The sequence below is a fragment of the Anguilla anguilla genome, chromosome 7, assembly GCF_013347855.1.
Source record: "Anguilla anguilla isolate fAngAng1 chromosome 7, fAngAng1.pri, whole genome shotgun sequence".
NCBI lineage: Eukaryota > Metazoa > Chordata > Actinopteri > Anguilliformes > Anguillidae > Anguilla > Anguilla anguilla.
The window spans coordinates 41,792,759-41,864,847 of NC_049207.1; the positions used below are offsets into that span (position 1 = coordinate 41,792,759).

Genomic DNA, 72,089 nt, shown 5'->3' on the forward strand with positions numbered 1-72,089 from the left:
CATAAAGAAATTTTCTGCTGGTTCCACTATTTTACCCTTCTTTGCATGTACTGCTTGTAAGAATGAACTGTTCTGTGAAGGATTCTAGTCTAGATGTTGCTCTCTCTCTCTCACTCACTCTGCCTCTCTCTCTCTCTCTTTCTCTCACACACACTCACATGCACACACACACACACTCACTCACATGCGCATTTCATATTTTAAACGTGTTTCTGCATGTGGCTCTTTCCCTTCCATTATGTTACACACATAGGATCTCCCACCCCCCTCCCCCAGCTTACAATGCATGTGAATAAGCCAATAAAAGCAAATAAAATGTAGTAGAAGTACTTGTTTGTTTGTTTTTTTGCATCGCTTAACTGTGTTTTATCAAAGGCGTCCACAGGTCAGTAGATACACAGCAGGACAAGACATTATGACACACACACCATGCCCACAAGGCCTAGAACAGGCCCTATACACTCTCAGACCATGCACATAAGGCATAGAGCAGACAAACCTTCCAGAAGTATCTGTGTGGATGCTATTATGCGAGCCATGCATTTTGTATTTAATTCCAGGAGTGTACTTCTGCCAGCCATTTCTGTCTAATGAGCTTGCAGGGATGTGCTGTCAGAGTAGGCAATGAGAATCACAGGCATAAGGAAATATTGATGATAATAATAATGCAAAATTTTGATTTTAGTTTTCTTCCTTGCCATGCTCTGTATGTGAGCAAATGTTTTGTCGAATTTCTCTATGTGAGCTGCACTTCGGCTAGATTGCCAATAAAGCATTACATTTTAAAACCCCATGGATGAAAAAACCTGATGGAAAGGCACAGTGCTTTCTCCAGAACATTCTAGACCACATAGCTCACTGTTTGTGACTAGTTTATGTGAATATGACCAAAATGTATATGCTGCAGACAGTGTGTCATGAAAATAAAAGTTGATGAAAAATCATAAACATAAATGTAATATTTTATTTTTGCTGTGTTTTCACTTGGTAGGCAGTTGATAGCCAATGTCTATCCTGAATTTTAAAAAAGCCCCTGTGTGCTTACTGCAATTGTTTTACCAGTGGAGTTTGGTGCAATTGCATTCTATAATAAATATTCCCTGTGATTCCCTTGTCTGTCATCACTTAAGGTTATAACCCTATTTAATGAGCTCTAACGATGGAGGTAGGTTTGGTCAGGGACTTAATTTGTATATTAGTTTTTGATATGGCATATACTATTATTGAAATGTGATGACTGCTGCAAATAATTGAAATGACAAGCTTTGTAATGATGTGTTTGAATATTAATTAGCAATTCTCTCATGCCTCGTCTTCAGGGAGATGGAGTAATTGAGTTTGTTTCTCTGATCAATTCAGGCAACAATTATTAAACTAAGCTTGTCTCTAGATTTGATTTTTTTAAAAAGCTCAGTAATGATGCACAAGTCTATATTCCTGAAGTGTTCATGCAGCACCAATGAGCATCACAACATATTGCATTGCAGTTACACAGATCCTAATGAATGCAGTATGTTTTATATGCGATGCCATGATATTTTAAGACTTCAGAGCATACTATAGCGTTTCAATGAAATCTGCCTTCAAAGGAAAGGTGAGTGGATTTAGTTCAATCCTCCAATGCCTGTTACTGATCACTAACCCCATGCAGGGTTTGTACAATAATGAAATATGAGAGGAAAGTCCAGAATGAAACATGGTATTACTCATTTGGTAGAAAAAACTTTTTCTCCTTTTCTTCCCATCTCTTTTTTTCTGTAGCACAATTAGTCAACCGTGCTTCTGACTGACTCACAGGCTTCTAAAGGTTATGGCTTTACTTCTCAGTTGGCGTGCTGGAATTGTAGCCTTGAGCAAGGTGCTTAACCTGATGCTTCAGTAAATATCCAGCTGTATAAATTGATTGTATGTAAAAAAAAAAAAATATGCAAAAAGCTAATGGCTACAATTTGTCAAACACACAGCCATATAAAGAAGAAAAAACTGGAATTACTTGAGCAACTTGAGAAACTTCTTGGACAGATCTCTGATCTCCCCCTTTTTTAAAAGTTATTTGTCAATATGAAAACCCAGGATGAAGAACAACAGAGTGGCATGACTAAATGTTGGAAAGCATGATTCTGCTTTGGCGTAGTTCTCGTTTTGGTTTTGTGAAACACTTTAAGGAACAAGTAGCAACTTGGCATCTTTTTTGTTTCAGTAATTTGTCATACTTTTAGAATTAGACTTTAGAGATATAGAGATATAGATATAGAGATATTGAACTTAAAGAGTCTTTATCTACATGCATTGGCTTTTTTATTACAATGAAAACATTCTTGTTGAAGTTAATGCTGAATTTATAGCTCAGGTATTTGGTTTGACACCCCTTATACATTTTGGACATTCTGTTCCAACACCTGGCTCAGGTTTTACTTCCTGGGAAATGAACCTGAAGCCTTTGTGTACTTTCTGTAACCACCATGACACACTGCTACCACTGAGAACAACTGTACATCTTAGACCTGCCCCAAAGCAGCCTAACCCAGAATCAGTACAAATCCACACCATCTTTGACATTGGTGCTGATGGACAGTGATAAGAACTGAATGTATGTTAAAAATGAATAGTACCATACAGACATTACGACACCATAGCGGTGAATAAAATGGTTACAATATGGATATTAGTTTGATTTTATTTATTGCTTAATAAAAAATATATATGTCTTGAGGTGGAGACTGATCATGCTTGATCTGATATGTTATGATTGAAATCTATTGAAGCAGAAACAATAGTTTGTCTGAGTTCATAACTCTTCTGGTTCCGAGAGAAAGAGAGACACTGCCCATATTGTATTCAGGTCATATTTAAATTGATTCAGATTTATGTTTCTTATATGAAAGTATTAATTAAGTGAGCCAGAATGCATTTAAATCACATTTACACATTGTACTGAATAAATCAGTTTAATTAATAATGAACATTGTTCATTTGCACTTTTCCACCCAAAAAACACTATTTATCAAGGCATAACATAGATCATTTTCCAATCGGTATTGTGCATTGTATAATGACATGCATGACTGATTTGAAATTGACTGTCATAATCTCACCTGTAATTTAAATAATAGAAATATTGTCTCCTTCTTTTGTGCATTAGATTCTACCAGTACAAAAGATGGAGTCGTAGTGATGGTTTGATCTAAACTCAAAATTTTAATGTGGATGACAAAAAAACAGTAAAATGTCCATTATTTCCTTCAAAACTCAGATAAAGAAATGGAAGTTACAGTCATTTTTGCCTGGGCTGTTATACAATTAATATTCATATCACAATATGTGTACATCAGTCACATTGATGACATGAAATGCTTGAATGATACTATTGAAAATTCACAAAGGATTGCCTTTCACGTGGTTGGTAATTAAATGCAATCGCACTTGTAATGGGCCTTCTTGAAAATTCATCAAATAATGCTGCCATTAATACTGATTACCCACACACCTTCAGGAGATAATTAAGACCTTAAATATGGGGTTCTCCTGAGTCATGGTGCCAGCTGTGGGCACATGATAGAACCATCAGTTAGCGGCAAAGACAATTAGAAACATAGACAAAACTCAACCCACTCAATGGCTCCTCAAAGAGACTTTTAATTTGAGGGCTTTTAATTTGACAGATATTCAGCAGCATTTTGTACCAGAATTATTCAAATATAGTTCATGATAATACCCCCTATGGTCAGGAATCACAATGCGTAATCTGCGTCACCCAGGAAGGCAGGGTATCAATTGTGGAGTGCTCCCTACCTCATGACACTGGTAGATCACACAGATACTGCCTACCCATGCCTACCATGAAAGATGTAAGGCCTTTTCCATAATAGCCCTAGAGCTCAGCTGTTGTTGCGGAGCAAAAAAATGTGCAGAACAAGAACTAGCCTGCACCCTTCCATATGGATTGGGGATATTGTAGCATGGGTGTAACAGTTGCTATGAGGTGCTGTACATTTTTCAATCGAGACAATATATGGATTAAAAAAATCAAAAAAGAAAACAATTGGAATTTAATAAAAACAAATTACAGCCACAGTCACATGGATGTAAACACATAGACTCAGTCTGCACAAATGAGTTTTTTTTTTTTTTTTTTTTTTTTACGGAAAGGTTAATTTATACGCTTCCATGGACTGGAAAGACTTTTCCCACATAATATTCCAAAGGACCTGACTGGATGTAGGGGTGTAGTCACGTAACTTCTGTCCCTATTTTAACACTATTTTCAAAGTTTTTAGGCTTTGATATATAGACCATTTTGGAGCATATGTCATATTTATGTCATGACAGTAGTGCATGCATTATGGTGGCAGAAAACAAGTACACTGGTACACTGAGGGAGAACAGATTGCACTGATGGTAGGCTATAATTTGTAGTTTCTGTGTCTGTAATGCCCATTTCATATCAGGTAATGTTTCTCCAGTGCTCAACACAAAAAATCCAAAAAAATATCAAATAGGCTAACAGTTAATGGTACAGTTCCAAAAGTTAGCATTAGCATTCATAATGGGGAAAACCATTGACTGATATTAGCTGGCAACCTTAGCACGTAGGCAGGAGTAGTATGTAAACAAACCAAAACGCCAATGGAAAGTTTACAACATCATTCAGTTTATGAGGCAAGCATAAAATTATTAAACTGGAATATGTCTCCACGGTATATATCCAGATAGCTTGCAAATCTCTTAGCTGGCCCGACAGTGCGGAATTTGGCCTGAATCAGCGCTGATCTGGCTGGCTATCTGGGTAGCTATATGCACAGCTACCTGAGAAATGGCCTACGTATCATTCCCAGAATGAACAAGCGCAAACTTAGCTAAGCCTAAACTAACCCTGCTTTCAAGTGATTTTGGGTCAAAGCTAGTCGTACTGCACCTAGCTAGAATCCCGTTTTCCCCAGCTTGATCATCCAAAATAATAAGATGTTCCTGTGGATTTTCCTGGTGGGAAACTCGTGTACACCGTAAATCCGACAGCAATGCAAAGCAGCATTAGCCTTAGCTAAGTTATCCGTTACCTGACAAGATAGTTACCTCAGTATAATGTAGTGAACAACGCTCACTAGCGGATCCTTATTAGTATAATTCAATTTGTCTTGGTGCCGACAGACTTTCTTTTGCTACCACCGCTGCATTAGACAAACTGCCAGGATACCGTTCTTCTGCCACCAGTTTGGCTCCACCCATAAAATATGTCATTGTGTATTACTAACCCCAAATTGTCTATTTGGAACAATATTAGGAACATTTTTTGGAGCAGCAGAGCACAAAAATTGCAGTGAGAAACACTCAGAAAGATGTCATGTTTACCAAGGGATACTATGCAGTTCTGTGCACCTCCATTCAGGTGCACATTCATACTTTATTCATCCATCATAAAATCAAACAACAATTTCAAAAACATTGTGTCTGGTTGACTTAGATAAACATTAGCCGCATAGCTGTCCTGGCTTCGGCTTTAGCACTTTACCAAAAAACATTGTTTACTGACAAACACTGGCGTTAGTCTAGCTTAATGATATAATGTTTAAATATCTTCATCTGAAAGGTCAGGTGCTGGCTGTCTTCGTTCGGCAAAGTGGCTCCAGAGCAGTCATGTACTCGACAGCCGAGATTGGCACTCAACCATTCCAATTATCCACATCACTGACCGCCGCGTCTTTTGAAACCGAACGCACCATTGCGCTGTGCCACCTCAAAAGCCTCCCGTCTGATTGTCTAGCTAATGCGGTCTGGCTTTGCTAACACCCCAATGTCGAATCGCTCCAGTGACACCGTCTTTCTCTATTGTTGCAGCACAGCATCTGTCTGAAGTCATAGCACGTAACTGAAGAATTCTTTCCCCCCACTTGACACCTCAGCCTGGAAATAGAATACACATTTGCAAATCTATCCGATGTCCCCGTGTAGATTTTTTGTGGTGTCCCTCGTCCTTGTCCTTCTTTATAACAGAGAAACTGTGTGAGCCAAATTAGGTTGATCCAGCAACAGCCTATCAGGAGGCCACTGGCACATGACTGCCACCATCGTAGGTTGGAAAATGGGGTAGCCTGATAATGTGTGTTTGCCAACTGAATCAGGCAAGCAGTTTGGGCTGATGACTGGTTTTGCTATAAAGCTCCATATTTACAGAGTGGGAGTACATATTTGCACATAAATTACACAAATAAGAGAAGTCTAATGAGAAGATCCATGAAAAAGCTCGTTTAATTCACATTAGATTTAATAAGACTGCTACAGTAGGTTTCAACAGTAAATAGTCATTATATTCAAAGCTTTCTCTAAAACAGAATTTCGGGTTCACAGTGAAAAATCTCCTAACATCATAATAATAATGATAATAATAATAATAATCATAATCATAATCATAATAATCATAATCATAATAATAATAATAATAATAATAATAATAATAAAATTTCCAAATAATAATCAGGCTGAACAGCCAGGCCCCAGGTTATAAGAAAAAAAAAACTAGCTTTGTGAGATGGTATAGTATAAACAACATTGCCAAAACACAAAAAAGAGGAAGCCTGTCACAGATGGTGCAGTATATTTACAATTTGATGTTTTGCTTGTATAATTTGATCTGTTGTATAAGATTATATACACAGGTATATTCATCCCCTCGAAAGACAATAAAACAAAACCAGCGTTTCTCACGTTCCTGTGCACTTCAGTCCAAAGCTCTCTTCGACACGGCGGCTTAGGTGAAGTCCTTGGAGACGGCCTCGATGAAGTTGGGCGCCGACATGAGGATGGTGAAGGTGCAGATGATGGAGAAGAGCGAGAAGGCCACCAGGCAGAGGCGGTCCACCACGGCCGCCGCGAACTTCCACTCGCCGCAGACGGCCTCGCCGTGGTCCTGGTCCCGGAAGCGCTGGGCGATGTACTGCACCTCCTCCAGGATGAGCCCGATCTCCGGGGCGGCCTCGCCCAGGACGCGGCGCCGCTCCCGGTCCTCGGCCGGGGAGAGGGACCCGGCGGAGCGCCCGCAAGCCACGCCCGATTCGGGGCTCAGGGTGCAGCACGGGTTCTCCATGCTGTGGTAGCTGAAGTACATGTTCATGTTGCCGTTGGCGCTGGCCGCCGGCTGGCCCGCCCCGGCCGCGCTCATCTCCATGCTGCCGCTGCCACTGCCGCCGCCGCCGCTGGAGTGGGCGTGGCTGTACTTGTAGCCTATCAGCTTGCGGTTCTCCCCCGGCTGCTTCATGCGCAGGAACCAGGCGCACCAGTTCAGCAGGACCACTCGCACCTGTGGAAAGGCGGGAAGATAAGAGGGCGAGGAGACAGAAGAACACACTACGATAATGGCCCGTTACATTGATGACTCCATTGATGACACACTCAAACAGCAACCTAGTTTACAAGCTTACATTTTGCATGCAATATATTCATATAGCAGGACATGTATTGAGGTAATATAGGCTAAGTAGGTAGCAGGGTGATGCATTAGGACTCCTATGGGGATCTGCGATTGTTACAAGATTTTAAAACAGTGCTAATGTATGCAAGTTTCATGTTAGCTACTTTAGAAGGTAAACTGTGTGAAATGCTGCTCTTAAAGTCTCATTGCACATGGCAAATGTAATGCTTTTACACAACAGAAAGCACGCACGTCGGATTAGCTAGTGTTACCCAGAAAACTGTGGAAATAGGGAGTGTCTTTCAGCTTTGCAACATGGGACTTAAAGAGCTAAACTAGCGAAATAATTTATTGGTATGATATGAATCTTATATACACAGACTCACATTTAAGAAACGTTAATAGAAATAAATTAATTAACGTCTGAATGCAGGCAAAATATATATACATTTATTAACAAATTCTGTCATCCCAATCCCTCCCTCTAGTTCACAATTTCAATGACTAACTTTCAATTACTAATCAGCATTCTCATTTCAATTGTCTGCACCTATTGTGGTAAGGATGATAAAATAACATTTGAGTAAGCCAAGACTAGTTATTAGAAGTGGATTTAAGCTGTTGTACCTTCCAAAACACATCAACATGACATCAACAACTCTTCTCAGTCTGTAATGACACCTCCGCCACAGAACTGTTCTGAACCCAGCCAGTCTATGTTGGAAATGTAAATTTATTCTTATTTCTGTAAGGATGGCCATGAGGAAACGTACAGTGTTGATCATTCGCTTGGTGGGGGCCCATATCTGCAATCTACCTTTTACACAGCCGAGTTTTTCATGAAGGCAGTTCAGTATAAGGATATTTCCGGAGACTACAACAGCAGTCTCATTGTGTCTTATTTGAATTTATTTTAACAGCTCTCTGCTTTATAAGTCCATACTTCTTTCCAGAGGTCCACATTGCTGCTGTGTGACCTCATTGACTTACCCACTTGGGCATCTTGCCACCGTGAGGGTCGTGATGGTGGAACTGGAGGACAAGAACGGTGACCACCACAGACAGTCCCACGATCATCATGGTACTGGCAAAGTACTGAGCTGAAAGACAGAAGAGCTATTTTAGAGTGCTACTCTATAAGAGAACAGTGGAGATATCTCACAGGCATGTTTGTGCTTCCGTTGTCACAAGAATAGGCCCTCACATTATTCTCCTACTCTCACACTCGCTGCCTGTGATTTCCACCCAAATGCCCACAGACATGCATTCACTGTCCTCTATTAACAAGCCATTACAGTGTCTCTTCCCTTGATATAGACAACTTTAAGATGTGGATGGGTTTGAATAGATCTTTCTGTCCAATTACACCGCACTCACTTTAATCAGTCCTGAAATTCTTTGAAGCCTTTGTAGTTGTTAGAACCAGCACTCTCAAAACTTCAGATTATATATTTGATCCGTCAATCTCCTTTTCAACCACTCAGACTTCTAAACTCTCACTGCTTAGCATCATGTTTTATTCTATTTCAAGAAAGACTGAAAGTCAACCTTCTGGCTAACGCTATTAATTCCAGCCAATAGCATTGCTTTTAAGGGCGGCAAAGCCAAAGGTTAAAATGATGGCTTTGACAACACACTGAACACCATTCTGGAGATAATTAAGCTGACATTGACTCTGCACTCTCAAAAGGAAGCAGACTCAGTTTACACCTCATTTGAGTTTATGAGAAAAGAGCTTCCATATATATATATATATATATATATATTATTATTTATTTTATTTTTTTGGACTTTGTCTGATCAGTACTACACTGTTTTCTCTGCAGCTACCCTTACCCATAATTATCAGGGGTACACTAGCTGTGGACCCCTGATTAATTAATGATTTAACTAATTTATTAATTAATTTAATTTAATTAAACAGCGCAGACATTATCAGCCATGATTTAAAAAATTGAAAATAGAAACATGAGCACAAGCATGCATAAAGGGAACAGTGCTTTAAATTATCATATTGGCCCTTTTTCAAAAGTCAGTTTGACATTAGGCAGCCCTGAGTCTCCGTCAGCACTCATAGTCTCGTCAGCATCCCAGAATGCATTCTCTGAGGCCGTGTGGAGAAGCTCCACCCTTATAGGACAGATTGAGTCTGATAGGCTTCAGCTGTGATATCCCTGCATGGCCCAGCCACAGCCTGGGCAACACACTCGTGCCCAAGGGGACATTTTACTGGTCTGGTGGTTGTGCACCTGCTGATGCAAGGTGCAGGAAATGCCTCTCTGTGGCTCAAGGGGGCGTTTGCACAGTCGGATGGTTGCATGCCAGCTGCAATGTTACCAAAATGAAGTGAACTTTCTGCGTTTGGCTCAGATAGGGAACCAACGTGAAAGCACTTTTTATGACCACTGTGTAGTGGAGGCTTACATTATCCTTGCAATATGACACAAATGCCACTATATGATATCATAATGCATATCTGTCACATGCTGGCTTTATGGACTATACTATATTATGCTTTCGGATATCTCTGCACATTCTGGAACAACAACGAAGCTCTTATGTTGTGCAATCATTGCAGGCAAAAGTTATCATACATTGTGGCATACTTACCTCAAAATAATACATTTGAAGCAAGTTATGTTTGTTCCTTCCTGTTTTAACATCAACCTCCTCAAAGGTGCAGATATAACAATGTTTTCATTATGGTAGTTTCAGGGCCAATATAGATTTGCAGGGCCATGCTTTCCATGCTTTCCAAGGATCAGTATCTGATCATTCTGATTGTAACCAGGACAGAAAGGAAGTAGGAAACTCACCAATGAGAGGGACGGAGTCCGAGGTGGCTGGCATGATCTCGGCTACGAGCAGCATGAAAACAGTCAGGGACAGCAGGACAGTGATTCCTGAGTAAGGAAGAGGAGCATGAATGAACACATATTTCATGTTCATATACACATTCATCTCCCCTTTCCACCCCCACTACGCACACACACATTGATTGTTGCAGGTGTACATCTCCCTGACTTCACGGTGGACAGCCAGCTCAATAGCCCAATAGCTACACCAATGGGATCACAGGACCCGGCAGAATCAGGTCATTAGGTTAACTTGTTAATGTCAGTGCCTTGTCTGCATTGATTAACAGTTGGGAGGAGCAGGAGGATAATATTATGCCTGCTTCCTTGGTGGAACAAAGGATGAAAGGGTGTAAGGATGAAATATCCTTGGGGAAATCTACTTCACCTTTATCCTACTCTAGTAAGACGAGAATCCTTGCCTTGACAGAATCAGAAAACATTTGAAAAAATTACTTTTCTTTTTCTTTGAAAGGTCAGGAAAGGTCACTGCTATCTATCTAAATGGGCAAAATTTAGCGACAAGTGACAACACACTTTATCACATTAACAGTGAAATATGTCAGCCTGTTTGAATAAAGTATCTCTTGCTGATATCACAATTTGTAATATATGCTTTTTATAATATATCATATATTAATTTATAGAAGGTCATCCCAAATATGTCTATGTATAATATGTGTATAGCATGTTAAGATAAATTAGATCTCAACAGGTTTTGGAAACGGGATCTCGGACAGCAATATGAAAGCTCCGTTGTGTCACGCCCTAACAGAACGCCCCCGCCCGAGCCTCACCCAGAGAGATCTTCTCCCCGGAGTCCGCGGGCAGCAGGAAGACCAGCAGGGCAAGGCCGGAGATGAGCACGCAGGGGATGAGCAGGTTGAGGCCGTAGTAGAGCGTGCGCCTGCGCATGGTCACCGTGAAGGTCACGTCCGGGTACGGCTCCTTGCAGCACTCGTAATACAGCTCGTTCCTCTTCGACGGGACTCCTGCGAGCCAGGTATACACTCACTACATTTACTAGGCAGACGCTTTTATCCAAAGCGACGTACGATAAGTGCATACCGAAGGTCGTTGGAACAGCTACATAACAAATAATACATTTTTTTAGGATTGTTAACGTTCACTTTGTATGTGTGATTTCTGGAGGTCAGAAAGTCCAAGGGTCAAAAAGTATAGTCCTGCCATGTGTTTTGTCAAACAGATTTCACTAATTGGTTGTACATCCTGGCTGAAGAATTGTGCTAATTAGCAAATCCAGCTGACTGGAACAAAATACTGGGCAGGACTTTTACTTTCTGAACCCGGATTTCACACCACTGGTTTTTGAACATGCATATATGATGGAGTTCATGTAATAACTGGCAGTATCAAGTTTTATCCTGAATCCCTGCTGGGTGAAGTATTTTTGAATGCTGAGGACAGTTTTCAGCTCAGTTACAGCTGAGGAGAAAATAACAGTTTTATTTTAGATATTTAATCCAATTAAAACCCACATAATTTTTCTACATAAAGAACAATGACATCAACACCTCCACTTCACTGTATTTATCGTTTTTCTTCCTGAAATGAGAACGTGTCCTCCATTCACTTTAAAAATTTTTTTATTCAAACAGAGAGAAAACAGCGGAGGTTACACATGGAAATAGGATCACACCATATACAGATAGTGCAAACATATTTTCAATAAATTTTTTAGTTTAAATAAATCTTTAAAAACTTTGCTCAACCAGAGTAGAGTGCACAGTCGGATTCTGCCATTCTGAAACGTTAATCCATCTGACCAGTGCAGTCATGAGTTTGAGCCTGTATTTGTCTCGTTGGACTCCTCCTGCTCACCCCACGGCATCCACAGCCTTAACCTCACCAGCATCGGGCTTGGTGTTTAGCGCTGACTGCTGAGATCACCACCAAGTCTGCCATCTGCACATGGCCCCCTGCTCGACGCCAGCAGACGCCGCGGAACGCAGCTCGCTGGCACCGGCTACGCAATTACCAGACTGCGCCCAATTAGCCTCGAACGGGAGATAGCGACCGGCACCGCCAAACGGCCCGGAGAACGAGAGGGGACGCCGAAAACAGCCGGAGAGATAAAGAGGGAGAAGGGCCTTAAATCTGCCCGCCGGGTAATTTGCCCGGCTCGCCCCCCCCCCCCCCCCCCGACGCCTTATTAAGACGGTAATGCTCTCCTCGTTACGGGCGTGACGCGAGCTCGATTCCGGATCGGGGAGGAGAGCCGCGCGCCGCCTGCCGACCTCTCCGTTAGCGATGGCGCGCGATCGATGCCCGCCACGGCAGTCGATCGCGCGGAAGAGGACGACGTCGGAGAGGTGGCCAGAAGGTTCTTTCATTTAAAGGACACCTCAGATGACCCCATGAGAACTGCATGCCTTTCCATACAGTATTCGTCACTAGGAGACCAGAGAAAGTCCAAGAGCAAATAAGAAGACGGGGAAAAAGTATAACATTTCTGTGCAAAATGGATGTCAAAGTGTCCGTATCGTCCAGACAATACACATTTTGAGTCCTTATTTCGTCATGATTATGTTTTCCTAAGCCACGATACTAATTGACGAATCATAGAAGGATTAAGATTGAGACAGGAAAGATAATAATTAAGCAGCACATTACAGGCTGGAAAACATAAAAATGAGGGATATCAAGCATGAGTACTGTAAATCAGGTCACTGGAACAGCTTGTTTGTGTGTGTGTGTGTGTGTGTGCATGTGTGTGCGTGAGAAGGTGTGTATGTGTGCAACTACTAGAGAATAAGGGTGTATTGCACATAATTTCCAAATAAAAATAATGAATTTATCACAATTCTCTCAAGTATCTTCATACATTACACATGTCAAAGTAAATGTCAGTAATATCCCAACAGAGCTGGACAGACACAATGGTTTTCCTGGCCTGTCACCACCCATCAGCAAAGGGGGTGGGGGAAGGCTTCTCTCCCAGAGTGACAGAGTGAAGCCTGAGAAGGGTCGGCCAGCCTTACCCACGAGGTCCCACTCCCCATTTGGGATGTAGGTGGAGATGTCCACCGACAGCATCTGCAGGTCCAGCAGCCAGCCGTTGTAAGTCCAGGAGCCGAATTTCAGGTTGCACTTCTGAACGTCGAAGGGGAACCAGCGCACGTCGATGTAGCAGGTGCTCTTCAGGATCCCTGCAGTAGCCATAGAGACAGGGGTACATTATTTTACAAATAATTTTTCTGACCTCTGTGTCTATATCTGATGTACAACTGGCCTCATTTACACATGCAGTATAATATCTATAATATATCCATTTAGATGTTTATGTCTTGCTGCTATAATTGGAATAGCACATATAGCACAAATTACATTTTATTTTCTTAATATAAAATTTGAATACATTTTTATATTTATTAAAACAAATTGTAAAAAGCAGCTGAGCATTTGCAGTGTTGCAGAAATTGCAGATGATACCTTTGCGTAGCCCTGTAATTTGAAAATGTCTCCATCTTCCAAATCCTAGCACTCAGGAGAGCAGGAACACCTTGCATGCAAAGGTTTTTTTCTTTTTCTTTTTTTCCCCCCAGCCCATTAAGTTTAAAACAGTGCATTGTTTAACTCTGTCAGATCAGCATCACCTCACCTGGGGGAATGTACTGGCAATACCCTGATGCGTTGACCAGAACATTGGTGTGAAATGTGGCGTCAAACCTTTCATCTGCACTGCAGGTTTAAAGAGAAAACAAAAATCATTGTGGGGTCATGCCTGTGACTGAGGTCAGACTAATGACAATGGATTTCATTAGACCAATGACTGTCAGTTGAGACTAACGGCAGTGGGTTCAGGCTAATAAACATGGACGTGGACCAATGGCGGCAGGCCCAAACTAAGGACAACGGGTTCAAACTGAGGCTTCAGAATAATGAGCTCCCAACGAGCTGATTGGTAACTTGCACGGCAGCCTTTCACCGTTGGTGTGTGTGTGTGAATGGGTGAATGGGAGGCATCAATTGTAAAGCGCTTTGGAGAAAACCGCTACGTAAATGCAGTCCATTTACCATTTAACGACTGTGAATTGAGTTATCACAGTTGGTTTAGAACAATACACTTCCAAATGAAAAAGGAAGAGATCTTCAGGTACTCACATGCAAATTTACAATGATGCCAAAGGAACTGAAAAACGTTCCACGATAGCATTTGGTGTCACTGTAACCATTATTTCAATCACTACTCATGGTTAGTTTCATCCTTACTTGTTTCAAGGTAAAACAAAATATACAAATAAAATAAAATAAAAACATTAACTTATCCATCGCTGTTCACTGAATAGAGTGGTTTATGTCATTCTGACATCTTAAACTCTAAAAGTCATGACAACTGGGACCGAAGTCAAGGAACACTCATCACTTTCTCTATGAACAGTAATTTCACCCCTTCCCTGTCTACCGTAACCTAAAAATACATTGGCAGTAGTCTGAGTCTTACAATATAACATTTGCATGATCACATGTCAGATCCATCGCACTAGGATGTGGATTTATCGTAAGATTTTAGTGCGGCACTCATCTGAAGGCTGATGTGTGACAGATGCTGATGCTCTTCACGCAAGCCACAGATACACAACTGAGAGCAGACTGTTTGCTTTGTCACAGCTGTCTCAGATTCGGAATTCACCTGGGTGACACTCCCATATGATAAAAAAAAAAGAAGTACAAATAATTCCAGCTGTCACCGGGTGTTTAAATTGACTCAGCCAAATGTTAGTTTTCCTGTCTATTTTTGGACTGCAGACTGACTCTGAAGTATATATTTGTTGCGGGTGGAGGGTGCTTTTGTCAGAAGAATGTAGAGGAGGTTTTTTTTATCTCCTCAAGTTGGCAGTCATGCTCATCACAAATGGCACCGGTTTAACCATTTTTCCCTTTTTTTTCTCCAAGCAATTGTATTAGTATAAACAGTAATAAGTTTCCTTTTTTGTAGCGAATTCATTTCTTCTTTTTTCTCAAGAGAAAAGGGTCGTGTGGTCATTAGTCGCAACCAGTGCAGCATCAGTCCCGAACCGCTCTATTAAAGAGTCCAGATTGCAGTGCGCCCTAATGGTCAGCCTCGCTCTGAACGAGACTGATGAGGTTGGGTTTCAAGGTGGCGCTTGAACCAACAACAACAACAAGCATGCCTGACAGCAGCTTTTGTTCATACTTATTTTGCCTCTTGGCTGCACGCTTGAGCATGTGAAATAAATGCAAGATTGTATATCGCTCTCAATTTCTGCCACATCGCATAAATGAGGAATATAAATGGGTGATATTAATGAGGCAGATTTTAACAGATGGTGTGCATGAAAACAGATGAACATTATTACAATACAGTACAGAGTCTTGGCAAACGTGCCTGTGGCATGTAAGATTTCTGCACACAGTTTAAGAATATTCATGATGTTCGAAGGATAAGCTGTGAGTATGCCAAAGGGCTTTCTCACATTGCCTATCGTACATTTATAAAGGATCTGCACACTTTCAATTTAAGATAAGGCCAAAGATTCAAATGTTTTGGCACACTGCTTCGTCTGTGAAATCAAAGTTGCATGCTTTACTAATGGAGGTACATAGTACACAAAAAGGTTTGATTATTTAGCCTCATCTTTAATGAATTCATAAATATTTTATGTTGATTATAGATCTTTTTAAAATGTTTTATATTTGAAATATTTGACCTATACAGAAATGTGTTTAGCCTTAAATTTTCAATAAGATTACAAATCGGCACAACATGGATGTTGTCTGTCCTTTTTTATGAAATATTTACATTGCAACAGTTAAAATCTTGTTCAGATTAGTCAAGAGATGCTTCTTTCATCTGAAGTTTAAAGAACCATAGCTCATAAGAAAAGGTGTGTGTGGGTGGGTGTGTGTTCGTACACATCTGAGTAGTTAAGACCTGGAGCCAGGTTGAATGCAAAATAGATTATAACTAATGCAAGATGAAAGCCAGATGTTAGCAAATATTTCCTGTACTAGTGGATTTATATAAGAGTAACTACTTCACAGGATAAGGCACAGGTGGTGTAAAAGTTATTCTTCTGGAAGGTTCTGCCATTTATTAAACCTCTATGCACAGGGGAGCTACTCTTCTTCCTCATGTTCATGTGCTCTGATATCCTTATATGTGTGGAGTATGGATGCAGAACGGAAGACAGGAACTCTCCAAAATCCAGAGACATATCGATCATGCCTGGGTTTACAGTACGACCACTTGTGCTTTGAGGTACTTCAACAGAATGCAGCTGCAGAGAGCAAAGAGGGGCCTCTCTCCAAACTGCAGTCATATAGATCATGCTCGAGTTTACAGTGCAACCACTTATCCTCAGACAGAATGAGGCTGCTTATTTGATGTATGCTCACAGGATTAGAATGGACAAAAATTCAAGACATAAAAATAGACATGAAAAGTCAAGACCTTTGCAAAGCATGGCTAATTTTTCAGGAGTTAACACAATATTACAGAAATACACTTAGTGCTTGATATTATGCCCTGAAGTGCATAATAAAAAGACTTCAAATATAAAATTTGCCAGTCTTTCAGCATGTCCAATGTCTTGTTCTAATCATCCAAGCTGCCCTGTAGCCATCAAGCCATCATTGAAGATTAATGCAGAGTAAAAGTTACCTTCAGAGGGTATTTTTGCTGTTTCAGCCCAAAACTCCAGCTTGAACAGCAATCGGTGTACCTGATGTACCCATTTGAAACCAGAGTGTACTGGAGTGATTTTCTCAACTCAGACAGTATGCAGTAGCTTTGTTATACTCAACCTAGTAGTGACCTTGTTATATTCAACCTAGGAGTAGCCTTGTCATACTCAACCTAGCAGTGGCCTTATTATACTTAGCACTGCCAGATGCCTGGTTTTAGTCCAGAATTTGACAGCTGGTTTTTAATGAATTTCCTCCACTGTAACACTGGCACTATGGAGGCCCCCGATCTATCACGGGATCATACCTTCTACGACATTTGTCTTACTTCTATGAAGACATGATTATGAAAATGATTATATGTGCAGGGTCAATTTAAGAGAGGCTCCACCCATGCTGACACCCCTCTTTTCAGGCCACATCATCCCTGTTAAACAAATAAGGCAAATGCTTACTGACATAAGGTTGGTTTGATTGAATTGCATATGTCCTTAAGCTGTCTAAGTGCATTGGATTGTATTGAATGTTGTGGTTAGTCAAGCTACTGGGTCTTCATGCTGCTGAGGCTACTGCTATCGGCTTTAAATGCTATTCTAAAAGTAACTGAATACACCGAGTGACACCGAGCAATCACAATCTAAACAAACACTTTGATTAACTACTGCTAGTTAAAAAACCAAGTTACAAACAAAAGACCAACCTACATATCATTTATATGCACATCAATACACTAACACTGATTAAAAACAGACAATAAAATCCTTCGGTGATGACAAATGCAGCTCACACACACCTGAAGGTAATAAACAAAATGATAAATTTAAGCACATACCCTTGATCTAAGATTTTTTCGGTTGTTGTTGTTGTTGTTGATGTTGTTGAGATATGCAAATTATAACTGTCGTGTAGACCGGCTGTAATCGGAATGTCACAAATAAAGAATAATTTATCTTTGAAAGTACCAACCATAAAGATCTTTTCAGTTATGAAAATTTTTGTTTACTCCAAATAATAGATTTTAGGAAAATAATTGAATTAGAGTATGTCTTAATGGATGTTATGGAACTGTTCAAAAGTACAAGACACATTCAGTGTCCAGCCTTGGTAAACAATGAACATGGCGTTTGTGCACACAGCATTCTGACATCACGGTGGATGCTACATTTTTATGACACAAAGCATAGTATTTTACCGCTCTAGCTTACCCTTTCTGAGAGTTGAAATCACAGCACCGTATTTCATCTTCATATTGCTAAGAGCTACAAGATAACACACTTAAAAGATTTTGCCAGAAATGCAACCAAGCCTGACCTGTTCTCACACTCTCATTCCTCCCAGTCAAAGTGGAAGAGGGGAACTGCAGTTTGATGTGAAGGAATACATAGGTTATTTTTAGAAAACATGGACCCACAATCTAGAACACCACACTCTTCAGAAACAAAGGACAGGAGAATTGTTCTCTGAATAATCAGGACAAGCTTTGAGAAAGTGCTGTGAGAATATTTTGAAGGAATACTACTTTTGTTTTTCCTATTGTTTTTATTTTTTTATTTATTTTTAAAAATATAAATTTTCCACCCAACTCAGGGCTGTATACATCCGATTTCCACCCCAGTCGAGAGAGTTCCACTGTATGCAACCACAGCTGCACTTCATGCACAAACCACCCTGCCAGTTTGAGAGATCTGGGACAACGGCAGATTCCATTTATTTGATACAGTGATCGCATTACGCATTCAATAGAATCTTTGTCTAGATCTGAACTTTGACATTAAAAACTAATTGATTCATTAATAGATTTTTAATTAATTGTTAATTGCATGTACCTGCACCTGGGCAGCCTATATATCTCCAACTCCAGACACTTCGGTGGATACCCGCTGAATAACACTCATACCAAAACACTGGCGGATTAATTTTATTTATTTTTTTCCCCAGTGCTTCTCATTAATCTATAATTACTGTGGATCCAAATGACAGAAATCATTTGGAGCATGCTTAGCTGCATGCTTATCAGCTATTCATATCTGTGAAAGAAGGCTTAGTTGTTCCAGTTGTAATGCAGTTCTGTGATCTAGGGGTTTAAAGTCTAGCTGAGTACAATGCAATTGACCCAATATATTTTCGGTGCATACCAAAATCTATTTATCTTGGGAGGACCTGGCAAAGGAAACACTCTGGAAAAACAGAGCAAGAGCCCCTGGCCAAGTAGGCATTTAATACTGAAGGTTTTATTTATGCTTACCTCAGTAATCAGATAGGAACTCATCCATCAATAAAACCACAAATCATAGCCTATCGGCAGTATCCTATCAAAATCACTAAGCCACCTTTAATGTTGACTGACAATCTGACAGGCGTTCTTTTATTTCTGCTTTTATTTAACTTTAAAGTAAATTGACTTAAATGGAATTCAGAATCTTTCCACAAGGTCTACAAGGAAGTGTGAACATGTACTAGATGAGCTGAAATGTATACCTTAATGTGATCCCATAATTCTCCTGTTGAGCATCTGAAAGAATTCACCACAAATCATTCTGAAGCAGTCAAACGGGGTAAGTTTAAAAAAAAGAATCAGTCACGGGATCTCAGCAGGCCTAAGTGGACACAGCATCCTTACACAGCAAAAGCCATGTCATTTTCTCCACTTTTCTAACAATGACCAATTTTCTGGTTGTGACTGTGGTGACAGTGGACATACACAGGTTTCTCTACCCCCAAAGGAACACGTTGACTAAATGTCATGCCCATGAAATGTTCCCATTTGAGCTGAGGTGGACCCATCAATCATCAGGCCCCCTGTCACCCATGCCAGACTATCACATCAGAAGACCTATAATCCTGGAGGGCTGCGGTGTCTGTTGGTTTTCGGTGTGTTGTGATTATTTCAAGTCACTGATTGGCTAAAGAGTCTACACACTTTGTTCTTAAGACATTAATTGGCTGCTGACTGAAAGGAAACCACAAATATCTGCAGATACTGCAGCCCTCCAGGACTGGACTTTAACACCACTGTAAAAGCCTTCCTCACTAGACCCTTATTGCAGTTACCATGCATGAGTACCCAAAAAAAATCTATCATTTCCTGGAAAAGACTTCCTCTAAAGTACCCAGATTTCCTGGTCACATAGGGCAGACAGACTGTCTCAAATCTCCTGACAAGACGGACTAAAACGCAGGAAGAACAATTAAAAAACAACTGCAGTGCAAAATGCTCACTTTTCAGGTAGGTGGAGGCTGCACATGCCCAAATGAGTGAGCTGCATTGGAAGTGGGCCAGGCATGAATACAATATGCTCATTATCTCTGGTGAATTTCACATATTTGCAAAATCACCTGAATAATGAATGGGTTGTGTTTGATTTTAGGAAATGAACGTGGACATTTTGCACTTTGCTTATCTAAAGTAAGTTGACTTTTTTCTCCCCAGTGGCTTCTGAATTTTTTCAGGACCAAGATGAAAGGGAGTCAATTTGAGGCATGCTCCATATTTTATTTATTTATTTATTTATTTTTTGCTGGAGGTCTGAATATATTTGCTAAAATGAAATGTAATATGCAAGTTTATATTTCGTTAACTGGACACTGTTCTGAGTAATACACCATGACGAACCAAGATGGACAAGCTGCACATCTTATTAGAAAACACATAGCAGAATGTTTACACACTTCCTGCCTTTCTTGAAACAGAAAACCAGGGCAATTAAAACTTGTAGTTTCCAATTATTCAACATTAAAAAGAAAGAATACACAAAATTTTAAAAGTATGCAATCATTTTCTTTTGCAAGCATCATCTGAGGGGATTGAGAGAGGGGCGGCAGAGAGGGAGAGAAAGAGTTCCAATGAAATCGCGGAGAAGAAGACAGAAAGCAGCTTACCTGTTGTACAGGAGTATATCTGGCACCCACACCTGATTGGAAGGAAAGCGTAGGGTCTGTACTCCTGGATAATTGTCAGGATTCCAGCTGAGGTATACATCTGTCCAGTACTAAGTAACATACAGCAGAGAAGAAAAGTGCCAGGGTCATTATAGTGGTACAGCACAACCCCCATCTACTCACATCTCCATGGTCTGTAGACAAACAGGAACCCAGATAGAAGGAACACAATGCAAGTAATAATATTAATAATGATGGATCATATTCATTTTGTGCCTTTTATGTCAGAGCCTCAAAGCTTCTATCTTTCTTCTATCTCCTACCCATCAACCAATGTGCCTCACAGCATTATATGGATGCACAGTGGCTTCATGGGCAATGCAGATCAAAGCCTTCGACAAGACAGGCTCCAGTGGAGGTACACAGACTTTAGTTGGATTTTGAAACATGAAATCGTATACTTTACTAAGATTGGTTATATCTAATGAAAATAATGAAAATAGGAGTTGGATTCATGAAGAGATTAGGTGATTTGTGTAATACGATTTAAAATAATAATTTCTCAGATTATAGAAGATAGATAAATTGATAGAAGATAAATAATCACATTGTAGTGAACATGTATTAAGTTGTGCTATTGTATTATGATGTGGTGCTGTGATGCAGACCCAAAATGAAGCTGTGTGTGCGATATGGTTTTAAATCAAGTTCCACAAACTGAAGTTTGGAAATGTATTATAAAGAATGCTGGATGCTGAATGTGCCCAAATAGTGTATAATACAGAAGGACAGGCTTTGGCATCCATGTATTATCTCTGACACAGAGACAAAGCCTTGATTTTCTTTGGTCTGCATTCTAGTCTGACAACCACAGGAAAAATATTTAATATCTGAATGGAAAATGCACATACTGTAGCTGAAGGAAACTTTACTGCATTAATTGATTAGCACTGTGGCCCTCATGGATTTTTTATTTTTTTATTTTTTTTACAGGTTCTGCTGAGACCAGTCCATTAAACTACAATACAAAATAAAAAACAGGAAGAAGTGTACCTGATTAAATTGATTAATATGAGAACTACCATACATAAGTTGTACAAATTGAAGTACTTTAAACTGACAGATGTGTGTTTGGACAGATGCTCCTACCCATGCTATGGAATGGGTTTGACCACAAAAGACATTATAGATGAGGCAAGCAGTGAAATGAGCAGTGGAATGTACTGTGAGAATGCATGTCAGCTTCACAACAGAGCTTTTACATTTTAACTGCACTTTATCTCCTCTACAAAGAGGGGACCCATTCACTGTGATAAATTCAGTCATTGATTGGTGAACCCCAAAGCCAATCTCGAAGCCCCGCGTGAACAATGCTGTCATATCCAATACGTTGGAGAGATAGCAGTGACCTCGGTGAGCTAGGGGAGCTGGCTGGGATTGAGCAGGATTTCAAGTGAGAGGAATTCAAAAGTCACATCCAATCAGCCTATTTGTCGCCAGAGGAATAAATACCGACATTCAAATGAAACACCAAACGTGTGAAGAGAAATGAAAGTGGCTCTCAGAAAACTTAACAAGGATTTGAACAAGGAATGGGAAAATCAGCAATTCTGCATCCGTGTTTCGATTTTGATCATTGCCGGCACATTCCATTTATATCTATATCTAGTTGGTGTGATGATGTTCTGAATACAATATGTGACTTCCTATGTAAAACCACCAGGTCATACTTGCAGATTACATTACATTACATTACAGGCATTTAGCAGACGCTCTTATCCAGAGCGACTTACACAACTTTTACATAGCATTTTTACATTGTATCCATTTATACAGCAGGATGTATACTGAAGCAATTTCGGTTAAGTACCTTGCTCAAGGGTACAACGGCAGTGTCCTACCCGGGAATCGAACCTGCGACCTTTCGGTTACAAGACCAGTTCCTTACCCACTGTGCTACACTCCGTCCCGTACAGATGATTTGAAAAACAGGACCAGACATCCACTTACCAATTGTAGCCAAACATTTGATATCAGGACCTGGTTCTTCTCATCCTAGGAGGAAAAAAAAATGATAAAGATACAAGACAGACAGAAAAACACTGCCAAGTATTCTCAAGGTTATTTGGATTAGCCTATTAGCATACATATAATACAGATTTACACAGCACTTGATACATTATCATTATGATGATTGGCATCAACGTGTCCCCAGGTGCATATTGTTCACCTCTTACTGTTAACGTCAGTGGTATTAAACTGTTAATGTTGTTTCCATTTCCATTCTAACATGGATAATATGATTTTAATTGACCCTGATGTATTCATGTAAATTCAGCAGCAGTGGGAACAAGGCTATATAATAATCCAGAAAGTCTTCTCTATTTCTCTGAACAAATACTGATGAAGGTTCAACTATATGGAAATGAAAATACACAACTCCCTGCAAAATAATGGAGACACTGAAAGTGGTAAAATAAAATAAATAAAATTCTTCAAAACGAATAAGCACCAAACATATCGGTTCTGAAGGCAATTAGCAATTGATTCAACTTCAGCTTCAGCTTGGCATCCTCTTCAAAAAGTATTCTGATTAATAATTGCTGATGACAGTACAGAAGATGGGAAATATAAAGAAACTAGCACTAGGGCACCAGAGATTGTACATCCAATACAACAACTTAGCTTACACAAGTATGCCAAGTTATTCTAGTAACAAAACATGGAAACTGATATATTCCTAAGACCAATACATTCAATTTGACTGTTGATTAAACAAGGATTAAACATTAGACTAAACATAAAAAGATAAAATTATATTAAATGAGGTAGAAATGTGATGGAAAAAAACCAAAAACATTCAACTGGCCTGCCTGGCTGACAGGTCCTGACCTCAAAAATATTCATAAATATGTTTAAAAAGACATTTCATATGGCTATATCAAAGAATGCGGAGTCTTCCAGATGACTGTAAAGACATTTCAGCCAGAATTGTGTGTACTGCTAATCTGAATTGTTGCCTATGAATTCTCTGAATGAAACTAACTGATCATGTAGAGGACTCGATACACCACAGGTCTGATCCATGTTTAAAGAAAATGTAAAACCAATGAGCAGGCAGGAGGGTCACATCACAGCCCCAGCCACAGAAACAAGGAGAAGAGGGACATTTGCAGGACACACAACCAGATCTGGAGCTGTCCAGTGCTGAAATTCACAGCCAGTCACAATCACAATGCTCCCTCTTTTATTTGTTCATTTATTTATTTTGTAGAGAGAATGAATAATTAAACATCAGCTTTTTGGAAATTAGACTGTTAAGGTCTGGGAGAACTTTATACATTCCTTTGCTTATGTATTTCAACACCGGCACATCGCATCAGAGCCAAATGATAGGGGTGCTGGCCCCTATAGAATAAACAGCACATGAAATGAGGTCTGATGGAAACTGAATGAATGCAGCTTGTTCTCCGTAGATTCAGCCTGTATTATGATTGCTTGTCTGAGGAAGGCATTTAGGGCTGCTCAGAATAACCACGAGAGATGATTCATTCTGTTGACATGATGAATCCCAACAGTCGGTGCGTTCCCTCAATCCTTACTACTGTCAGGCGGTGATGTAATAAGGAGATTCTGTCAAAGGTATTTATTCTTCACAAAGGATGAGTCATCCTCTCCTCCGTCCCATCTATGGCCAGCTGCCCAGTGCCTTCCTGTTGATCCTCTCTCTCTGTACATCGGTAATTATCGCCAAAGCGTTTGAGAATAATATACTCAGCCGCTTCACAGAATCCATTCTTTGTGTTCGCATCATAATGCTCAGTCTTAAGTGACGCTAAGACTGAAGAAATGACGGTGGCTGAAGGATGAGATTGTATCTACGTGTAGGTGGTACAACCCTTTGTGTAAATCCTGGTCATTCTGACTTTCAGAACCAAAAGCATCACAACACATTAAGCCATATGTGTGAGGTAAGTAACAGAAAAGCTATTAGAGACATTTCCAGTGGTTAATAGCAGATTGCTGTGCAATATTCAAGAATGGTTCTGAAGGCACACTGATAGACCCCATAAACCTAAATCGATTCTATTTCCCCTTAACCTTGAATAAAGCACTTAGCACAGGATATGGCCATGTCAGTGTTCAAAATTGAATTACAACCCCCAAATGTTGACAGATCATTTCTCTTTGGATTATACTTAGAACAAGCCAGACCTCTCGTAAAAAGGAATGTGGTAAACAGTAAACACACATGCAATAAACAGCCTTTATACAAATATCCAGGGTCCGCGCTGTTTTCCCTCGTGTGTGACTTATTTTAAATTGAGGGTAAAGCTTTTGTGGAATGAACTTTGGAAATACATTTTAAAAACTCTTGCTAACCTTTCAAGGAGACTGGACAAACTCAGCACTGCGTGACAGAGACTGTCAATATTACCTTCCCAACAGAAGGTCATTGTATCATCACTGTTACTGATCCACAGAGAGAGCTCATTAAGAAATTAGCGATAGCATATTAATCACTGAGCATATGCCTGTTTTAAATCTTCAGTGGTAAAGGGTTGGTGAGTCACTGTCTGGTCCTCCCTGAGACCCAATGACAGGGATAGCCAATCAGAGAGATACTGTATGACATCTTGTCGTGAGGGTGACGTGTGTTCTGTCCCCCATGGTGACATATCCAATTTATTACATTTTATCATACACCTGTTGACTGAGTGGGCTAAATGCATACCAATACTTACATAGTGTAAAATAATATAGTCATAAAAAGGAGTGAGGGTAAGCACCAGATATTATAAAACATCCAATAAACGAGACAAATCTAAGATGTTATCTTATTTTATTATTCACAACATTAAAAATATAATATTATTGGAATAAATAAATATACTCTAAAACATTTAACTTTTTTTACTTACTTTTTTTCCCTTTCTTCTAAACTTATGGAATTATCACCTATGTCATATTTTGTGATGATGAAGGTGGAGGAAGTCAGATACTGTCAACCTAGCTATATCCCTTTTTCCATTAAAGGATTATATCACTACAAATTAATGTGGGTAAGTTATTGTGACAACGCTAATGGAAAACAAGTTCAATCAACCTATGATGTTAGACTAAGGCCTTCTACACACTAACATTAAAACCCATTTTGAAAACCGTTTCAGCCCCATAAAACCATCAAACTGTTGATTTAGAGGCAGCTACATTCAGATTTTATTTAATTGATGAATAACTATGCATCCGTCCACCACGCACATAGCAGGTCGGAGCTAAGCTAGTGTTTTCCATCTGCAGCCATTGAGAGAGCTAACACACTTAGCATGCAGCCTGTAGATATTGTCTAATATGCTTGTACTTGACGCAGAGGGGTGAAACTGACATCAATCTTATCATAGGACACTGGGTAAGAGTCGTAGTATTGCCAAAAAGTCAGAGTACTCCTTTAAATCAGGTATGGTCGTGTACTCCATGCACCTCTTGCTCAAATTTGAACAGCTGTATTGCGGTATCGGGACCAGTGATTAAGTCTTCTACAGACTCATTAGTCAGAGTCATTTAAGTCATTGACAATGCTCTTTGATTCAGAATCCAATATTCCAGTGCTGTACATTTCCAGCGTGACTTCCGGTATGCCAAGAGTGAATAATTTGTCAATGTTGAAGCCATAATAACAGTTCTCTGGTTAATTTAATTACAAACCTCAAGAATAAAAATGGTAAATGGACTGCATTTATATAGCGCTTTTATCCAAAGCGCTTTACAATTGATGCCTCTCATTCGCCAGAGCAGTTAGGGGTTAGGGGTTAGGTGTCTTGCTCAAGGACACTTCGACATGCCCAGGGCGGGGTTTGAACCGGCAACCCTCCGACTGCCAGACAATCGGTCTTACCTCCTGAGCTATGTCGCCCCACATAACTCCATCTAATAGCTTATGGGAATGTGGAGCTTACCCTGTAAGATGAATAGTTCAGTCACAATTAATATCATGTTTGGCTATTACACAGGTTTGCAGTTAATATACTCTATATGGATTGTTAAATATTAAAGTAAATGTTTTCTTTAAGGTGAGTAATTTCACTGATAAAGTCCCTCATAACCTTCAAAATATGAATGCATTTAAAAATTCCCTGCATTTTTTTAAAAATTCCCTCTGCTATCTCTCTGTCTCTCTATCTCCTGGGGACAATTCATCAAATACTATATTTGTAATTAGCCTGATCAAACCCTCCTGCCAAACATGACATATGTATTTACTGTACACCATTACTGACATCTGTAGGTCTATGTGGTGATGGAAGAGCTTCCCTAGTGTTTTAATGTATACCACAGTTATGTTTCATCACTGTCGAGGCATATATGTTGTTTAATTAAACATTGGAAACTTTCAAAAAAGAAGAATACCGTGTACCATGTTCAAGTGTATTGATCTGTAGATCTCTCACTTTTGCCTTTTAACAAATAGTAAAGAAATTCAAGAGCCTGAGACATTTTTTTAATGATTTCCAAAGCCTCAACAATTTCAGATTCATAGTAGTATAATGTGTAATGGAACTAGGCTTGGAACTTAAAAGTCATAGGCTTGATTCCTGTTGTACCCTTGAGCCAGCTCCTTAACCTGCATTGCTTCAGCGTACATCCTGCTGTATAAACAGATGCAATGTAAATGCTATGTAAAAGCTTGCGTAAGTTGCTCTATACGAGAGCATCTAGTAAATGCCCGTAATGTAAAAAGTCGCACCCAAGGAAGGCTTTTCTGCAAACAACTAGACATAAGCCGCAACTATTTTAATCACGTTCTAATTTCAGAATTTATTGTTTCAAACTGTTTTTTCTTGCATTTAGCAGATGCTCATTTCCAGAGTGACAGTTATACAGGTGAATCGTTACTGAAGCTATTCAGGCTAAGTACCTTGCTCAAGAGGACAATGCCGGTGTCCTCCAGGGAATAAACCTCACCGTTGCAAGCCCAGTTCACTAATCATTATGCTACACTGCTGCCCTGCAAAGATTAGTGATGAACCATAAATTAATTGATGGAACTTGACCAATTTGAAGGGATTTCTGACAAAAAAAATAAATGTTTATGAGAAGGCTAGTAGATATTTAGGTTGGTTGATTTCCCTTGAGAGATTTTTTCAGCAACTGACATCCAACAGATTACATGTTTTTGTAATATTTATGCATTTCCCAATGCTTTTGCCCCCACCCCCCACCATGGTCAATTTTGCTTACTTAGAAATAGGGGTCATTCATTGCAGGCCATACAGTGAGTGTATCCTCCTTGGAAATGAACAATGCTGTTTACCTTTCCAAAAGAGCTGCCCATTGTACATTGCAAGCCCTCACTCCTGAATTTATAAGGACTATTTACATTTTTAGAGGGCTTTTTGAATGTGATTAACAACCTCTGATTTAAAATAAATAAGATGAAGGGACCAAGTTTACAAAACAGATGAAATAATGGTATTTTTGGAGGGCATATTAAAATGTAGACGAGACACTTACTTTCTTAATAGTTATATACTTCATCTAACTAACTTGAAGCAGTGCTTTTCAAAAGGATTTAATAACTCTCTCACATCAACCCATTGTGGTTACTTAATTGACTTCTCTCAGTCATTGAAGGATTCAATACTGTGTTTCCTTCACTGAATACAACTGAATGGCCGGTCCCCATGACAAATAATAAATAAACCCAAATAGTCATTTTTATATTTTTTAAGGCAGATGATGCAACCAAACATAACTGACTTCAGCAAGCTCAAAACGGCTTACGTAGCAGCACAAATCGAGCTGGAATGTAGACCAGCTGGGCCTCACGCAAACCCGTCAACCCCATTAAGAGACTGCGAACAGCTGGACCATTACGCCACGCCCGATGCGCATCCCGCGACCCCGCGATCCCGAAGTGTCGCTTCGCGGATATTCCCATCAAAAAGAGGCGGAGCGTGCTGCGCCAGGTGGCGCTCGCTGACCCAGATCCATGGACCCGACCCTGGCCTTCTCTGCGCGCCTCGGGCGCCGGTCTCCGCAGATGGGGCCAGCGCTCACGGGGGGGACGCCAGAGATACGCTCACACCCGCCCCCCCTCCCCCCGCTGGTAACCCGTATCCTTGTCGCTAGAACCACGAGCCACCATCTTTCCCTGGAGCTGCTTTCAGTGCTAATCCGGCTACTCTGCTGATGGCTTTTAGATCATTCCCAGCAGACTCCCAGTGTAATATCAGCCTGGAGGGAATCCATTTAAAGTTATGACAGCCAGCCGCTATGTAGTCAATCTGATCTTTGGAGGTGACATGCTATTGGCGGTCGTACCAGCATTGTATGGACACAATAGAAGAAATGCAGTTGACGAAACATAACAAGAAACATAATGCTTGAAAGGTCATAAGGGTGTGGCATGCATATGGAAATGCTACCCCAAGGCATTCCATCTGGGCCCCACATTTTAGTTGGTTCTACTCGCCCTCCAGCCCTTCTCAAATCAGACACGGCAGGAGCTGGTACAGCTGCCCCGGCCTATGAACTGATTAGGAGGAAGTGATGCGTTCACCGTTTCCCAGCTGTCTGTGGGCTCTGCCTTATCTGGATCAATGGGACCCATCCTCTATACCTGGAAAGAGAGGGGTCTGTACCCTCTACTGTCCAACAAGATGTGTCCAATCAGATGAATGTAATGTAAGGGCAACAGCACATAATATTTCCCAATGCTATATTAAGTATTTTGCAGTGAGCCAAGTAGTAACACAACGGTTTAACACATACTGTAACACTGTCTCTGCAGGAGAAGTCTGCCATGCAAATGCACATTTTTACATAATTGACGTAAATTATATAATTTCATATACAGAACTATTACAATGGCTCTGGGTTCATTTTTGCATTGACGATAGGCATAGAAATACAGTAGAAATTTAGGTTATCGCTACGGTCTTCAATCGAATTTCAATTATTCAGACAAACTTTTAAGTTGTATAAAACACTGTTTGTTACGAGTCAAGTCAAACTTTATTGTCACATCAAGGGAAATTTGGTTGCAGATTTTTTTAAAAACAAAACATACTCAAGATACATTCTTGGCTTGTGTCATGTGATGCTAAGTGCTTAGATGCAAGGCTCACATGTGCACATGTTACATGAGCCTGCTAATTTCTGTACAAAGAAAAGAAACTTTGTACAGTATCTTTTTGTTCTCTGGCCAAGAGCTGACTGACTGACCCCAATGATTTCTGAGGCAATGTTAAAATTGAGCCTGTTCTTAGCGGCTAGGCGTAGGTTCCCGACCCACACCACGATACAGACGGACAAAATAGACTCTTTAGTTGTTCAATAGATTTCATGAAAATAAAATGGAAAATGTTGCTAAGTTGTTCTGCACAAGTCCTAAGCACTATACCCCAAATTTCACCGGAACCTGGGCCCTTTCTGCCTAAACTTCACAACTCTCAACACTAATAGTAACTGCTTGACTAGATTTGCTTGTCTTGTTTGTTTATTCATGCTGTAAAATCTTGTTTTTCAAACCACTAATAGGACTCATTTAAACTGACAGCCAGTTGTTTATTACAGTTAAAACCCTCTATACTGATTCCCTTTAGCCCCTTATTATGACACCCAGTCATTAATTTCATACCATTTTAGGGAGCTTTTAGGATGTTACTCCTAAGCTCTGTCTCAGTTTTATCCTTGTATTTATTTTTTTGCTTTCTTGATTTCGGCCTTTAATTCTTTTTTAATCTCTCTTTTCTTGATTGTGTCACCTCTATTAAAAGCAGCTTTCCTTTGACATATCAGCTCTTTTAATCCTTTGGAGACCCATAGCTTGTTATATGGGAAGACTTTTACTTCGTTAGGAGGAATCAGAGCGTATTTATAGAAAGCAATACAGCAGCTCACTATATCAGTAAGTTCATTTATATCCTTTGTTGAATTAATGAACGCTGACCAGTCTGTGCACTCAAAACAACCTTTTAGGGTTGCGAACTGTCCTCAGTCCAGACCTTGACCTGTTTTTCAATACATTCTCCCACTGCCATACATTCTTATACGTCATTAGGAGATGGACCACATTATGATAAGATTAACTAGAATGAGGTCCCACAACCGATGTGTAGACCCATAGCATAAGTCTAACATTTTGCCATGGCAATGGGACATGACACATACTGATAAAAATTTGGGAGCAGGTCATTTAAAATACAGCTGTTACAATTACCCATTATGATGTTGGGGGAGTCAGGTGAGATAGGCTGCAGCTTTTGTATCATCCTAAAGATATCAGCACCTAATTTGGCATTTGCTCTAGGATGAACATCAACCAATGAAACAAATATTTGTGGAAATTCCCCCGGGAGGTAAAAGGGCCTTAGAGACACAGGCAACAGCTTTCTGTCTGCTAAACAAATTTGCTCTCTTACAGCAATGTTACTGGACCATTTGTGATTTATTTGCTGGCAAACACCTCCCCTCTTTGATTTTCCAATTACCTGACAGTCCCAATCAGGTTGAATTGGAGTCAAAAATCCATTAATATCCAGGGAGGAATCCAAATCCATGTCTGTCACGTTTCAGTCAATGCCATGATGCTGGCATCTCTAAATTCACATAGGTGGATGGCATTTGCTTTCAACTCATCTATTTTATTCCTTAACTGCTGTACATTCGCCAATATCATAGCTGGTAGTGGTATGTACGCAGTTAGCTCATAGTTACTGTGTAATCCTCTGGTGAATGCCACCTCTTCTTCTACGTTTTCTTGCATTGATGTTTCTAGGATTCATTCTGGGTTTCTTTGAGACAAAGAGACGTGCAAATACCTGTTGCTGGTTGCCATATGAGCAACACCCCAAACGCAAGTACAGTATCAGATAGCCATCCTAACACAATGTTTTGCCATTTCATAAACATAAGAAAGGGACATCATGATTTGCAGTATCATTCTCACAAGCCATACTTTCTATTGATTGAGGTCGACCATCTCTGCTGACCCAAACCCAAGTCTCAAGAGCTATGGCACTGAAGGGTTTACTTACCTATCAGCAGCCATCAATTTTACACCTGATTGTGAAAGTTAAGACCTGCTTTTGCCTGGCAGTAGTTCATCAAACTGGTCTGCTTTTCGAAAAATCATGGGTTGAAAGCCAAGATAAATCATCATGATTGTCCATATTGATTTATCTGCTTGCTCTCCTACCAGCTTATTGTAGTCTTGCATCAGATCTCCAAAGAATACATTTGCATTGAAAGCAATTTATCACCCCGATTCATATTTCATGGCAACTAAATAACTTGGCTGGGTGGCATACCCCCCATCCCAATATCACAGCCTGGGTTACACCAAAAGGACCAGGAGCCTGCAACAGCAGGACATAATTGGCGTTATCTTGCCAAAGAAAAAGGGTGGATTTCTTATGTAACTGTAACACTAGTTCCACCCAATGATTGTAGCCCACAGGCTGCCAGTTGTAGTGATTGACAGAAGCATCACTCTTCCAATTAGGACTGGCTCTCCTGTAGTGCTGTGTCGCCCGTTATGTGTGGTTCTACAGTGCAGCTAAATTCCCTGGAAGTGCATACATTTCAATTTATTCAGTAGCAAACTATAATTTTATGTTAATGTGAAAGCAAAAAAAAAGTACTAGACTAATAAAAGAATTATCAAAGTATGAATTATGTGCAGTGAAATTCTCCCACATATATTCCACTTCAAACATCCTGCACATTCAGTAAAGAACAAAGGTATGCAAAACACTGCAAGGTTTAAGCTGGAATCAGCAATAAACAACCACCTTGTAATTCTACAGCCTGCTGAGTCCATGGAGCCTACAGAAAATAATGCATAAAAGATGAAATCTGGGAAGATGCCTATAAGACTAGATCTCTTTTAAAAGAACAGCGCTATTCCTACTGCCTGTGCCTGGATGACAGGTTAGTCATCAGTTCTTCAGCTGTGCTGTGCAGTCATTGCAAAGCTGTTTCAGGCAGCCTGGGTGAGAAGAGGAAAACCACAGCAACTATGTCCATCCCACCAAGGGTGCTGCTTTGTCCAGTTATGCACCATCATTTGGGGCTGCCAGTCATATCCTGGCACAGTTACAAAATGAAAATAAGATGAGAGATTTGAAACGAGACTGTGGAACGTCATGCCCCGAAACTTGAAACCTGGCAACCCTGTACTGTAGCTTTCTGATATTGTAGTTTTTTATATCACATGGAAACAAAAAAATACTGCTTATATATTGGATAGGAACACTGCCTTCCATTCCACTGAACTGCAAACCAGACAAACCAAAAGCTCATTAATAGCCTTTCCTTCTAACTTGTGAATCAACATTTTTTGCCACTGGCTCAGTCAAGAAAGTTGGGGAGTTCAGGAACTTCTGGCTTTCTCACAGAGGTGAAGGGAAGAGTGGCGTGTTACCGCTGTATGCAGCGGAAGACACAAACATCGGGAACACACAGTCCCGTGGCCCCCGCCTGTTCCGATAATCGGGTGGGGGAAAGGTAAGGCATTTCTCCCAGTGCATCATGGGAAAGCACAATCTCAAGTATAGAGAGGAAGGGAAGAGGTGACATAAGCTAAGCTGCTCTGTGCTGACGCCGCGCGACAGCGCAGAACCAACGGCCCGCGAAGCCAGTAAAACGCGTTGAGTTCCGAGGCGGCCATCGGGCCACCGTGCACAGTGGCATACGTAGGGCGTCGCAAACGGCCGATTTACTTGCACACCTCCAGACACTGCCACGTCGCAGTCCATTACAGTCCGGTCTTGCAGCCATCCGCAGATGCTCAGAGAGTAAATGCATGCATGACCGCTTGCTCTTGTGTATGCCTTTTTGTAACGGACAAAAAAATGTAAAAAAAATATTCTTTTTCACACACACACAAACACTCACGAAGTTAGTGAGTGACCGCAATTTGCCACGCATAGCCCACAGCGGCAGGCAGTCCTGCGCGCTGTGGGGGGAAAAAAAAAGTCTGTCATTTCAAAAAAGCAAGAATAAAGGGTTTCTGTAATTTGGGAAATGTGTTGTGTTTCAGGGCTTGTTTGACATCATACCAGTGCACAGCAGGGGAGGAGTCAATAGGGTTAGGAGAAGAAACCAGAACTGGAAAGGTGCTATATTAGCGTTGATTTGAAGCGCAAAAGTAATGGCTGCCAGCAGATAATGTCACATAAATCTGACTATAACAGAGTGCGAGGAACACAGACTAGATGGGCAGACACAGAAAGGAAGGGAGAAATGAAAGAACCAGATAGAAGGAAATAAATATGAGACAAACAGTACACAGAATTAGGCCAGCTGATGCTAATTTACATTTTGATTGCATTTCATTCATTTTGCGGTTTAACAGCCCAGTTACTGACTAAATAAGAAAACTGTGCATTAACCAAATACACAATGAAGTGTCTCTTCCTACAAATATCAAGGAATGACTTTAAACTGAACATTTATTTATTTATTTATTTATTTATTTATTTGATATCAAATCCTATAGGACATGTGCACTTGACCTGTATGTCAAAAAAATTTCTGGAAGAGGAATTACGTATTTAATTCATATTCAATTTCAAGTCAAGTCAATTTTTGATAAGCTCCTACAAATCACTAATATGATGGACAAAGGTGGGTATGTACAGTTTATATCAAATGCAAATAATTAGCTAATTTGCTGGATTTATATTGTTGCTCTTATTGCCGATTATCTGTTACACTGAATTTAATTTCGCAATCGAGTAACTAATAGGTAAATTTATACATATATTGTTGCATGCACAGAATTGGGAAAAATGGTTTTATGTATGTTGTTTCGTTCATTTGGAATTAATTGCAGAAGATTTTACATCTCCAGCAGCCTATCTGACTAGGAGCTCTTAAATCTAGAGTGAGTGGTTTATTTATTTTTTTTATTTACCTCATGTTCTGTAATTTTTATTGTCAATTATTTTCTTATATTTTCTGTCTGCAACCATACTATTTGTGCTGCTGCCTTTATTGGCCAGGCACTCTTGAAAAAGATATATTTTATCTCAATTAGGTTTTCCTGGTTAAATAAAGGTTAATAAATAAATGTTCTTCCTACAACTTACAAGCTAGATGAGGACAACAGCCATGCCTTCAGTAAAAACAAAGAAAAAACTGTTACAGATATATAAAATATTATAACTTTATTATTATTATTATTATTATTATTATTATTATTATTATTATTAATGAAACGTTGCTCTTTCAGTGGGAGTCAGACAAAGTACTATGGTTTAGCTTTCTTCATTTCTGCACTGTAATTTGAAATCCCCCTGCTTCACTTTCCTCCAGACACAACACTGCCATCACATACATACAGTATGGGAGCCAAGAAATCAGTTGACTGAATATGTGAGAGCAGTCAATTAATGTGAACAGTGGCTTGGCAATAGCTAATTTACAGAATCATGAGTGGATAATGACTACAGTCTTCAACGTAGTCACAAAGCTCCCCATTTATTTAATAATCAGTTATTCAGAAATTCCATAATCTTGGTCATTAACAATACAGTGGGACATTATTGCATTAATTTATCATCAAATGTGTAATATTGTAATCAATGCCACCCACTCAACAGTAAACGTTAATAGCAATCCCGTACTTGAAGTAGGCAATCAACACAGCAAAGCATATTAACACAAAATCATTGTGGTTAATGGATGTGCTGTGCTTTGCCTTCATGTGGTTCTGAACCTGTCTCTTTGGATTTAACCACTCTTTCTCAAAATCTGCTCCCACTGATCTAACCTTGCTCCCACAATCTCTCTCTATCTCTCTCTCTCTCTCTCTGAGCTCATAGGCTACATGTGTCAAGGGGTCACACAAAGAACAGACAGTTCTGGACATCTTGGCCAACCATTTGTGAACAAAGAGAATGTATAGTACCGTATACTCTTACACTCTCTCTCAAAATCTGCTCCCACTGACCTAACCTTGCTCCCACAATCGCTCTCTCTCTCTCTCTCTCCCTGAGCTCATAGGCTACATGTGTCAAGGGGTCACACAAAGAACACGTAGTTCTGGACATCTTGGCCAACCATTTGTGAACAAAGGGAATGTATAGTATATATAGTTTACAATATACTTGTCAAAACTGTTAGTCACACGCCCTGCCTTTTCAGAAGCTATGGGAAACCTGGTTTTAGGGAGATTCCATTCTGCCTTAGACTCACCACATCAATGATCTGCAGCAGTGCCATGCCCAGCTCCACCAAGATGGGGGCGGAGTCATTGGAGACAGGCCTCTCCAGGCGGTTGTAGTTGGCCATTAGCTCCTTATACAGCTTCCTCTGGTACTCACCCTGCAGTGACCCTGCCATAGAGAGTAAAGCACAATGTTAACACACTGTCAACCCTGTTTTTAACTTCAAGAGTAGCTAATATGTTTGAACTAACAAAATAATTCAGCGACTTATAATAAACAAAGGCTTATTAGAATGGGTTCAGGAAGATTTTACTCACTAAACCTGTCAAAACATGAAACCGGCAACGGAACAAACAGGTCACGGCAACTGTGCAAAGGCAAATACAAAGTTATTCTTCACAATCACGTCGCAAAGGCTGTTGATACAGGCTATTTCCACCAGGCATGCGGAGCACCTGTCTGACTTGGGAATCCAAATCAGGATGACTGGATTGCATTCTGAAATGCACATGCAGGAACATACACCCTCAGTCAACCTGTTACCCCCACTCAGGATGCCGATGACAATAAAAAGAACTTCAGTCCTCAGTTTCCGTCCTCAGTCTTCTTGACTCATCCCTTTGGAAATGAGTTTGGAGTCTGAATTTCACAATGTGATCATATTACTTAGATCATCATAAAACACTGTCTGTGCTGTGATTCTTTACATATGATAGTGAAATATGCATACATATTATGAAGATGTAGGACAAGAGAAAAGCAAGACCGAAGTTAAAATGCAAAATATTCAGTTGGTTGATTGTCTAACAAACCGTACAAATAGCAAACAATTGATTAATTTCAAATAGGTCTGTAGCAAAAGTGTATTGTCATCAAGAATACTCAATGCATTATGATAAATTACCTGTTGGAAATGTTGTTGCAGGAAACAGTATGTGTATTAACCCTGATGTCCTGGTAAAATTAAAAGAAGGGATAACAAATTGCTCCCCCCCAATCACCCCCCTTCAGCAGATTGTCTGAGCCTATCCCTATCAGTCACTATCCATCTTCATTCTACGGGACATCTCTGCCAAAATTTAATGTTTTTGTCGGCTGAGCATGCACCGTGATTGTTTTTTTCAACAAGGCAGTGCAGTAATAAAAATAAAAAAATGATACATTATAACATAAAATACCTTACTGGAATATTCATCAAGGAATGCAGAAATCTAAATATCCTTCATTGTTAGCAATGGTTAAATGCTTACTACTGACAAGTTCACTAAAGTGCACGGTTACAAATTACACAGAAATTCCGAGAGCATTTGTGATAATGCTAATTTCCTCATAAAATTCCCAGATTGGGCATTCAATTTGGCTATCTAATCATCCCACTCCAGCTGTGCAGTCTTTACCCGTGTTGATTTTCTTGGTCAGTGATGCCAAAAGGGAATGTCGTTCTCACCTGAGCGCCCTGATTATATAAGTAAACATATTTACACACATGGTCCGACCGCCACGCATGGTCACACAACATATACACAGCAAAACACATGAGCGGCCTAGATTCGGAATCCAGTACCTTAACTTGGATGAATGAATGCAATGAATGCAATTGCCAAAATCTGCTACTTCTTTTTCTGTAGACAGGTACACACACACGTACACACACACACACACACACACACAAACACGCACACGTACACACATACACACACACACAAACACGCACACACGTACACACACACGCACACTGTCAACGGAAATGGTTATGCTTTATTACACTGGTAAACAGCATGGGTTATTTTTAGTTGCAACACATACAAGCCCAAGTCTGATTCACACAAAATATAACAGAGTGAGGTGGCATCTAAAGAACGGGCGATTACGTTCATGAGCATGAAATGAGCTTCCCTGTCTGGCCTCATTGTCTCATTGTGATGACCGTAAAACCCAAAGTGACATGCGGTGGAACGTTTACTTGTGCGCATCCATTGCTCATAATTCACAAAACCAAAACACTGCCCCTCAGTAAGAAAACATATGGCTGTGATTACGTTTCTGTACACACCCTTGCAAATAAGTATTACCATTTATGATATTGCAAAAAAAAAAAAAAATTGCAATGCATTATATGTGCGTATAAAATGTACCCACCATTGCTATATGATTGTTTCATGAATTTCTCCTCATTGCTTCTGCCGAATAATAGTTCTTTGTTTTACTATGCTGCTGCGTATGTGCTATGTCACCTATACTCCCACAGGAAGTCTGTACCAAAAACATTTGAGAAACCGTATGTGTTGAAAATCACTGTCATGACAAAGGTCAAGTTGGTACCCTGGTGCTCTTCGCTGGATGCTCTGCTTTTTTTGTTCTGACAGTTGCTGCTTGCTGATTGGTTTATAATTGTTCCAACCCTATGGTTTAAGAGACAAAATCCTGCAAAATGAATAATAAAATCTGCAATGTATACAGTCTGTATGAGAATGGTATGGATTTCATTCATGGGGCGATATAGGTCAGGAGGTAAGACCGATTGTCTGGCAGTCGGAGGGTTGTCGGTTCAAACCCCGCCCTGGGCATGTTGAAGTGTCCTTGAGCAAGACACCTAACCCCTAACCACTAACTGCTCTGGCGAATGAGAGGCATCAATTGTAAAGCGCTTTGGATAAAAGCGCTATATAAATGCAGTCCATTTACCGTTTACCATCATTCTCGACCATGGGACGCACATCAGTACTTTGGCTTTAACTGGATGTGCTGCCAAGAAGAGCCCATTCATACATGCTCACGGGTAAAATAGCCCTGCCCCTCCTGCTCCACCCCCATTGTCCGAGTGTAGTATTTGTCAGCAGTATTTCGTTCAGAAATTCCGGATATGAATTGTGATGCATTGCCACCTTTGGAGAAAGGAAACGAGTGGCAGCCATGACACTGAGAGATTGTGCCTTCAATCCCATCCACCCCCAGCCAATTTCCCAAAGTCATGAACAAAGCTTTAATAAGGTAGCAGCTGGCTGGCCCTTTGGAATCAGAAAGTATAAGGATGGATTGGAGTAGCATACCTGCTACTGATGGGTAACGTGTTGAGTGCGGATAGAATTGGTTGCTTCTTAACACATGATCCCCAGTACTGCCTCCATCATTTATCATTGCAGAGATGTGGAATACAGGCCAGTTGCTGGCTGAGCAATGTTGTGAATTATGTGGATCCACTATATGTGTACATGTTTGTGAATAAACGCCTAAAGATGGGTCTGACAGGTGTGTATAGGTTCAGCTGTATCCACAAGCATGCTTACATCATAATTCTGCTTCCAGTTTTCTATTTTTTTTACCCCTCTCCTCCAACAAAATTGATTCTGTGGGAAACATATTACGCACAAAAGAGCAGGAAACAAGAGCCTAAATTACTTTCAAGTCATTTCATAGATTAACCAAAAAATTCTCCATCAGATATATAAGGGGCCACATGTTGATCATCTCCACGGTTGTAGTCAATAAACCAAGATAAAATAAAACCACAATTCAAAGCAGATGCCAATATTAATATGACTCTATTTACAGTCAAAAACATCTAGGTCAGTGATCATTCCTAGTCTTGGCAGAACACAGGCTCTGCTGGTTTTTGTTGTTACTTGCCACTTAATTGATCAATTAAAGCCAGGACCAGGAATGAAGATCACTGATCTAGATCAATGCCATGACTGACATTTCAACATGGAACACTGGAATTATTGTACTACTAGGATTATATTATTTGTGTTTAAAACTATTACCAACCCTGTTGAGATGGCAAGAGCGCTGGTTGTTTATTAAATAGGCAACAGATTACATTTAGTCCTTATAGCTGTCATTTCACAGCATTGATTCTTCTGCAAACCAAAATGAGCAAGTATTGAACAGATGGTCACAACAGCATTGAACTGCAAAAAACTGAAAAACAGATTGAAAGACAGAGCTCTGCCCTCTGACCGAACGGTCATACACAGAGTTGAGAGGAGACTTTAATTACCGGAAACACAAAAGAAGCCTTAGCACATTGACCCGCCATAGGTTTTCTTGGACCTCCCATTTTAATTTGTTTTCTTATGTGTCAGGAGTGTTTTATGAGTGTCCCACGGGTTATGACTTTTTCTGTCCACAAAGAATGGATATCAGGCATTTCAATCTATTGAGCTGACTCCCAGTTCTGCAGAAAGAAAATCCAAACCAGGATTTAAGTTTGAGGAACAAGCTTTTGTCCTTGAATAATTCACAGACTCACTTATCTGTAGAGATAATCTATGAGGGACAACTATTAATAAACAGTTTAGCTTGGAATCCTTATTCGCTTCAATCCTGGTTTTGTGTTCCACTGGACAAATCTTAACTTTCAGGGAACAAATCTGAAACAGCGTTTTATTTGCTAATCCTGAACAATAGTGGAACTTGTAGAAAGTTCTATTGGCAGAATTCCTCTGAATTCCATTAGCAGATTTCACTGCCTTTAGCACAGAGGTGGCCCATAAGTCATACCTCATGTCACAGTGTTACCTTGAGAGCATATGCCATTGGGGCGTGTCACAATCTCACTGTTTGTTAGTCATAGCGTAGCAGCAAAAGGGCGTTCTGTCAAGGTGCTGACCCCTGACATTGCGCGATGCTTACTGTGTCAGATAGGATGAGTCAGCCTAAATCTGTCAGCCCGTGTCCCGGAGGATGCTGTCAACTTTCCATGGGATCACCCCCCCCCCCACCCCCCCCCACCCCTCAGAAAGAGAGAAATGCCACTGCCACACCATGTGAATTTCAAAAGGGCTAAGAAATGGGTTATGGCAGGTGTTACAACCTAGAAAGTCGTGGACTCTAAAAGGTTAAAAGGGGCTTATGATCTTTATAAGCCAATCTTTTTTTCAGTTCATTTCAATTTTAAAAATTATGAAAAGAATGTCAGCGTTCATTATGTTATTAATTCTTTTTTGAGGTCATATACTGTCTGTGAATAAGCTTCAGTTCTCCTGAGTAGACGTAAATATTGACTTATCTAATTCATCATAAAGCTGTTTGTGAATACTGGTGTTTATGGGTACCGTAAGCCCAGCTGAATAATCAATTTTTTTTTTATCACTGAGCAGCAAACAATCAGGCCCAACTCAATATTAAATTGTTCCTTATAAAAAGCATACAGACCAGGTAACTCCACAAATTTACAATTTACTATGTAAATGTAAATCCATATGCCTGAAAATGAAAATGTTTAAAAAATGTTTTGATGTTTGATAAGTCAGGCTTTATCAAACATCAAAACATAAAAAATAAGTTTTATGTTGGCCAGCTTTGTTTTAAGGTCTTGCTAGCAGAAGTCAAAAAAAAATTTAAAATTAAAAAAAATCTGGAAGAAAATAAATTGGTTGAGTAAGTATTTCACAAAAAACATGCATTAAACCAAGTAAGATCTGGTGCAATGCGGCCTTTTAATGTAACCTTTTAAATATGTATGGGGAAAAGGTATTTCCAACTGTATTGCTGGGAGCACTTTTCACTTAGCTGTTGAAGGCAAAACAAGTTTTTGCCTTTCAACACAAAAAAGCCAACTTTAGATCAGACAATGCAGACAACACAAAACTACAGCATTCAGCACCTCATTTCATTGTGTTGCAGTATGGAAGGGAAGGGGTCAGTTTTTTACAGTTTTTCCATTTCAAGTTCTCTCATTAAATCTGCGCTGAAATTGGATCTTCATTGTCTTTTATCTGCCGTATCATTAACACCTCCAGAAACCATGGACCCAAAACCAGCCTTACTGTTGAGCATTTTGAGTCGCTACATTAGTGGCCATTTCTTTTCATTTTGGCCTACATCAAATCTGTTTTGAAATAATATGTGAATTTTATGCATTGTTTTGGAAAATGAATTGCAACATTAAAAAAAAAACATTAAGATTTTTATTGAACGAGATATACACCTACACAGATGCAAGAGAAATGTATTTGTATTAATGAAACAAGACATCTACAGACAAAATAATAAAATATAAATCTTAAGAGAATCACTCCTATACCTGACTGAGATCTGTTTTATTATACTGTATACATATCAAGCAAGTAGGTGCACTCAAAACAATAAACAATTGTGTCTTTAATTGCTATTATTAATCTTGCACATAATAAATTAATTCAAGAGGTAATTACAATGGATGTTTCAAGTCTCCTCATTAACTACAATCAGACCATTAACACCTTTACAGATGTAAATAGCCTAACGTTATCTGTGAACAAATGCGAAGCAACAGTGTCAAAGTATTGTGGTTAGAGCGTTCACCTTGACCCCAGAATGCAGTGTTCAATCTCAAGCAGTGCCATATAGGCTAGAATTTAATAATGGCATCCACTGCCCCTCTTCTTATATCTCAGTATTAATGGAAAAACCTTTGGTGCGCCGACCAGGGGTTTGGGAGAAGGGGTGATTCTTACCAATTTCAAAGCACAGACAAACAGCCAAGCTCCTGCCCACATATAACTCAGACAGTGCTAGCCTGAACTGTTAAGCAAATATTTCAAATGCAACAATTCTGAGAATATTGAATATGTATTTGTACACATGTGTAACAATAAAATACAATATAAACAGATACAGGTGGAGGTTTGTACGGTCACTAACCAGATTACAGATGACAGTTTATCACCATAGTTATTATGTGTTCAGATTTTTTGGATTTGTCATTCAAATGTATGGCTTTACTGAAATTGGCAATGGCTCCCAAGCTGTTCCAAAGGACTCTTTTTTTTTTTTTTGTCTAGCAAAAGAAAGACAAGGAATATGTTGGCATAGAGACTTAAAAGTATAAAACATGACACTCCATGCCAACATCTTGTTTTTCTTTCGTTAGACAGAAAAAACTGTCTTTCGGAACAGACTGGCAGCCACTGCCAATGTCAGTAAACAGTGTGCAGCTTAGATTTTAACTGTTTATCAAATCAATATACATCAGTCACTGAAATTGCATGATATGTCTCCCTATGGACATTTGCACTGCCTCACCACCTGTGACTATAGTTTCCTGAAAGACTTTGAATGAATGCAATTTGTTGAAAATCCAGAAAAAATAACATATTGCAGCTGCAATCATCTTTTTATTTATTGTATTCTTGGGACCATCTTACCTCATTAAAGTAAAATCTGGGCAAAAGTGACTGCATTAAATCTCAGACTTGTAAATTTGAATGCATTATGATATTATTCATCGTTATTCTTCATTTGGCTCAGGCTAACTGGTCGTTTACAGTAGTTTGGGGGAGAATGAGAACAACACCGCACCTATATCAACTCCAGAACTGGGAAAGTATTCATGTTTTCAGGCTGTAGCCCTGCTATAGCTTCTTTCCTCAATCATTTAATTGTTTAACTGTAATCAATATAAATACAATACAGCTCCTGCCAGGAGTTATTTTGCCTTAACTACAGGAAAGTCCGATTATGCAACCTCTTAGCTGCTTGTCTGACTGTCAATCACATTGGCAGCCACTTTTGAATTTGCCCCCAATATAGTCCTTCATCTTGCATACAAATTTGAGAGTCACTGGCACTGTCCAGATTCAATATCGAACCATGGACACCATCCAGATCCCAGAAGAGGGCTTTAACAGGATAAGCTAGATGGCAGCCCCATTGCACTTAGTTTTGCATGTATTGAACACATTCAATTATAATGTGAATTTGGTATCATATTCAAAAATATGACTTTATCATATGGTCAATCATGATGTTCAATACTGTAGTCTAACTGATGGAGCAGAGCACCAAATCACAATCTGTAGACCAAAAGAGGACTCATAATGAATGCAAATCCATGCAGAAACTCGTCTTCTGTGTCCTTGAAAATGACCACAATCTTGTTGTGCCTCCCAAGTGAAGAATGAAAATGACAAGAAACACTGATGCTGTAATTTAGAAATATCACCCCTATGGTACTGAGGCAAATGGATACGTTCTAAGTCATTGCTTAGGGATGTTTTAGAAAGACAAACATCAGTTCGCAACATTCTGCATTATTTGAATTTGTGTTCATTTTTGATTAACCCCTGTGAGACAGACACATAAGGCTGATGTCAATACAGCCAAAAGCACAGAACCATTAAGGTTCCAAAACTTTTTTTCTCCAGCTCCTGTTACTGCAACAATAAAAAAAAAAAAAAATAAATAAATAAATAAATAAATAAATAAATAAATAAATAAATAAATAAATAAATAAATCAAAAGGACTGCGGCAAAAATAAATCACAAAGATGCTCACAGTTCAAGAACAAAAAACTGCAGAACAGGATTAATAAAGTTTTAATGAGAACAAGAAAGAAGTCCCTTCCAGGAACTGGTTCCGCAAAGGCAAGTCATTTCTGAAATCTTAGTAGCTGACTATGCATTTGAACCTCAGACTCTGAAGGGTGTCTCATTCAGTGCTGACAGGCTAAGGTTTCCCTGTGTTCGCCACGCTGTTATGCAACTTTTTGACACGCTGACATCTGTGTTTTCTCCTTCGTTATTCTATGCGGGAGACCGATTCGACTGCTAAGACTGATTAAGCTTCTGAGACTGACTCGTCTGACATCTGCCCCATGATTACCTCGCCAATGCTGAAGACATGTCCGGGACATGAACAGAGCTGTATGGCTGCCAGTAGCCTGTGATGTTCAGCTATTGCTGTGACAGCCACGCAATAGCTTAGCTGCGCATGAATAAAAGAGGCATTGAAACATGCTGCATTCACAGTTTGTACTGTGTTGGCCACCAGTATGTGTGAGGCCCCAGGTAAGGCTCAGGTGTTTACCTTTAGTGTTGGTCTCAATATTTGTGACAAATTATTTACTGTGATATACACAGTGTATCATTGTTATCATCATCATTATTATTTTATTCAATTTTTTTTTACAAATACAACCATTCAAATAATAAGGCCAATGCATTAGGACTTGATTTCATTCAGGCAAGATGTGCGATGCATTTCCTAGTGTGAGAGACTTATAATAGCTGCCGTGCATCACCCCGGTGGGTGCTACACATTGGTGCTGGAAGAGGCAAGTTTTCCCCTCATCACTCTAAAGAGTGTGAGAAAGGCGCTATATGAATGTAATGAATTATTATTATTATTATTATTATTATTATTATTATTATTATTATTAGTATGCATGTCCTACCCAACATGGGCAGGAGATTGACCCCTGCCATGGCACCTTCTGAGCTGTCATTCCTTCTCTGTCTGTTACTCAGTCTGAGTGAAGCACAACCTAGCATGCTCTCACAACCTAGAATCTGTCTACTCTCATTAAAAAGGCGTTAATTCCATTCATCGCAGCCAATCCAGGGCTATACATGTAAATCCAGTGGCAGCCTCCCATTAACCCTGCCACCACCCTTCAACCACCCCACAATCCGATTGGAACGTCACCAAACGAACTAACCCCCGCCTCTTATACATAAATTGAATTACCATTACACTGGCATTTTAATTTACTTTACTGTGGTTGTGTGCAGCCCCAGGCAGATGTAAACTCATAAAACATTCCACTACAGAGTAAACGTGTAAATCTCCATGACAACAACATGTGCAGCAAAAACAAACAGGAAGTGCAAAGGGTAGTGGCCATTTCAATGCACACCAAGCAGCTGTTTAAAGCGGCCGGATTAGGATTAATCTTGGAAATCCATTAATGGGAAAACCTCCGGGTCCTTGGCAACCATGTGGTTTGTGACCCTTCGACATAAAAGTCCTAAATCCTTAACAACATCAGGCGTTGTGGTATGCAAGAGCACAGCCCGTATTAAGAGTCGAGTGAGACTTCAAAATGTTTGACCACCGTTCCCACCCATCACACCCAATTGCTTCACTCTTACCTTGTTGCATTCGCACCACCAAAATACGGATATCGCCCATTATCGGCACTGTTACATGCCATCGGCAACGCATGGGAAAGGTGTGACACAGCATCGTTACACAATGTACCGACACACAGATGGTGCAATGAAAGCTGATGAGGCGGTGCTTGGGGATATATGTTCACATGGGAAAAAACATAAGCTCGCAACACAAGGTCCTGCTCCGATAAGGCGGCTAATGCGAATGTGGGGCACACTGAAAGCACTTTATATTAAGAGCATTCATGATGTCGCAGTTACTTTGTTTTGCATATAACAACTAGGCTCCATAATGCTAAAGCAATGCACAGTTTTCCATAGAGATGGTTCAGCAACAAGTATACAGTAGCGAGATAGCTCAAAGGCTAACAGACAGTTGCTTTGCGGGAACACGATACTGCAGAAACGTTTCGATGGCAAACTTAAAAGGAAAAAGAAACGTATTAAAATCATGCTAAACAATCGAAAAAGAAAGATTAAATATGTGTCCCATTGAATAATGTTAAACTGTAACTGCATGCTACAGCGTGCTTCGTATTGAGTTTACGCAACTGAATACTTTCACAGCAGCATTGATGCAGAAATGTTCTGTTTTAACATTTTTTCCAAATATTGGTTTCATGAACAATTATTCATCTCCCTCTTGTAATGTGAAAAATACATAACTAAATAATCACTCCCTGCCAGTACTATAAACATGGCCTGTTCTCCTTTGGGGTCTGATCAGGGGTACACTTCTGTAAACCACCTTACAACTGCATTGTCATCTTAAAAGATACCCCTCCCTGCAAGAAATGTTTTAACATTAGGTGAAGATCATTTGGTACCTTTACGTAAAGATGGGCATTGACCGTAACTTGTGCTTGTATACTGATGAACTGATGATTGGATATTTATCATATGGTGCGCTTCAGAACTGAAAAGGTAGGATACCATTTTTTTTTTAATCCATCATGTTCAGGGGAGGGAATTTAAAGCAAGAAAAAGAAAAAGGAATTCTATGCCTTCTAAAAGTTCTAAGGAACTTTTCCATCAAAGCCATAAATATATGTCAGTTGCTGCTGAGAGAGTTTTTGGGGGGGTGGGAGATACGTGACGTGGAATGTGAGAGCAAAAGGAGGAGAGAAACACTTTTCAAGGTGTCAGAAATGATGACAGAACACGACTCAGAGCTGTTATGTCGGCCATTTTGAAATGCCTTGGGGGCAAGTTTCTCACACGGGTGAATCACAGGACAAGCGGCAGGCAGCTCAATTTGCTTCGTTTCCCTCCTGGCGGCCACCAGCTTTCACTTGTGTTTCCATGCGAAAAGGGAACCGAGAAGCACTTTTAAACAAACAAATGACTTGTCCTTCTAAAGCCCTCGTCCAAAACGAAGAGCATTAAGGGAGCGCAGCGGGCAAACTTGTGGAACCCGCATCAGTGTCAGAAAAATTGGACGTTAGCCCGGGCCCACTGTCCTTCAGACATAAGAGGCAAATCCTCAGGGTCTCTCCCTGACTCTCGCAGATTGTGTGCTGCTTTGGTTCTCACAAGGCTGTCTGGTGAGACACCACAGCTCCACTGCCACACTGTTAAACTGCATTCTGTCCTCAACTTAACCCTGGCCTATCATCTGTTTACGCGTATTGCTATTGTGACGCTGTTTTTTTTGTTTTGTTTTTTCAAGTGTTTGTCTATTTCAGGGCACCTTTGGAAAAAAAGTTAATCTCAGTGGGGTTTGCCTGGTAAAATAAAAGATAAATAATGTTAAAAAATAGAAAATCAGAAAGTACACACAGGAAAGGGATTATCTGAAACTTTACATCAAATGAGGTACATTTTGGTGATACTCTCCTACAGATCAAAAACATTTTACCGCTTTTATGAGCCTTGATGCCATCTCTGAGTTGAATATAAGCTGTTAAGAATGTGTTTTGCTAAAATCATAAACCTGACAGCAAACCAGTGGATGATAATCACTTTCTTTCCTGACATAAGCTTCAATCATCGACTGATTATGAATAAATATGTTAAATATTTTCTTGTTGCCTTTTTTGCTGAAATCGGGTAACAACAAATTGTGTTTGTAAAGTTTTTATCAAACATATTGCCTAGACTTCAATTCACAGACATGCACTCATGAGCAGACATCCATGCAACTGCACACACACACACACACACACCCATGCCTGCATGTGTAGAAACAAGGAGTGATGTCTCTCTGTATCTATATTCATTCTTTCCCCAGGCCCTATGTTAGGTAGCTGTGACAGATTGCCCTTTATGAGTTAGCCATAGAAAGCCAAATGCCGGCAACGCACCAAAAACAATAAGTGATTAATGCCTGGCATACCGGCTGTTGGCATTAACAGCCATCTAAGGCAGTTGTCTAAGGGGAAAACGTGTTTTGTCAGATGTGCTGCCAAGCACAATATATCACATTAAATGAATTAATGGTAAAAACCTGCCAGGTTTTTTCAGAGAATGGCCCTGTATCCACTTTGGTAGCACTTTCAAGGAAATTAGACAGTACTTAATTTCTAATAGAGGTGATTCCAAGAAAGTATTATCTATATTCTTAGGAAGTGCACAAACTAGGCTATAACCAACCTAAACCTTTGAAGTTATCAAAAGTAACAAGGTAGTTATTTGAATTGGTAGCTAATAGAAGGGGTGTTTATAAGTATTTCAGTTTTACATATTTTTTTATTAATCTATTTTTTACTAGTGGCAATTACATAATCATCTGCTATTTTTACCACATTGTATTATGTAAATATCTAGTAAGTAGAGGACTGTAAAAAATAAGTGTTACCTCCACTTCAATAATGACTTTGAGAAAACACCACTTGTATTAAAATACACGTAATGGCAATGTTTATAGTTACCACTTATGATGTCATTCCAATATCCTTAAAAATATAATTAAAAGAAGAATGTTCAATAACATCTAATATAAATAATAGGAAGTGCACAGTTGATTGAAATGTTGGCCTTTTATAATGTTTTCCGTTTAAACGCACTTTGCGAATTGATTATCGCCGGAAACAGAAACCTGATCCAAGACAGACTGGTGTTCTCCAACAAACAAACAAACAAATAAATAAATATGCCATGTGGTTTGTATCAACCCCTCAGAATCAGGTTGTGACAGAAGCCTTACTTTGGCAATTTTCTCAAATTTCATAGTAAGAGAACACAATGTTCACTCTTTTGTGAAAACAGTACTTTGGGATTATTTATATTTACAGCCACTTTTCCTTAAAACTTGGAATTAGTTTAGATGCTATTCCTGTACTTGCTAATATATTCCTGAACTGCATGGAAGAATATTAACAGCAATCATATCCACAAATCTGTGCTGTCATTTCAATTAAAATGATATGTCTGTGAAATGAAAATGTCTGCATAGTATGATTTCGTCAGTATATGGTATTTTCCGCAGCCTTGTAATTGGAACTGTAACGGCATACTTGGGGAATAACTGCACTTTTCCCTCTCTTTTCGAAACCTTGCAAAGATTGTTGTTCTCTGTGTGAAAAATTCACACTGTCTTATTATCTATTAGACTTTTCTCTAGCAGCCCTCACCCATGCAGTGCTCACCGCTCGCCTGGGCTACAGAATATCTGCATGGGACAGTAAAATGGATGATTTATTAAATTGAATTAACCAAGACAGATGCTCAGAATGCAATGGTCTGACTCTACGACACAGTGCTGCCATTAGCTGTACTGTAGGTTTCCCAACAAGTCCCTATCACACTGATGAATTCTGCATTGCAATGCATACAAGTCAGAATCTCCTATACAAGGCCCTACAGCCTTTCAAAGACCATTATTTTGAGGTGTCTCATCTTTTCGTGATACGAAGGGCTATAACATTTCCAGAAATACTCTGGTCAACATAATACAGCTGAAGTGAAAAATTTTGTAAGAAAACTTAAGGTGACCTAAGATGATCTTTAAAAATATTTGGATCTGGGTGGGGGCGCATAGACTTTTTGTCTATTTTGTATTTTGAACAGGGCTTATACGCTAAGGTGGGGCCCTTTCCCAAGAAGTGGGGCCCATTCGCAGGAGGCGGGCCCCACGCGCAGTGCATATCATTGCCTACCACACGAGTTGGCACTGGATCTAGGTCATTCATTCTCACTCACCTCTAAAAATGTGGTACACTAAGCACAAAATTTCCAGGAAACCTAATGTAAATGTAAAACGGTTCATTGCAAGCAGAAACAGCAGTCATTCAGCACAGGTGTTCCCATAAGAAATGCATTACTGCTTTCACAGCCTGTTTGAGAGCACCTCCTTACAGTACTTAAAATTCAATTCATTTGCAATGACTTGATGTCCCTTAATAAAGTAGAATACATCCCTGCCATGAACACTAGCACTGTCATAATCCATGCACTGATAGGTACATGCATTCACAGTAGAGTATTTTTCCCCACAGTTAACCATATAATGTCTCAAAAAATGTTTATAATTCATCCGCAGTCATTCAGTTTCCTGTATTTCTGAACGCATTTTTTCCATTTTTTGAAACATTAAACACAGATGATGTATGTCAAGTGTCTTATTCTGTTACTGTACAACTGCATAGTTTAGCAAGTAGCTTTCTGCATATTGCATATATTTGAACAAATTATGAACACTGTTTCGGCAGTTAATAAAGTATGGTTTGACATGAGTGTCATGAAAGGCAACATTACATTCATTATGTAATATAGCCGACACATGCGTTTTGTGTTACTGTTGATTTTTTTTTTCTTAATTTGTAGTCAGTAGCCATTTACTTATCTCCAACTGAATTATGTCATGGCCTATTTTTTACGGGTATATTGCTGAAGGTTTGCGTGTAATAATGGTTTATGAAGGCCTGAAAATTTAATTGCATTTCTTCAATCAGTTAATTTAATCTTGTTTATTGACAGTTGCTAGTGAACACACCTCACTTCTAGATCCATTAGTAAGTCAGGCCAAGTACCTCTGGCATCATGACCTTCATACAGGGAAATGCACATCCATCATATTTGACTTGACCTGGTGGTCTCTGAACTGAACTATGGGTCATGTAAGTAGGCAGTATTGTTTTATTTATCTGGGATTTCAAATTCATAAACAATGTTGTTCAGAAAAAAGTTATTTTTGTTGGGGAAATGAGCATGTGTTAATGCTTATAAGGCAATGTTAATAACATGTAGGGCTGTCTCTTTCTCTCTCTCTCTGGGATTTCTTTACAGTTACATTGAAGAGAAGACAAAGGAGCTCAAATGTATCAGTGCTTAGAAGTCAGGATGCTCATGGTGTCTTGCACTCAACAGAAATGATGAGGCATCCAAAATCAGCTGCCATGGATGAAAAATGCCCCACAGCAAGGCTCCACTGCCATTATGGACATTATTTGAACTGATATATCATGAATGCATAGAACAGACGTTGGAATTTCGGAGTCAGCAAGGAAATTATATGCAAAACATGATGGAGCATTACGATACTGAGGGATTAAAATTGTGTGTAGTTGTTTCACAGGTAGTTAGTGAGCTATACTTGAATCATCAAAGAGACATGCTGTGTTACCCTTGAGCAAGCTTCTTCCTGAATGCTTCCCTGTGATATGCAAAATGTTGGCTATGTGAATTACTTGGGCACTAAAGTACCATTTACGTTTATCAGCATTGTTGCTGTCCTCACATCAAGTTCATATTTTGCATTTATGATTAGATGATCATTCAAAAAGGTGATGTCAAACTCAGAACTGAGACAAGAGCTTGATTGGTTTCTCTAATTGGAACCCTTAATCTTTTGCTTGGATAAATCAAGCTTGTGTGCTGTGTGCCAATGGATTGCAATCATTTGTACTTGGAGTTCATCACAGTTAAAAGACAGCATTATGACTAACTGCAACCACCAAAAAATTAAGTTGTTTAATTGTTGTTTCCTTTAGACCTGAGGGTTTAAGGATCTATATATGAAGACAACCCAGAAGAAGCATCAAGATTGATGTGGCCAGAGGGTCATGAACTTAAATCACATATTGCGCTTTTATTCAGAACACTTCAGACATGAATAGGCAATCTACGTACATCTAAAGGAAATTGAAGATAACTGCATTTGAGTTTGGGCATGACAGGCGTATGTTTTTACTGATACTGATGAATCCACATTTCTGTGGATTTCCAAAATCCAAAGACGGTGAGGACCCCCAAGCTTGTTTTGGCACCCCACATGTTACAAAATAAGGAACCGTTGTTGTTAAAACATTGGCATCATAAAATAGTTTGTAGATATAGAACCGTGAATTTTAACACTTTCAAATGGTGCATCGTGGGACCAGATTGATTGAAAATTTCACCAAAAAAAACCCAGAATGAATGCAAATAGACGCACTCTGGCCCACATTTATTTGACTTTATTCAGTTTATTTTTACAGGGACAGTGCACATTAATAAACATGGGCTGGTGCAATTTAAGGGGTTAAGGATGAACTCCAAGCACAAAGTCCTTAATATTTTTTAATAGTCCATTTTTAATTATATTAGCTTCTCTACCAACCGAGCTTTTGGAAGAGGACGTGAAGAGACCGGATGCGGAGTCACAAAACTGAAGTAATGTGAAACCAATCAATCAGTGAATACCTACGTCGTTAAGCCCGCTCACCCGAACAGTTCTGCTGCACTGAGCGTGGTTGTCTAACCGTGCCGAGAATATCGTGCTGGGCAACGTTTGTAAGCGTTATGCGCCAAACCGTTTCCAGGTGGAAACACCATTGAAACCGTTCCTCTCCGTGCTCAGAACCGTTCGGGCCTACAGTGGAAAAGGGGCTTAAGTTAACCAAGATCCAATGCACATATTGTAAATACATACAGCCTAAATCCATAGTAACACGTGCTATGAGGTGGGGATAGGAGTGTTTCTTTTGCTGAAGATAAGACTGAAGGCAAAATCCTCCAAAACAAACAGGAAATGACAGGCTTGGTAGAGCATCACTAAGGACGTTACCTAGCATCTGCTCATGTCTATCGGTCACGGACTTCAGGCAGTAATCTAAACCCTTAGAAGTGATTGTACATGTAAGAGCCAGTCACCTTGTGGTTGCAGAATAAAGATATCCAGCCTGAGTGTAGGGTTATATGATTGATTGGAGGTATGGTGGAGCTGTCCCATTCACTGCCCTGTAGGCTAGTGCCAATGTTTTAAACTGGATCTGAGCTGCAACAGGTAGCCAGGGAACAGAGATGAGAATGGGTGTAACATGAGCAACTACTGGAGCATTGTAGACCAGTTGTGTGCCTCTATTATGTGTTAGCTGCAGGGATTTTGTGATGCCAGCAGGAATACCACCAAGTAGGAGATTGCAATAGTCCAGTCATGTATGTACAAGGGCTTAGACTAGGACCTGTGTAGAGGAGGTGCTGAGGAAGGGGCAGATACTCTGGATGATGTATAAAAGGAATCTACATGCATGACTCACTGCCACTACATGTAAAGAGAAGGAGAGTTAGCTTCATACAGTAGAAGAGCTCCGAGTGAGTTTTAGTTTAGCATCTAGATTGAAAGAGAGGTCTAGTAGTGGTGACGAGAGACTGAACAGCACCTCAGTCTTAGCTGGGCAGAGGAGGAGACCATGATGGGGGGTGGGGGATGACAGACCAAAGAAATTGCACATACATAAAGAGAAAAGAAGAGGGGGTCAAGCACAGACCATTGGGGTACACCGATATAAATGGTCCTGAGCATGAGACAAGACAGCATCCCAGGAAGCAACTGTTGTTTGTAGGTTTTGCTATGTTGATTACAGACAGAAGTGGAATTAGGGGGTGTCGTGGGTGTGGTACCCATATGTGCAGCCATGGGGGCCCCATGAATACCCAAACATAGAAGCTAACTTAGGCCCTCTCATCATGCCTCACACCCATATGTATGACAAGCTAGCTCCGCCCCTGACTATAGACCTCCAACCATTTGTATCCTGCACAAAAGGGCAATGTTAATATATCAGTATTTATTATACTATTCAATATCATGCTCTGTGCAAGGACTGTGCATCTGAATAACTATGAGGGAGCTGGAAGCTGTCCCCTGCTGCTTTCTTTGTTTATTAACATCGTAATATAAGCCAAACAATGTCTGATTATCAGCAATAATTTAATAAGAGAGTTCACTATTGACTATGGCATCACACCCTGGGGTCATGATGAGAGCTTAATTATCTTCACGCACAAAGGGGGGTTTTTCTGTAGCTTTCTTGTGAAAGGTACAATGGAGTTCTATCCTCATTCATCGCTTAGACAACACTGGCAGTCATACTGGCGTCAGAACTCAGAAACTTGAGACAAATGACAAGCACTGGTTGCTGCAGGGAAGGAGAGAGGAGTGTGAACACAATATGCCACTGACAATAATGTCAACCTTCGCAGAAATGATAAAGTTCACTTAGTCCTGCTCGTGTGACACACATGAGCATTTTGCACGCAGAGCTAATATTTTGTCACTTTTTTATCACATAATATTTTGTCATATATTTTGTGCATATAACGTAGACTAGATTTGTTTCCTCCCTAAGTGATATGTTTGATGGATAAACCTGAGTAAATGCTCTCATTCTCACTGAGAAACCTCAGCATAACAGTCCTGTCTCAGGAAGAATGTGGTAAAATGCACTTTGTAGAAAGGATACAGTGGCAATTGCAACTTTTGCTGAAGCTTTCCATGATACAGGAATCAAAAATGTTTCATGCCAAATGGAACCACACAGTCATCACATAAAATTCATTGTGTGTCTAAACCAGGGGTGCACAACAAGGGCTGATCCGTTTTAGGATTTTGTGCCAACTTCAGCTCTTAATTATTTAATTAGCCCAGTCATATCTTGATCTGAGATTTGTACCAGCACCAGCTACAGCTGCAGACTGCAAGTGTGTCCTAAATATTTCACTGTGCTCAAGTACAGGAGTGAACCAGTGTAGTTTATAGAGCTGTCAGAGAACTAAAACTGAGGTGACTGGTTGGAACAAAAACCAGCATGTGGACCGGCCCTCCAGGACCGGAGTTGTGCACCCCTGGTCTAAACTATTGACCAGTTTTGATTTGGTGGATGTGTTCATGAGGCAAAATCGATCTACACAGCACTTGCATTTAATTGTAACACATACTATTAAGATACTATGAACAAATTAATGTAGTGAAGAGTTGAAGACAGATGAAGAGCCATTGAAGATGACGGTCTTATCGCCTACTGCCCCCTTGTGTACCACTCGGCACTGCATTGAGTAAATCGAAAATCCACATAAAATGTAGACTACATTCTTCCCACAGGATTACTGCGGACTGCAACCTGTGCGTGAGGACATTACCTAAGCATGCAAATGTGTTGAAGAACTACATTTCTAGAGGATTGATATGCAGATTTAAAATGAGAAATATAATATATTTATAAATATTTGTATGAACATAACATATCGACTTGATACAAATGGATAAATTAGCTTTTACTCCTCAAAGTAAGGTCCAAACTGGAGGAAATTGGTACTTTATGTATCATATTTTACTTTGGCAAAGTCGAATTCCACTTTATATGGAAAGGTTGATCTTCTTCTGAAAAAAAATGTCTCGTTGGTATATCGTCCCCATGATTGTATTATATTGTAAAACAAAAGTACCCTACATTTATCATAACGTTAAAATTCGAAAGAAAACGAATTCGACCAGCATTTTACTTTCCAATGTAAAGTCGTCCGTGCTGTAAAAGAACATTGCATGTAAAAAATAAATAAATAAATAAATAAATAAATAGTTTTTGGTGTGAATATGGGCTATACCTCGTAACATGCATGTATAGCATATACAATTGTTTCATACCTCATTCTTTGTGTAACAATTACCCCATCGTTTACATTTTTTTTTCAATAAAGCTAAATAACAATAACACGTTATTATTGTCCTCTTTACTACGAATGTAGGTGTTTATGAGTTTACGTATTTTTAAAAAAATACTGTCATGCTCGGAGGATAACTTCTCGTTAACATAATTTGAAATACGAAAGTAGCCGAAGTATAAGAACCAAGCTAGTATAACTTGTTATCCATGGAGATTTGCTGGTTTATACGAATCTCTGTTACCGACACAAGCAGGTTTCCTGCAGCAGAAAGTGAACTCGTACCAAGAACCTCACCTTTGAAGAGGAACGATGTCCATAAATACATCCCAAAGTAAAGACATATCAAAAACTTCCGACCCTGCATTTTCCAAGGAAGAATCCGCCTGGTCCCGATGTGAGCTTGCTAATTCAACGTCTGAAGAGAAAGCACACGATCGATTTGCTAAGAGAGAGAGAAGCAGATGGAGAAAGTGTGAGAGCAGTTGTCACCACTCGTTCGCAACACTAGCCTACTGGCGAATAGCCTATTAGGCTCTGCACACCTTCAAATCATTGTAATGGGTAACTAATGTCGGCGTCTATTTGAAGCTAAACACAATTTTTTGTATATTAATTACAATTTATCATAATAATTTAAATCACAATTCCTCATTTATTTATTTTTTATTTATTTTTTTATTTTCAATTTGATTGTTAAACATGGCTGCTGTCTTTTCATCTCATTGGGCTACTTGGCGTCCTCTTCGAACGCATTCTTTTGGAGGGACTTACAGGTGGATGTAAAGAACCATGAATTGCGAGAAAGGATGCCAAACATTTAACCCCCTGCAAGTGTACGCTGCCTCAATTTATTTCATATCTTCATATCATGTGGATACTGTTAGAACTAAATTTTGGTTCTAAAAAATTAAGTTAGATAAAAGTTAAAAATCAATATATAAGGATGAGCCAGAGTTGATGGATTTTTATCTAGGCTTACATTAAACCACAGCAATATAGCCAGAAGCTCTACTGTTTTATCCAGTTTGTTTGTTCTGTATATGAAGCAACTTTTGCTCCAGTCTGTAGAATTCTTACAGATAATCCTTTGCCCTATTCATCTTTTTCCAAAAATACTTTCAGAATGGATCCGTATCGTGTAGCGAAATACAGCAGCACACTGCACTGTCTAGATCAGGGGTGTCCAATCTTATCCAAAAAGGGCCGGTGTTGTTGCAGAATTTTGTTTTAACCCAAAACTACGACACCTGATTCAACTAATTGATTAATCATGGTCATGGTCTATCTAGAATTTGATAGGTAGAATCAGGTGTTTTTGGGCTGGGTCACTGGGTGGAACCCACAAAAACCTGAAGCCTCGCTAGCCCTATTCTGAGAAGATTGGACATCAATGGTCTAGATTCATGATTATCATACAGTACGTCTGTCCTGGTATGTGTACACTGGAAAACAGGCTATTCACTATTTTATCATAATTTCCATATTATTCATTTAAAAAAACAACTTGTATGGAACTTGGAAATTATAGTATGCTAGACGCATGACATACTCCACAATTTTGCTAACAAAACATGTTTTAAAAGTATGTACACACTTGAAAAGAATAGTCAAGGTATTCTGATTGTGCAAGTAGAAGACACAAAATGAAGATGAAGGAGAGAGAGAAAAAAATTGACAGTAAAATATAGGCAAACAACAACATGAAAGTTTCAGTCCATTAAAGATGCATTTCAGTAGTACTCCTCAGACCAGGACTTTCTCAACCCGAAGGTCTCTGGATATATTAAATGTCATTGAAAGCTCTTACAAGCATTTACATACTTCCTGCCCTTAAAAAATAATAATCCACCTCTGCCCCACTTTTCGCCAGACAGAACTCAACCTTTAAATTCTTTTGAGGTTTACTTTGCTAGTCTTGTTGATAAATTGAAAAACCTCAATCAAGTCCCATGTATTCTTTTTTTCCTGCACTGTATGTCTAAATATAACTACCCATGATCCATTGAATTTGTTCTGATGATAGAATTGTAAAACATCAATATAACCTTTTTTCAATTGAACATTCAATTACTTTTTTCCGACCATAAAATATTTTTACTTTTTTTTCTCTTTTTTTTTTGGAAAGGGCAATGCTATTTGAATATGTCCATGTCTCACCGAATGCACCTCTTAACATACTTTTGGTTTGCATTGAATATCCACTAAAAAAGAATTGGCAAGTGCATAAATCTTAATAAAGATTTGTACCAAATCAAAAGCAACACTCAGGAGAGATAACCCCACCCTCTGGAAGAGATCAATATTGTCCTCTCTCCCACTTTGCTGAGAACCTTTTCAAGGAGAGTGCCCTGTGCTTCATTTGGTTGCTGCCTAGCGGTTTTAACCTTACCGATATGAGTGGTGCTGAGCTCTTATTGTCAAAATTGATTTCCCTTTTGGTCGCCATGGCAGCTAGTATTTGTGTACTCCCACAGAGGCATTATAAAGAAAAAGCTAGGATTTCAACTCAAACTGCAGACTGTTAATTGAACAATAAAGTTAATCAGGGGTCAAGCGAAGTCTTCACTTGATTAACAACCAGAATCAGTCAATGTTAATGACATGCAACTAAATGAGTGTGAGTGGATTAGAAGGTTGTTCACAAACCGTTCAGCTAAAAAGCAATGATGCTGAATTTGAAGGTTGTTTCAGAGCTGATTATGGGGACACATACTGAACATAAACAACAGGAAAGACAGTTACAGGTACAGTTTATGCACAATATATCTAATCCTTTTTTCAATAGTATCAAGATGTTCTTGGCTGATCCAGTCATCTGGCTTGGGGCAGTCTTCCTTGCATTAACTGTTTTGGCCAGTCATGTACATTTTTCATACTTCATTATTGATTAATTGCCCCTTCCTCACTAGTGGATATCTGCAGAATATTAAAGTTGTGCTCTAGTTAAGAAAAGGGACTTGGGTGTATCCAGCCGTGTATGAGATGTTTGAGCAGACCACATTGGTGATGGTAGATCTTGCTCTGCAACCCGCAAAGTTGCTTCTGACAGCTGAAAAGGGCACTCTAGCCACAGATGTGATTCTTGTGTTTGTCAAGGGCAATAAAGCCACCATGGATTTCACAGAAAGAAAAGCCATGTTACTCACCAGTTTCAATGTCACATTAAGTCAGGTGTCTCTTGCCAGTGGCCCGAATATGCTTTTAGCTTGTTTAATCACGTGACAGATTTATTGGCCATTCCCTGAAAATGCATTGAAGAAGTTCAACCATTTTATGGACGGAAATGCAGAAGGATGATTTAAGCTGCGAGCAAACAGTCGGAAACGTTTATCCATTTATCGCTGAGAGGGATGATTGTGAAGCGCTTAAAGCCTTCCAAGAGCTGGCCTGACACTGAAAGCGGGTTCTGAAGAGCCGCTGACAGCCGTCCGGCCTTCACCCCCCGACTCAGTAGAAGACGGACGCGCAGGTGATGGCTGCTGACACCTTTCCAGGAGCCGTCTGATTCCCGGGGATGAAGAAATCCCTGCAGCAATGACAGTTTGAAAGGACCGTTCACATCCAATGGCGATGCTAAAAGCTAAACGATAATGTCGAAACCGAGGCTTCGCCAACTTCCTGCAAACACGCATTTGTTTGTCCGTTTCCCCGTGCTTATATTTCACGAGCTTCAATTTGTTTTGTCATTTGACCTTCTAAGGGTACAGCAATATGCTTTGGTATTTACTCGCCTGTCACAAGCATGGGAAATGATCAAATGGGAAACCCATTTCCCTGCATAATAGCTACCATCCAATCGTTTCTCTCCAATTATATTTTGGACAGAGTTGTTGGATGTTGTTCTGTTGCGCTTGTATTTTTTCGTGCAAAGCGACACCGTCCTATTTGTATCGACGCCACAATAGAAGGAACATTTGGAATTCTGAAGAGTAAAATTTTGTACTATAGCAGGAACTTGTTCAGGATTTCTTTCTTATATAGTGGCCTGTTGTAGTTGTGATGGCATTCAGACCTGGGTCAAATGCGTATTTGTTTTGGATCAAAATACTTTTCTGTGCTCTGTTGATCTTTCCTGGTGTAATTGAACCTGCCAATACGAACAGAAGGCGAGGTTTGCGCTTTTTGAGAGTATTTCATTGGTTCCAACACACCCGACAAGATCGGTAAAGCATAGAAAAGTATTTGAATCCAAAACAAATACGTATTTGACCCAGGTCTGATAGCATTACAGCGTTGATGTCATTTTTAAGTGACCTTCCAAAAATAATATTCCTCATTTGTCTTACCTTCTGAGTGAATATGAAACTCCTTAATGCTATTTTTCAAAAGTGAAAAAAAAAACAGATAAAATTAAGATGTATTTATATCAATCATGAAGGTGACATGTGGTCCAGTGTCATGTGCTTTTTTTATGAAGATCATTTGTCAGAGTAGTTTTAGAATCGATCATCTGACCACTTAATACCAACATTTAATATATAAATATAAGTGGGAAAATTGACCTCATGTCACATTTCCAGAAGATCACAAGCAAGTCATTATTTTAATTCTATATAAGGCAGATTCAGAGCCATGAGTCATTATTTTCTGTTAGTTCACGACCCTCCAGCTAAAAGAAAGAAAAAAAAAACATCATTCACTGCAAAAAAAGCACTTGAGTATATTGTGTTGGTATTTCAGCCTACAAACAATTTCAAAATAGATTTACTTGAATCGATGGTCGCTGCCTGGATAATGTAGCTGTTTTCTCTCACAGCCAGAAAGACATTCAAAGATAAGACAGACTTCTGCAATATTGACTGGAAACAGGCGCTCAGAATATTAAGTTCTCTCCAAAAGTGAAAAGATGCCTTTAATAGAATGTCATTTCCTCTATGCGAACAGAATGTACTGATGTACTGAAAAGGTACCGAGGAAAGCAACCCAAACAAGCAGCTAGAAATGGAACAAATAGCACAAAATGATTTCACAACCTTAAATTCTAAATATGGTAGTTCTTTGGAGACATGAAGTTCCCATAAAGGTGTTTGTATTGTAACTGTTGAATTGAACCACAGAGATATTGGAAGGTGTACATTTGCCAAGCACTTAGGACTTTTAACTGACAAAGTACTGCTCATTTTGCACCAGAATTTGTGTTAAATCTATCTCTCACTCTCTCTCCCTCTCTGTCCCTCTCGCTCTCTCTCTCGCTCTCTGAATGTATAGTTTTTGAGGCACAATAGCAGAGCATAGTCATCACGTTATAAGTATTTTATTCCATTTGTACTGTGCTATACAGGGAAATGCACATACATGCATCTTTTATGGTCTTCAAATAAACAAATAAAAAACTTTTACATGGCCATCACATTGTGTAAGAATGAAGGAGTTGTACAGTAAACCCAATTTGACACATAGCAGCTTTTTAATTAGTTTCTAGCTTGCAATATAATGTACTGAATCCATTTTCATCACCATGGCCAGCGTAGTACCTATGGGTAATTCTGGGAAGGGAGAAGAGTGGAGCAGAACAGGAGTGGTGCTTGAACCTCAAAGCATACTGGTTAGTCTCCCAGGTGCAGCACTGCTTTGGTGCTATGCAATGATTTACAAAGCCTGCTGGATCTCTTCACTAAAAGCTAGCTGTTTACCTGGACTCAATCAATCTATTGATTTGTAAGTGTCTTTGGATGCTACTGTCTGCTGAACATTTAGGTCAGGCTTTTGTTCAATGTTGGTGTTTTATTTTTATTTTTTTGCATGCAAACACACACACACACACAGAGTGAGTGAGTGAGTTAGAGAGAGAGAGAGAGTGATTGGTGAGATAAGTGTTGAATCCAAGCGAGGTTGTCTGTTATCACTTTTCTATTGTCTTGGGCAAAGCACCACATTGGTTAGACTGAAATCCACCAGGGTTTTTTTTTTGCATTAGCTGGCTTGACTAATCCTAACAACCACAATCTGGCTTAACCGTTATCACAAACGTGGTTGTCAACTTGTTAAATGAACATGTGCTTTGCTAACCAAGCTTTGTGCACATTCCCATCTTTAGTATAGTTTATCCTCTGAGAAAGCCAGTGGATTAATTCAGTCTCTAAATAATCTCCACCCTAAGAAAACACCCCCAAGCTCTACTGAGTCCTACAGGAATGGAGATGCCTCTTACCAAGGAGTTGATTGGTGCTTTTATATGTTTTAATCAAAGAGCCTGAAGATACCTTGCCAGCAGACCAGGTTAGAAATGCAGCATAAGTTAGCATTGCCATATAACCTGATTAGAAGAGTCGGTTTTGTCTTACACAAAACCCTGGGTTAAAGCTTACATTAGCTTGCTAACCCCTTAATTTTAATTCGTAGTGCATCCCTCAGTACTCAGTAGTCAGTCCCATTACAAATTCAAGATTCACTCAGTTTAATTATCCTACAATTAAATGTACATCAGCAGCCTTTCCATTAATTAATATGATTTGTTTTAAATTGCTTTCCTCTGAGATGAAGTGAAGTGGTCCAAGTTATCAAAAAGGCTTAGCAGAAAGCAATTAAATTGGCTTTTTCCTTTAATATACAAATTTACCTTCTGATTCATTGTCAGAATATCTTCTGTCAACAATTACTAAATAAACACTGGTAAGCTTATAAATGTGGCATACTTCATGTTGATTAATCCAAATGAATGTAGCAAAGGTTAAAATAAAATGCATTTGCTGCACAGCCTAACATTGCTGTATTTTTTTCATAAGGTTTCATTCAATCCAACTGTACATTTTTGCTATTATAAGCAGAGTCAAACGTGTATTGGAACACAAATGACCAATTTAAATCTAATTGCTACAAGCTAATCACACTTCTAGGCAGAAGCCCAAAGAAGTCATGTATAATTGGTTTATTTCTACTTGTATCTGACCATTGCCTAATATATGAATAAACAAACACCGTAGTTTCAGTTTCTAATTCAACTCCCAGGTGCTTAGGTAAACTCAATGAGTATTCAATGTGAAAAAGGAACACAGTGCTGGGGGAATCTTCTCTAGAGCGTAAATTTTCGTCAATATCCTTTTTTCTATAGCTCAGAAGTACTCCTAACACATCTCATTGCTGGACAGATACAGTGAAGCCCTGTGCATTTCTTACTGTTGGACACACGTACAAACAACTGGGTGTCTTTCACAGTCAGTAATTGTGAGGCCCTGTGTGTCTCTAACTATTATACAGCTATAGTGAGGACCTGTGTGTCTCACTATTACACATGCATGTGTTGTTAGACTAATATAATCACTGTGTCTCATACTTGGCCAGATTACACTTGGCCCTTTTCTGAAAATGGTCTTTATTTTGCCCATATACAATTACTCTTATGTACTAAAAGATCTACATCCCAAAGCATCATTTTGAAATAATCTTCAAAAGTGATTACACATGGATTATAGTTATTGTAGAATGTGCCTTATTAATTTTCAATCTCTGCATTTGCATCAGAAGACAGAGGTTCTCCAGCTCTTACACATCAACCCCTAGTGTTTCAGCTTATAAATGAGTGCCCAAAGTTTTCTTTCTCTGGATTTCTCCACCATCTCTCTCTTCTTTACCCCAGCCTACCCCTTCTCTCATTATGTCCCTTAAAATGGCCTCTCAATTGAGTTTCAATACATTTTATTTCACATTATTTAGAGGACAAGATGAATCAGTTTTGCCAAATTAGCTAAATAAAATTAAAAGTGTAACTATTAATTACAACTATAGAACAATAGCACACACACACACACACACACACACATACACACATGCACAAACACAGAAAATCATACTTGCACACGTACACACAGCTACTGTTTGAATTTGGAAGTTTGAAAACAAGAGCAATAGAAACTAGTGTAATAGTCAAATTCTTCCAAACTTTCCGCAATTGTTTATTTCACCGTTTATTCCTCTGACCCTTAAGCACCTCTGGGTGTTTGCAGCTGCAGAGATAAAACGCAATCAATTTATTAAGGGTTTGCCACCCTCTTAATAATTCATACTGCTATTTTTACCCTTATCTCTGCTTTCAGCCTATATTTAAGCTTAGTTGTCCTTTTTGATCTTAAGGGTGTTATGCTGCAGTAAAACAATTGGTAGTTATATTTTAGAATTTTTGCTTTAATTTTCCATGCAATTACATAATGTCATGGTTTTCATAAAATAATTCTGTTTCTCTTTCACCCAGCGCATGATGGGCTCCAGCACCCCCATGATCCTGACCAGTAATAAGCGGGCATAGATAATGGATGGATGGATGGAATTCTGTTTGTCTGGATAAAAACAAAAGGCTGTCACATCGTTCTGAGGTTTATGCCATAAAATTGTGTTTGCACAAAAAACGACTACACAACAGAACCTTGTACTTGTGTTACGGTATGTGCATATGTGATGGAAACCTTTGAAAGGTCAAGGCTGATACCAAGCTCTGATTTACATTGAAAAGGTCACCATGACAACAGGGCAGAATTGTGCAGTTGCTGTCACATTCAGCTGTCTCTTAAGTGTGCGGCAAACGATGCAGACCCGCGGTCAATAGATTAATCCATCATGGTAAGGGCACTTCCTGTGCTTGTAGGCAGGGTAATCTGAAGGCAATAAACGCACTTCTCCGTGATTGATAAATGATAGGGATTCACATTTAAAAGACCCGTCTGATGCCATTCACAAGCTCTTAACCCAGATTGCTGCTAAATGGTACCTATGGAGGCAACGCCAACAAGCTTCATTCATCCACTTTATGGAAATAACTAGAGACGCAGTGCTAAATCAGAAGGCACTTACCAGTCACTGCAGAGTCTCTCAGCGCTGATGTAGTTTATTTAAGCAGTCCATGGTTTTAACAACAGAGACATCACTGATGGGACTAACGCAAACTGTGGCAGGCAGCCGTTTAATGGAGATGACCGTGGAAAGACAGGGTTGAGGCCTTGGCCTGAAAGCTGTAGCACGATCAAAGTGTAACAAATGTAGGATTGTTGCGTGTCAAACTGCAGCCTATGCCATTTTCATGGGCAAAACAATGATAAGATTTGGTCATGGAGCTTATGGTCCCAGTTGAAATACAAAAAAAAAACATTATTGTTCTGTTTCTCGGGTTGGTTTTGATTTCTGCTATGAGCCTTAACTGGAGTAAGTGGTTACCCCACCTGTATGACTTCGATCTGTAAGACCAATGACAAATGGGCAAAAAAAAACATTTTGGGACTCAAACTTTATGGTGAGTCTTATGCCTGGTGCACAATACAAGGTAAGCAGGCCAATTCTGGGCCAAATTCGCCAATCCCAACAATCGCTAAGGGTGTTCCCGATTTGAGGCTTGCCTGAACCAATTATCTATACCCACATTATCCTGTATCCTTCTTGGGCAAATGTTCTAGTGCTTGCATTCTGACAGCTGAAAGTCAAAAAAAAATCTGTGAAATCTCTTATGTGTGGGGTCTCCCACATTTTAAATATCAGTTAGGATTTGAAAAATCCTGTTGTGTGTACCAGGAATTAAATTTTTTTTAATTGGACGGAACAGTCCCAATATCGAACAAAATTCTACCTATTTACACAACGATTAGAACTTTTACAACACAGGTGAATGGTAGATTAGATTTTCAGAAATTATTCTTGTTTGACTCTTTTTTCAGCCTTCTCCATGACATTATTTATACACAGCAAAATGTTCTGTGTTAAGTCAACTCTTTCAGAGCACGTATGATCACTGTTGGACTCATATGTACAGTACCCTTTTAGAGCTGAATTTATACAGGACATTTTACTGTGGCATGTCCAATATTTTGGTGTAAAATATTTGTCATTTTTATTTGTTTATTTAGTCCAAAGGAAGATCAGTTGAGAAAATACATGCACATTCACTTAGTGCAGAGCCTGAAAATGGCTTAACATATCACTCAGTATTATGTCTATATTCATCAAATTAATTGTGGCATTCTACTTACAATCTTTAAGTTGACAAGAGAGGAAATGTTAATCAGTGGCTTCTCACTTTTTGGCTGGACCGCAACAGCGGGGCCAGCCCTACAAACGCGAATATCTGTGACTGAGTACCTGAGTGACTGAGCGATGAAGTTACACCATTGGTCGGCCGAGTTACGGAGTTACACCATTGGTCGGCAGGTCCAGCCATATACTAGGTTTTGACCTGGTCTTGTTTCCAGAAGGCCTGCTCAGAAATGTTCAAATCCTGAAACTCAGCCCGAGTTTTTAATCTGCCAGTGTCATTTCAGAAATGGAGTATAGTGTCACACAATGCAAACATTGTGATTAGAGAAACAATAATGTCTGTGCACATGCTCACTTTTATATTTGCAGCTCTCACAGAATATCATGTATGAAATCATGCAAGTATGAGAGTCTCATTACTGAAGCTTGTTCGGGGACAATCCATCCATCCCCAGTCAATGCTACAGCATATGACACACTGCCCTGCATTGTTTTCTGCTAAAACTAGCAACGGGCACCAACTGGATTTCGATACCAGGTTGTGGGTCCAATCCACATTCGTACTGTCATAACAAAGCCATAACAGGATGACCATATATTATGACATTAATTCAGTTGAAATCCCATCGTATTTAGTTTTTATATTTTACTTTTCTTTTCTTTACTACCAATTTGAATTATACATTTGCAAGTCAGTGACCTGTGCTCTTCTGTATTGTCTGCTTTATTGTGTTTTTTTATTCAGAAATCCACCCCTCCCAGAGTTGTCCAAGCCTTTATCCTTAAATGCCCACATTTCCCTCATAAGTAGAGAATTTCTTTTTTAAATTGCATACAGGGACAGATGTTTGGTCATTAGCATTCATGGGATAGTCAGCTTCAAGGCGATTACCCAAATAAACAAGTCAGACCCTCAATTATTGAAGCGGTTTGTCACAAAGCTTGGAGTGAATGTGTCTGCCAATGTTTGTATATTTTCCAGCCAAAATCCCAGAGGAGTGTTACGGAGTACATCAGTCATACTGCTTGCATGTCATTAAAAAAATAAATTGTGTGTCATCTAATTATTAAATTAAAGATGGATTTTGAGAAAAGATTAATAAAATTGGATTATGAAAATGCACGTTCGACCAACAGTTGTTCTTTGCGTGCACACGCATACATCGCGGTATGTTTGTATATGGTTTTAAGTGTAAATATGCATAATATGCATATAAGTACTAGAATTTGCACGCATACACGCATGTGGGTGTATACATATGTATATGAAAGCAGTGTATAAAAGCTCTTGCATAAACTAAGAAGAAATGAAACTAAAATAAGAAATTAAATTCTGCCAGAAATACTGAAGAGACACGAATGCCTGTAGCTATAATCATGTAATATTTCCAGGATATGGTGCCACCTAGTGTTAAAAAAGCCAAAGCTAAAACTTCCTTCTGGTTACTTGCAATTTGAATATCTTAATTCAGTCTCTGATTATATGGGAGCTGGAATCTTCTTTTGATCAAATAATGAGATTGATGTTACTCTGAAACAGTGTTCTGTGAGATCTACAGCCTTGTAGGTTTTCATTCTAACCCTAACAAAGTACATCTCATTCTACAGCTAGAGATCTCACTGAGCTGCTGATTAGACAGGTGTGCCAAATTAGGGTTCAAATGAAAACCTACAGGATGACAGATCTCCAGTAACAGGGTTGGTTACCACTGCTTTAAAAAAACATAGATGGTGACTTCCAGACCACAGCCAAATTCACCCTTCAAACTCCTTTATTTTTTAAGATGGAAAATGAGAAAGACTCTCACTGATTAATCATGTTTTATTGTGACATGCAGATATGAGTTAAAACTGAAAATATGCTTTGTGAGAATAATATTGTTCTACTGTGTAACAGAACAATGTTACAAAACTTGCACTGTGATCCGCCCAGTCATATTTCTGTACTGTTCTTTTAAATGAAGGACCCATTCCAATCCTATAGGCTTTGCTTTGCTGTCAAATATGGGCTTCCATATCTAGAGAATGTCCCACTTTGCCAGGCACTCCAGGTTTGACTCAGTTGAATGGCGGGTGAGTGAAACCTCTTTTACTTACAGCAAGATCAGATTGTTCTCTTGAAAAGTAATAAGCTTTAAGTCATTATAAATTGACCAATCGAATCAAGTTATGTTTCACCAAGCTTCTCTCAAAATTTCAAAAATCAAAAAGACTGTAGTCCTTCATATGTGAACAGGCACCACCCATCTCTGCTGTGACCAACGTAACTATACTTCACTCCCGGACAAAGAAATTGGAAAAAGTACATCTTCATTTCCATCTAGAATCTGCAACAGTGTAATGCATCATCCCCCTGATGTCTGAGCTTGACCAAGACAACTAATCAGGAGCTTATCTCTCTACGTCTACGCTGGCATCACACGTAATGACGACGTGCGGGCGGGGTTCCTGGAGAGTTTGGGTCGGCAAAGGCGGGTGGGGTGGGGGGGCCGCACACCTCAGGGAGGGGTGCGCAGATACATCTGCAAGGCAGGGGTGAAGATGAGGATGGTGCCCAACACGGACGCAGTGAGAAAGGCCCACAGGAAGATACGGTCCAGCACCTGGGCCACAAACTTCCAGTCCTGTACCACCTGCAGTGTGCAAACATGACAGAAAAAAAGATTTAAAATATGTTTACATCTCCCAGCTTCCCTAAAGCAGTTTGATCGATTACCGCAGGGATGCTTAACACAGGCTGATCCATTTTAGGACTTTGTGCCAACTTCTGCTCACAATTGTTTAATCAGCTCAAGCATATCTTCATCTGACATTGTACAGGCACTAGCTGCAGCCACAGACTGCAAATGTATCTGAAATATTTTACTGTGCTCAAGTACAGGAGTGAACCAGCATAGTTTATTGAGCTGTCAGAAAACTAAAATGTAACTGGTGGAACAAAAACCAGCACGCAGACCGGCCCTCCAGGATCGGAGTTGTGCACCTGTCTTCAATCAACACTATATCCCTCAAAATTCTGCATACAAAATTTGAAGTATAAAAAATGAATAGACAAAATATTGAGCACAATCATTTTACAAAAACATATTCTAAGTCGCTGATTGAAACTGTATTGCTATATTGTATTACTAAACTGAATTGCAATCGCTATATTGAAACCGCATGAGTGGCTATGTAATAAGCATTTAGCTGGCGGTCGATCAAGGTTTTGCACCGCTGTGGATCGTCTCTCTTACCTCCCGGATGAAGTGCTCTTTCTTGATATGGCTGGAAATGTAGCGGACCGAGTCGGTGGCCTTCTCCAGCATGGCCGTCCAGGCCAGGCTCTCATCCTCCTTGGCCCCCGGGGCCTTCTGCTGCTGCTGCTGCGGGGTCTGGCTCCGGGGCTTCGGCTCGGGGCTGCTCGACTCCACCTCGGGGCAGCGGTAGCGGTCGGCGTGACCGCGCATGCAGAGCAGCCGCGGAAGCCGCTGCAGGAACAGGCTCTTGACCCAGGGCGACATGGGGTGGTAGGTGGCCGAGGAGCGGTGGTGCACGTTGATGACGAAGACGGTGACGATGATGGAGAGCGTGACGAAGATCATGATGAAGAGCAGGTACTCGCCGATGAGCGGGATGACCTTGGAGGAGGAGGGGATGATCTCCTCGATGACCAGCAGGAAGACGGTGAGGGACACCAGGACGGAGGTGGAGAGGGACAGCTTCTCGCCCTCGTCGGAGGGCAGGTAGAAGACCAGCACAGTCAGGAAGGATAGCCCCAGGCAGGGGATGATGAGGAAGAGGGTGTAGAAGAGGGGCAGCCGCTTGAGGATGAAGGAGTAGGTGAGGAAGGGGTAGGCGTAGAGCCCGTCCCGGCGGTTGCCCCTGGCGCCCGTGGCGTTCAGGATCTCCCACTCGCCGTTGTCGAAGAAGTCCTTGCGGTCCACGTGGTCGTCCACCAGGACCAGGTCCACCATGTTGCCGTCGTAGGTCCAGGACCCGAACTTCATGGAGCAGTTCTGCCGGTCGAAGGGGAAGAAGGTCACGTCCATGGTGCAGGCGGACTTGTAGCTGGCCGGCGGGGTCCACGTGATGGTGCCGTTGGACTTGACTATGGCCTTAGTCATGATAGAGCCCTCGAAGCGTCCATCCGCACTATGATGTACAGACACAAGGGCAGAGATAAATTTAATGGTCAGATTGACAAGGTGATGCCACTACAGTAGTGACAGGGAAGCCTGTTACCAGAGATCCACAATCCTACTGATTCCCTAGTACTGCAAGCTTCCTACAGATTGGTATCTCAGTTCATTTACACAGTTGATGATTCAATCATTCATTTTTTATTGCATGTATTCTGTTTCATTCATTACATGATAACACCTGAGTTCACACCTTCAGAGACACCTTTTTTACAAATCCACTATTTATTTAAATGTGTCTGCATGTAAATATGTGAGAAAGACTATATGCAATGAAGTTAATTTAATTAAGGTTAGAAAAATCATATCTAGCACCTCAGTATCAGTGGTAGGAGAAACACAGACTGGTGGAAAGACATGCAAGCTAAATTGGACAAAGTCATGTAAGTAGGAAAGTGCAATCGCAAAGAGGCAGGCGAGCAGATATTTCAGTTAAAAGCAAATTGACGTTACTTCTCATATAAAACAATATCTGGCAGCCAGATGTTTTCAGACGGAACTCGGATGGAGGTGATTCCACCGTATTGCTCTGGTTTCCAGCGAAGTTTATAATCGATCCACTCCTATCAGCAAAGCACAAATTAAACCAAGTCAATTTTAGTGCCATCCCCATTTGTTAAAGTTAAACTCTACCATTAGTGAGCCTGTAGTATATACAATGTGTAAGATTACACTTGTGTACCATGCAAGTATTTTAAATTGAACATCCGGTCCTTGTTGAATCATATAATGCCTCAGTTGTATTCACATGATTCCTTATATTAAACAGCACATGGAAGCAATTTGTTTCATTTTATTACACAATTGCCATGGGGAACAGCTGCTGATATTTCTCAGAGAACAACACTGCTTTCCCTCTAACAAGATTTAAAATCTTAAAAACAAAACAGAGACATGTATAACTAATGAAAATAGCAATGTTGGCAACAGTAACTAATGAACCATGATGACGGCATTAGATGTTACTCAATACCGTACACTCTCAGAAATAAAGGTACAGCATAGGTAAAGCTTGTTCTTCAATTAACACATTTCCAAAAAATGCAGAATGTAGCTACTGGACACTACCATATGTAGTCAGACAGTAATAGTTGCTGAACTCATGCCTGCTGCTGTCAGAGAGTAATAGTTGCTCAACTCATTACACAATATTAATTAATAACCAACTCGAGAAATAAATATTCACTGAGTTCTGCCTGTTGTAGTCAGGCATGACATTTACATTTAAGACATTTAGCAGACGCTCTATTCTAGAGGGATTTACACAGCTTGCATTCTTAACATACAACCCATGTATACAGCTGAATATTTCCTAAAAACAATTCAGATTGCAATTGCAATGGCAGTGGTCTACCAAAGAATCAAACCTACAGTCTTGGAGTTGTAAGCACAGATCCATAACCATAATGCTATAATGCTTCCCTTAAGAGTTACAGAGTTTGCACCAGTAACATGAACAGAACCCATACCTGCCAGAGCCACACATTGGTCGTCATCAGCTGGTTCTTCTCATCCTGAGGGCAAAGATAAGATCGCCATGATTACAGCCGGTTGTGCCAATGCAACTGTCAGCAAAAAAAAAACACGAAGGAGAGAGTGAAACAGAACACCACACCAACTCATTTATGTTCACAGGTCAGCACTCAGCAGGAGAGGCTATTTTAAAATTTTGTGCTGGTAAGTGTAATAAATGATACAGCTATTTATTCATTTGTTTGTTTGTTTTTCAAAGTAAGGCCTGTAATTATTAGGAGATATTAGTTGGTCAGGATAGCATGACTTTGTGCTTAAATATGAATATGTCCACCAATGTACTAAGGACAAGCATCATGGTTCCTTTTCACCACCAGAGGGTGGCAGATGACTGATTTTGTCTTTGGGCTTGAACAAATTGTGCAATTATTGTTTTCACCTGCACCTTGTTTGTCAATGTGTACTTAAGCCACCCCTATTTGTTTCAAAACGGCTTAGTCTTGGAGTCTTCTGCCTTGTGTTTATGTCTATAGGCTTTAGAGTTGCTAGGTAATTGGTTTCCTGTCCTGTAGTTTTTGTTCTTTTGTTCTTGTTCTTTCGCAGTTATTTTTGTTTCTGTGCTGTATTTTGTTCATTAAATCAACACAATGTTTTGCATCTTGAATTAGCTTCTCTGCACTTGAATCTGCACCTCAGTCCCAAATTACAGACAAGAGGTCAATTCTACCAAACTATCCAATGACAAATTAGTCACCTT

General features: G+C 39.7%; 2 protein-coding genes across 2 annotated transcripts in view; both read right to left on the reverse strand.

Moving 5' to 3' along the window:
* Positions 1 to 4,168: 4,168 nt before the first annotated feature.
* Positions 4,169 to 59,465, reverse strand: LOC118231414 (neuronal acetylcholine receptor subunit alpha-7-like). Its single transcript, XM_035425189.1, has 11 exons — positions 58,871 to 59,465; positions 56,019 to 56,166; positions 36,013 to 36,152; positions 22,819 to 22,863; positions 20,809 to 20,918; positions 13,883 to 13,962; positions 13,263 to 13,430; positions 11,058 to 11,252; positions 10,222 to 10,308; positions 8,396 to 8,505; positions 4,169 to 7,294 (listed from the first exon to the last, which is right to left on the reverse strand). Exons 2-11 carry the CDS (start codon positions 56,086 to 56,088, stop codon positions 6,746 to 6,748), a joined length of 1,554 nt encoding a protein of 517 aa, XP_035281080.1. The 5' UTR covers positions 56,089 to 56,166; positions 58,871 to 59,465; the 3' UTR covers positions 4,169 to 6,745.
* An 8,019-nt stretch (positions 59,466 to 67,484) lies between these two features.
* Positions 67,485 to 72,089, reverse strand: part of LOC118231329 (neuronal acetylcholine receptor subunit non-alpha-3-like) — a 15,153-nt gene continuing 10,548 nt past the window's right edge. The window contains exons 3-6 of the mRNA XM_035425034.1: positions 71,329 to 71,373; positions 70,313 to 70,422; positions 68,915 to 69,812; positions 67,485 to 68,311 (exon numbers count right to left, since the gene is read on the reverse strand). Of these exons, the coding sequence (XP_035280925.1) occupies positions 68,177 to 68,311; positions 68,915 to 69,812; positions 70,313 to 70,422; positions 71,329 to 71,373 (1,188 nt within the window). The 3' untranslated portion in view covers positions 67,485 to 68,176. The remainder of the gene's footprint in view (positions 68,312 to 68,914; positions 69,813 to 70,312; positions 70,423 to 71,328; positions 71,374 to 72,089) is intronic.

Coding starts and splice junctions, on each gene's coding strand:
- LOC118231414 (XM_035425189.1), bottom strand. CDS start 56,088: ATGCAGGGTCGGAAGTTTTTGATATGTCTTTACTTTGGGATGTATTTA. Junction 20,919..22,818: donor CAAATGTTTGGCTACAATTG/GTAAGTGGATGT, acceptor TATGTTACTTAG/TACTGGACAGATGTATACCT. Junction 7,295..8,395: donor GTGGCAAGATGCCCAAGTGG/GTAAGTCAATGA, acceptor GCCTTTCCACAG/GTGCGAGTGGTCCTGCTGAA.